The following is a 72,089-nucleotide window of genomic DNA, read 5'->3' on the forward strand; positions in this document are numbered from 1 at the left end:
GATCATCAGAAGCAGAGATGTGGTGTTTTGTGAAACTGAGTTTGGAACACATAAAGATGAGTATAAAGATGATATTATAACCGATTATTTAACAAGTCCTTCTCTTCCTAATAATGCCACAAGTGAAGAAGATATACAAAGAGAAGGTGACAGTGACACATCATAAGTAGACAGCGATGAGCAGGGGGAGCAACCCACTCCTGTAGAGATTGTTCAACCGCAACCAAGGTGATCAGAAAGAGAAAGAAAACAATCAACTAAATATCCTACTTCCAAGTATATCCTCATTACTGATGAAGGGGAGCCAAAGAATTTTCAGGAAGTACAAACTCATATTGATAAAAATTGTTGGTTTTAGGCCATGAAAGAAGATATGAACTCTTTGTAGAAGAATAACACGTACGAGTTAGTCAACTTTCCTAAAGACAAAAAGGCATTGAAATGCAAATGGGTTTTCAAGCTCAAAAGAGATAACAACGGCAAGTTAACGAAGCACAAAACTCGGTTAGTGGTAAATGGCTTTGGACAAAAGAAAGGTATTTATTTTGATGAAATTTTCTCTTGTTGTTAAAATGACATCTATTCAAGTTATTCTCAGTTCAGCAGCTAGCATGGACCTTGAGCTTGAGCAGTTAGATGTAAAGACTGTATTTCTTCATAGTGATTTGAAGGAAGAAATTTATATAGAGCAGCCTGAAGGTTTTAAGGTAAAAAGGAAACAACACCAGGTATGTAAATTGAAGAATAGTCTCTATGGATTAAAGTATGCGCTAAGGCAATGGTACAAGAAATTTGACTTGTTCATGAACAATCATGGCTATAAGAGAACTATGTTAGATCAATGTGTTTACTTTAAGAGGTACTTTGATAAGAGCTTCACAATTTTATTATTGTATGCTGATGATATGCTGATTGTAGGATATGATGCTCAATTGATAACAAAATTAAAGGGAGAGATATCCAAGGCATTTGATATGAAATATCTTGGATCAGCGCAACAAATTTGGGGATGAAAATTATTCGTGACAGGAAGAAAAGAAAGTTGTGGCTGTCACAAGGAAAAGTATGTTGGACGGGTGCTTGAGCGGTTCAACATTTAGGATGCTAAGCCAGCTAGTACCCCTCTAGCTAGTCATATGAAATTGAGCAAGAAGACATGCTCTACTACTACATGACAAAGAGAAGAAATGGAAGTTGTTCCATATTCCTCAGCGATTGGAAGTTTGATGTATGCAATGATTTGCAGTAGACCAGATATTACTTACGCAGTGGGCATTGTAAATAGATTTTTTGACAATTCGGAAAAAGAACACTGAGAAGCAGTGAAGTGGATCCTGAGGTACTTGAAGGGAAGTTCAAAATTATGCTTATGTTTTGGAGGTTCTAATTCAATTTTGGAAAGCTTTCCTAATTCTGATACGGCAGGTGATCTTGATCACAGAAGATCCACGTTTGGATACTTGTTTACTTTTGTAGGGAGAGCTATCTCATGGCAATCCAGACTACAGAAGTGTGTCACTCTATTTACGACATAAGCAGAGTATATTGCTGCCATAGAAGTTGGAAAGGAGATAATATGGCTGAAAGAGTTTCTCCAAGAATTGGGACTCAAACAAAGTGAATATGTTATCTATTGCGATAGCTAGAGTGCAATAGATTTGAGTAAGAACTCTATGTACCATTCAATAACGAATCACATTGACGCAAGATATCATTGAATACGCAAAAAGGTAGAAGACAAATCTTTATAGATTAAGATGATTTCCAAATATAGGAACCCTTCAGATATGATGATAAAAGTAATACCTCGGGACAAGTTTGAATTATGCGTAGGGTTGGCTAGTATGAGCTCCTATTAGGAGCCCACGTGAAGTCCTCTTACTATTTTAAATTAAATAACACAATTACATAATTAATACTATAATTTAAAAACATAATAATTTTACAATTGTATACAATTCAATTCCAATATATACCTAATGACACAATCATGTATGTTCACAATTGATTTGATTTTCCAAGTCAATAAATACGTAAGAACGTATGTAATTACATGATTGGTTTGATTTGAATGTCTATAATTATATAGATATATGTTATGATATTGATTGTACATATCATTTGTTATTAATATTTATAATAGCACAATGAATTCCATATTTCAGAAATCTATGTGCATAATTTTGTAATATATTGATAATTTGATTCAAATATGCAAGTAATTATCATGTACATAATTAGTTTATTTTGATCATTCAAACTAATTAATATGTACGAAATTATGTAATTAGCTCGATTTACACACACAAGCGCGCACGCGCGCACATATATAATTGTTATCTTCAAGTGGTATCTAACAATTAATTTCACATGTTCTCAAATTAAATTGATAACTGAGTTGACTGATATATAAATTAATAGAGTGATTAGTGGATCAAGATATTTATAGAGTGATTTGGTACCTTCGGTCAATCATGCTCTGTTCGCTAGGTGATTACTGACTAGATTATCATGCTGTTTTCTGAGCTAGTCTGATCAACTGATGTTAAGGTAATAAAATGTAATGCAAAAGGTATCCTTCAGGGTGATCATTTCCAAATATGGTTCATTCGTCACTCAAAACTGAACAATTAAAATAAGTTCATAAACAGTACCTGCCATGGTAATCACTTGTACAAGCAAACTTACAATACCTGCAAGTTTAGGACTACCGTAAAATGGAGAAAATCATCCATTGAATTTCAGGTCTCTTGCATCATTTCCATCAGTTCTTGCTTCTGGTTCAAGTGATGCTTCTGATTTTCGATCCACATGTAACCCTCACGAGTTCATTTTATAAGAAATAGGCAGTTGAGTGTCAGATATCCAATTGTTTCTCCCACTTGTTCAGTAAATTATATCTTCAAGTGGTTTAATTTTCAGATGCTGGTTCGGGAGGTCCTCTGGCTATCGGCATCCCAATCTTGTCAAATCCAGATTTGGGCTTCGCGTGGTCAACAAAAATAACACGTCCATTCAATTGCTGCCATAAGTTACCAGTAAGAATTTTAAGTGAAAATCGAGTCATTTGGTAAAAAAATTATGAACACCAATGACTAAAGTTGAAGACCCAAATAAAAAATAAAAAATAAAAGATCTATTTGCATATGTTCCCAAACCTACAACAAATTAACTCTTATTCTGCACGCAGTTTCCTTCAATCAAGCAACAATTAATTACCCTACCATCCTTTAAAATCACCATAGGTAGTGTTTGGAAGTATGGATTTCATACTGTGGATTTGAACAAATTTCAGACCAATTTTTCATTATGTTTTATCCAAATCCAATATAAATTCAAATCCAAGGTCTCTCCAAACATAGGGATCAAGTTTTCCCTTTCTCATGTACTGAGTAACTCATCAGTACCAATATTCATCGTCAATAAATCAAATACTAAAAATGAATTCAAGGCTTGAATCAATTAAAATATAATTAGAATAATGAAAAATGAAAAAAAAATTACAAATTAAAAGATGTTATAATATGAAATATAAATATTATAATAAAAATATAATTACTTAACAATTATTTTACTTTATAATTATATTTCTAAACTCTATCTTTATCCAAGAACAATCCTATTATATATGAAGATTGATGAAAATATTTTTTGGATGATTTTTCTTATTTTTCAATTTTTAGAAATTTTAAGGATTTTCCATTTTAACTTTCATTCATTAAAAAAATTGTGTACAAAAGATGTCAAAGCTCTATATTCAGAACAAATCAAAACTGAAAAATCTGGTACATAAACTACTAATAGAATTTTATTTTTCCTTATCTTACCTTGAATGTCATGCAATACAAAACTTTGCATGGGAGGAAAGAAGAGAAATAAATAAAGCTTTGAATGCAGATCTAAGAAGAGGGAGCTTGGGCAGGGAACACACCTTAGCTGTCACCTCCAACCAGCTTGTGCCTTTCTCCAAGATTTTCGAGCATTTACACTGTTTTCCTAGTCACCTCTGACCAACCATACCGTTCCCCTTTCTTTTCCCACACCTTTCCTCATTTCTGTCTTTCACCTCTTCTAGCTACCTCCATTTTCTCCAGTTCCCTCGTAAACCCAGTGACTCTCCACCCTCCACTTTCTTCAAGAATTCCGAGCAATGCATGGGCGTCAAGTGGAAGAACAGTGTCTTGATCAACAAGAAAAGATTCACTTTCAAAGAGATAGGAAGGTCATGGTGAATTACAAAAAGAACCAGGTTGTTCTTCGTATCCTTCTCAGAGGACGAATCATGACGACTAGCTAGCAACAGAGCTACTGGCTAGTCCTCTTTTTGAAAATATTGAATACTTGTGAAGACTTTGAAAACACCTAATCAAATTATTATGCTTCAATTGAGAGCTAATACAGCTCAACAGTTCATTTCAATGGTGAAGATACTGCATGGGGGTATTCAATTGGATTGCACTCCAGACGGAGAGGAGCCATCTTGGATAAAGTCTGGGAAGCCTTGAAGGAGAGTGCATGTGAGAGCAACCTGGTTAAGAATCAGTAGGTGTTTTGATGCCTCGATTGCATCTCCCTGAACATGGGCACAGTGAGGCATGTTTGGTTTGCGGAATGGAATGGAGTAGTGAAGGAATGGAATTAAAATTTGAATAGATGGCATGATGAAATCAAGTGAAAATTTTGATTCCATTCCTCCAGACCCATTCCACTCCTGCGTACCAAACATGTTTACAAGAATCATTAGCTTTGCTGGCAATCCAACAATAGGGCCTTGGAAAAATTGACCAATATTTTCATGGGGGGATCCAGAAAAAAGAGACAAGATTATGTTTGCAGAAATAATTAAAATTCAAATTTGGTTTCCAGCTTGGGGGCAGCTAAGTTTAACTCAGTTAGCTTCAGGCCCAAATCAAGGACAGATCAGAGTAACCGATTGATAGGTCAAGTAAAGAACAGCTGAAGAAAGGAGGGGATAGAACTAGTGAGCAATCGAAAGAGGTCTAGATCAAAGCCCAATGAAATTATAAGGAGGCACTTGTGAAGGGGTTGCCCAAACCCAATTCTATAGAGGCTCAATCTAAAGTCCACACTACAAGGGGCAGCAATGAACAAAGGATGCAGGGAATACAGGAGCAACTATGACCCGTAACAACAAGTATGACAAGTGGGGAGAATAGAGGCTTCCCAGAGGAAACTCAGACCTTCCAGATGTGATTCTGCAGAGGCTCACCACAAGGTGAATACAAATTTGGGAGCAAGAGGTTTGGATCCACAGAAAGTCTGACACAAGCTTCAAAGAGTATGAGGAAGACTCCCTTAGTTTTCACTCAACTAAAATTGAATGGCTCCTAATCAAGCATTTGTGAAGGAAGGGTTGGGTCTTAAAAGGCAGACATGGGAACAGATCAGGAAAGGTATACTGTAGGAACTTCGGAAGCTGATAGATATTGTGACAATATTATTCAGAAAGGTACATTCCTAGATGAGATCCAGATAAGAAGATCTTTGCCATAATCCCTCAGTTACCCAACATGTAGTCCGGACTCCAGCCACCTACTCATAATTCCCTTGTGCCTAACTTTTTCACAACCAATGTTACATAGAAAGTGAAACATTCCGGTTCATGGAATGGGAATGAGATTGTGGTACGGGCATGCTCTAAAATGTGATTTAGGAGCAAACTTATAGACATATTGATGAAAATTATGTAGTGGCACTCGTATATTTTGGGGAGGATGCTGATGTGTTTCAAAATCTAGAAGAGATTGACATTTTATTTTCTGAAATAGATAAAATTAGGATGGTATTATAATGTTATAATTCTCCACTTTAACTAATAAAAGAATAAGTTATGCGAAAAATATTGAATTATAAATTAGGATCGTTAGATTTACGTTCTGGAATGAAAACAGAATATTTGTAGTTTGTACCAATACATCATTTGCCAGGGTGTTAGCTTTTTCTAGTAACTATGTTCCAACTTTGGTGACAATGGATCTTGGCAATGACAATCCGAAGGCCTCTCAAGTAAATAATTCCTTTTCTGTTAGTAATCCCAGAGTTTCATACACATTTTTAAGTCATCTTTATGCCACAGGGAGTCAATCAGTGAGGGGACTTCCAAAACTGTGGATTTACAGATGATGAGAGAGACTACCAAGCAGCTTAAGGCCTCCCAGGCAAGCTGGGTTTGGCTCTGGTTCTGGAGAATCCTAAAGGAGAGGGGGTTAGATTGAATGCAGGAGGCCTAAGGATAGGAAGAGGGCTAAGAAATTGAGCAAGGAGTTGGAAAGGCTGGCATCATCAGTTTTAACTAGGATAAGGGAGGCAACTCCTCAAGGGTCCTTAGCAGTGTAAAACGAAGCTTCTCTTCTGGAATGTTAGAAGGCTAGGGGGTGGGGGTAAAGGAGTGTGGTTAATAAGGTCAATCTGAACATTTTGCTTCTTTAGGAGACTATGTATAAGGAAGAAACAAGGGTAGCTTCCATAAAGGGTTGCCTCTTGAGGTCCATTTCTTTGTTGGTCTTTTCAAAGATTAAAGGCTTCGAGGATTGGTGATCAAGGTTGTTAGAATCGGGATCCTACATAGGATCATTGGTAGGATCAGATCATGAGTTGTAAGATTCTATTACAAAGTAAAATAAATTAAAAATTTATATATTGGCATTTTATGACAACTCTCAATGAAATAATCCTAAAAACTTTGTAGTAAGTTCAAGAAATTAAAATAAATTTCAGGAATATAGCTCCCTTACTAGCTAGCACCTAACCGTTTTTTCTTTCAACAATTTTGACACTAAAAAAATCTGAATAATCTGGACTGCAAAGTGCTTTGCAGAGGGCAGACTGTTGCTAGCTTATTTATCTAATAATTGTAATTAAAAATAAAAGAAAAAATAATAAAGATAAAAAAAAAATGCCAATCTTAATTCAATGAACTGATGTAAATTTCTCAGCCTCTATGGTTTCGTCATCAGACCATAAGAAGAAGAAGTAGGGGAAAAAAAGAGGAAGAAAAGAAGAAAAGTAAAAGCTTTTTGTTCAAGGAAGAACATTTTGTTAGTCGCAAAGAAAAGAAAAGGAAAAAGAAAGCTATATTCTTTCTATTTTTGGAAAAAGATTAGGTCTCTAGCTTGTCAATAATGAGAGAAAAAGAAGAGGAAGAAAGTACAAGAAGCTACAAAGTTGCCTGCAACTTTAAACTCCCCACTTGATTGTGCAACTCCCTATTTGTTGAAGCTCTCTGACTGATCTCAAAGCTCTCAGTTAGCCTCTACTGTTCCTGGAAGAAGGAACAGTCCAAGCCTACTGTAGACAAGCTAGGAACTGCCTATCAAGAACTCTAAGCTCTCAGAGAGCTTTCAATTTTGAAGGAAAAGAGCTTTCACGAAATGCTCAGCTTTCACGAGATGCTCAACTGCTCTCTTGACTTCAACAAACAGATCCTAGAACATGCTCGTTATTTTGCCCTAATTTTGGTGCATTTGAACCAACTAGACCAATTTTTGTGTCTATTACAAAAGGGGAGTGTTCAAGCCAATAAAAATATATATTGGACCTTTTTCTTTAAAATTTTAAATAGGAAAAATTCATATTCCATTGCACAAGTAGGATTAGTAGGATCGCGATCCTAAGATCCTAATGATCTAGATAAGATCCGACTAAGAGCCTATTTGGTCAAGATCTTCTTAAGATCCAAATCAATTAGGCAAGTTTGGATTGTAGGATTGTAGGATCGCATGATCCAAATCAGGATTTTGATAATCATGGTGGCGGTTCACATTAGTTTATGGACCTAATTCATCCTCCTTGCAAAACACTTGCTTCGATAAGTTAGTTTGGTGTATTTGGCATGTGCAATTCGCATTGGGTGGTGGAGGAAGGTTTTAAATGTTATTTGTATCTTTGGAGATTTTTTTCTTTTCTTTTGAAAGGGGAGGGAGTGGGGGTGAGGTGTGGGGTGTTGAGAATATCTAGCAGGAGGTTCAACTTTTTGAGAATGTGGGCTTAGGGGCATTATATTAAGCAATGACCGCTTTACTACAACACAAGCTAGACAGGCTTCACCTTGTACCCACTGAATCCTGTTCACCAACACATGGGAAGACACTTTTCCACATATAATGCAAGAGACCTTTGCTAGACCTTCCTTTAACCATTGTCTTATGCTTCTGGAGTCTAATTTAATGCATTGTGCCCCACCTACTTTTGTTTCAAAAGCATATGGTAAATGCATCCATCCTTTCAAGAGAGTATGAAAAACCAAGAGGATAGTGTCAAGCTTAGGGGTGGGAAGGGTTTAAATTAATGAACAAAATGAAATATGTCAAGCTGAAGTTAAAACACCAAGGAGGGAAAAAAAAAATCTTTGAAAATATTAAAGAGTCAAAAAGCAACATTTTCTCTGAAATTGTTGTGTTGGATAGGCTCAAGGAGTGTTGTTGTTAGATAAGGAGGCAAGAGCAAGGAGGTCTACCCTTTGCAACAAGTTGAAGGTGTTCTTATTAAGGGAGAATATGAGTTGGCACCACAGAGTGAGAGTGAAGTGAGTCAAGGAAGGGAATCCCCATATGGTTCTTTTCACAGGGTTGCCAATAAGAGGAGGAGGAAAGGCTTCATCAAGGAGTTGGAATTAGATTTGAAGGTAGTGTTTGAGAGCATGGATTTTGGGCCTTGGATTTGGATTTGTGGGGATTTGGAAGGAACTCAATATAATTTTATTCTACGTTTGTCCAAATTCACACAAATCCAAATCCATGGCCCAAAATCCATGATCCCAAACACAAGATTAGGGAATTTGGGGAGGGGGAATTATCATATTGGGGCTAAGATTACAAATTTTTACAAACATCTGTTTACTAAATAGCTCCCAAACAGAATGATAGTGGAGGGTCTTGATTGGAGCCCCATTGAGGCGACTTCAACTCAACAGCTTGAAAGACCTTTTGAAGCTAATGAAAATTTTAAAAGATTTTTTTTTTTTTAAAAAAAATGGCATTTTAGATGAGTAGGGAGAAATTTCTTGGTCCTTATGGTTCACAATGGCCTTTTTTCAAGAGAATTGGGAGGTCTTGCAAGGCGACATCTTGAGGTCTTTCAAGAAGTTACATCATAACAGTGTGGCAGGTAATAGTGTGAATTCTACCTTCTTAGCCCTAATTCCCAAGAAGAAGAGATCTTTGACTCTTTGAGAGTGAGGACTTCAAACCTATTAGTCTTGTCACTAGACCTACAAGATTCTATTCAGGGTTTTTGCTAAGAGATTGCAAAAGGTTTTAAGGGACAAGTTACTGTGACTCAATTGAATTTAATTTAAGACAGACAAATTTTAGAAACCCTATACGTGGCTAATAAGGTGGTGGAGGGACGTGCGGAGGAGGAAGAGGGGCTCTTTTTTAAGTTGGAGTAGAGAAAGCTCAAAAAATGCAATTACAGCTTTTTGGACAAGGTAATTTCTAGGGAAGATTTGGGGAGGTTTCGAGGGACTAAATCAAAGGTTGCCTAAATTTGACCAATTTTCTAGCTATTGTCAATGATCAACCTTGAGAGAGTTTTAAGGATACTAGGGGGCCTACGTAAGGTTAACTGTGTCTGCATTTTTGTTTACCTAGGTGGCGGACACCTTAAGCAAATGCTCGTGCACACTCCCGGCTTGGAATGACCAAAGGTCTTTGCGCTGGGAAGGAGGAAGTGATGGTATCTTACCTTCAATTTTCCAATGATGTTATGTTGTTTCTCAAGGATAATGTCGAGAAATCATGCAAGGTCATTATTTTTTAAAAAATCTTTGAAAAGATTCTGGTTTCAAAAATCAACTTGTCCAACAATCAAGTGTTTATCAATTTGGGCGATAGGGAACTAGAAAGTTTAAAAACCCTAGTAAGTTTTGTTTCCCTTGATTGGTTGCTTTCTTACCTTGGTCACCCTCTTGGGGGCAATCCAAACTACATGCCCCATAGCCTTTTGGATCCCATGATTGGGAGGGTAGGAGATGAGGGGTGGAAAAGGGCAAATTTCTCTTTGGTGGTTTGTGTCACACTCCGGTGCCTCTCTTTCCAAAATCCCTATTTACTTCCTTTCTCTTTTTAGACTGCCTATGAATGCAGCCAAGACTCTAGAGAGGCTGATACGTGACTTACTCAGCTTCTAGGAAGAGTAAGAGAGACCATCTAGATAGCTGGGAGGTTGTTAGAAGATCCAAATTTGAAAGGACATGGGGCTTGGCAATATGATAACCAAAAACATCTCCCTAATAAATGGTTATGGAGGTTACCACCCTTCTTTCTAGGGATTTCCTCTTTTATAGGACTCTCAAAAAAGAGAGTATACAAGCTTACCACCCTTCTTACGGTGTTGGATCATTTTGCTCCTTCCATTAGGGATGATAAGAGGATTTGGGAGGAGTGATTCTTTGAGGTGTTCTCTTCGAAATCATTTTTGTTACATCTCTCAAAAACCCCTTCTCCAAATGTTTTTCCTTGGAGCCACATCATTTGGAAGGCTAAGGTTCCTCTAAAGATCCCGACCTTCATCTAGGCTGTAACTCTAAATGGGATTAATATGCATGATTTGTTACAGGCAAGAAGGCCCTACATGTCTCCTAGTACTGACATGATGTGCTGGAGGTTCAATGAAACAAGCACTCACGTTTCCTCCATTGTAAGGTGGCAACCCACCTTTGCAATCTTGTCTTTTCTTGCTTTGGTAAAGCTTGGGTGGCACTTTGGTCGTGCCACATGGGGTTTTGGATCAAGTAGAAAGGGCTGCATGTTATGGATGATGCGTTGATTGCTATCTTTTGGACTCTCAGATGAAAGGAATGCAAAAGCATTGAAGGGTCCCACACACTTCTCCTTGTTTGTTATTGTATAGAGTAGAGTTCTCTTTTTTTATAGCAAGAGAAGATGAATTCATTAGATAATAATGAATATTCAAAAAGGAGAATAAGAAATCATCTAAAACAAATGAAAGAAAAAGATTTAAAAATAAACAAAAACAATAAAATAAGAAGCAGCAATCAACCTAACAAAGCTAGCCAATCCTGTTGGACATTAGAAAACCTCACTCCTCTAAAGCAACCAGCAGCAGCAGCATACCGAAGTGAGCTAAAAAATGAATCTTCTCCCATAACAAATAGGGGTTCAGCTTTTTCCCCAAAAATATACAAGTATTTCATCCAGCCATAAACCCCACAGAACAGTGAAAACAGAACAATTCCACAAAACACATGCATCTTTTCTTCTAGCAAAACCAAAAAATGAAATGACCAGCTGATCATCCACCAACTCCAGACAAACTAAACTTCCTCCCATTAGGCCAAAAAACTTGCACCATATATTAGAAGCATAAGAGCAATGCTAGAACATGTATAAGAACACATCAGGATAAAGTGCTTGTGCAGGTCTCCTACTTTACAACAGAATGTTGGTGTTAACTCTATAAGATTAAGCAACCATATAAAAGCCTTAATTTTTTAAGGAACTTTCGCTTTCCAAATGATGTTATGGAGCAGACAGGATATACTAGCATTAGTCAAAAAATCATAGAAGGCTTCGCACGAATGAACCCCCAAAGAATTTCATTTTATTTTATTAGTAAAGAGAGATATTACAAAATAAGGCATCAAGGGAATGTCACCCAAGTACAATGGAAACAATGTAAAACAACACAACCCTCACTAAGCTGTGTAAAGGAAATCAGGGATTACAAAAAATGTCCCTCCCAAGCAGAGCCCAGTTTGCCAATTAGAAATCATGGCCATCGTCACAAGCCGAGCTTGTTCAGGGCATTATACTTGCTTGTGACCACTTGCCTTGTGCATTTGGGATGAGATTTTATCATGTAAATATTAGTGTAGGGTTATTTTTCAAAGATAGTTTTTCCCTAGGCTAAAAAAGGAAGTATAACTCCTCGGTCATATTAATGTTTCCTAGTGCCAGAGTGAGAATAGCATAGAAAGATCTTTAGGGGAGGGTGAGTATTCATCAGCTTGTAAAACTCACTAACTATTGTCAACGTTTTTAGCCTACTTGCCTTCCACGCTAGACACACATGGTTAACAGAGGTGTTGATAATGAATTACATTGCTTCAATGTTTACTGCTCAAGTGTCATTGCTTTCATAAGTTGCTTATTGCTTCCGCTTATATCTGCTTGAATGACAATGAACATGTTTTGTTGGTGAATTGTGGTAAATGCTAGGCTGGCTAGTTAAACAAGAGAGCTTTAGCTAGCGCCGCACAGTCCATTCACAAAGGTGTGAAATATTTGGCCCGTGACACCATCCAGCGGTCCTTGAACATGCAGGGGAGAGACTGTTCCCTCGATAGCTCTCCTGTTTCCTTCCCTCCATACATCCCAAAAAATCACAAGGGGAACGAGGGAAAGAGCCTTTCTTCTACCCTTATTGGAGCTGATCCCTTTCCAAGCCCAGAACTCACCTTCCATAGCTCCTGCGATGACCCACTTTTTCTTGACCATGGAAATGGCCACGCTCCAGAAATTTCTGGTCCAAGAGCAATGTAGAAAGATGTGATCTACAGGTTCAGCCTGCTCCAGGCATAAGAAGCACATATTAACAAGAGGTAAGCCCCTTTTTTGGAGGTTGTCGATGGCAAGGTCTTAAATTTCAATTTCCACTCATATTTCGAAGCTCCAAAAGTACGGAAATTTCGATGTCGGTGTCAATTTCGATTTCGATTTGAAAAAAATTAACGGAAATCAACATCAAAACATGGAATTCTTTGTGAAACTTTAGAAATGGTTAACAAACATAACAATGAAGTTTTATGACTAATATATTGCAAGTTAAATACATCTACGTTGTGTATGAGGTGGAAAAGTCGTAATATAGTATGTGTATCAAATATATTTGTAAGATAATGTACATTAAACATATTCAGCTAATAGAAATGAAATACATAAACCATTTAAATATTATTTATTATACAAATAATGATATTTTAGAAATGAATGGTTAAATAAAATGTGTTATAAGTTTATTTTTTCATATAATTTCAAAAGAATTTGTAATAATCTTTTGTTTCGATAAAAATAAATAAAATAAACTAAGAGAGAAATTTCACTTGACTCCTAAATCTCTTATTTGAATTCCGAGGAAATTTCATCGTATAGTTAAAATTTTGACTAGTTTCGCTAAAATTTTGAGATTTTGATAAATTTTGGGATGATTCGTTGAGATTTCAACGGAAATTATGCAAGATGGAAATCAACTGCCATTTTGATTTCGAAGATGATGGAAACTGGAAATTTCAACGAAAGTTTCAACAATTTCGTGGAAATTTAAGACCATGGTCAATGGTAAGGATCTCCCCAAGAGCTGCCTCCCATGTGAAAAAAGCAACCTTTGTGGGAGCTGCAGTTTCCAAATGAGTTTCCAAGGGAAATTGCTGCTGCTCTCCACCAGGTTGATAAGAAGTATAAAACATGACCTGACCTTAAAGTTTCCATCTTTGCCCATGGTTGGGCTCATCAGTTATGGCCTGGCACTAGGTTTTGTAAAGACTGCTGAAGAAATCTGTAAGATTGTCAATCTCCAAGTCAAAAGCATTCCTAATCAAGGGAATACTCCAGAACATACCCTGATTAGTGAGCTCCAAGAAGGGCTGTTCATGGTTCAGTTACCCAAACCAAATTTCAAAAAACTACACTGAACCGAGGGTTCCAGTTCAGTGTTTTTGTGAACTGAAACTCATACAAACTCATCGGCTAACAAACAGTCTGGTTACCCAAAAGTTATGTTCAGTTATCCCATCAGAACCAATTCTCACAACATCAAGCTTTTTTATTTAAAAAAAAAATTTGTTTACATTTTGATTTAGTATGTGCAATCGCACTTTATTTATATAAATCAATCATCCAAAAATACTTGTACATACTATTTCGTAACTTTAGGATTTACTATCTATTGTTATATAAAATATATAATATAAATAATGTATTGTTATATAAAATATATAATACAAATAATATATCTGTATCCGTTTGGTTAGGATAACCATCAGTTTATGAACATTAAAAGCCAAAATCGAAAACTGTAAAAAAAATATGAACCAAAACCAAACCGAACAAATCGGTTTGCCAAATTTTCAGTTCGATTCAGGTTGGATTTTCAAATCATTTCAATTTTCAAACATTTTTTAACAGCCATAACTCCAGGTGCTGACTAATAAGAGCATCTTTGTCACAAGCTAAGCTGAAGATAGAAGGTTATTTAGTGCTGAGCTGAGACTTGCCACAGCAGATATCATGCCAAAAGAACAGATCCTCCCCATTCCCTAGATAAAAACAAATGAGTGAGAAGAATTTAACCCATTCTCTCCTGATGTATCTCCAAACACCTATACCATGGGCTCCATTCAACTCTTTCGAGGCCCAGCCATTACGATGGAGGCCACATTTGGCAGCAATGATTTCCCTTAAAAAAATGATTCTTCCCCTTCATGAATCTCCAAAGCCACTTCCTGGAAGGGCTTTGTTGAAACTGGGATGAGATTTAAGGCTTAAACGGCTAAGCCTCCATTCTTAAAGACCATGAATTGACTATCCACCCTAGAGGAAGGACAACAACTCTCCACCAACACCAACAAGGAAGTCAGCTCCTCCACCTCCCTTTCATTTAGAGTTCTATAGAAGTTGGAGTCCCAAGAAAGCAAATGACCATCAGAAATCAAGGAGGAGATAATAAATTCATTATGTCTCGAAGTTGGGCAGTAAACAAGAGGAAAATAATAGGATAAAACAGTATAGTCCACCCAAATATCTACCCAAAAACAAATTCAAGAACCATTACTCAAAAAAAAATTCTAGGGAATAAATAGGAGGTATGTCTAAGAAATACACATCCATGGGGTTTTTTTTTTTTGAAGAACTTCTACTTCTCATATTAGCATCCCACACATTCACATGTAAGCCAGATTTACTTTTAATGATTTTACACCGAAAAAGAGTACTCTTAAGGGAAACCGCCATAACCATTTAGCCAAAAGAGCAGTATTTCAGATACCAACTTACCAAGACCCTCCCAGCCAACTTAGACCTACACAACACACAATCTCCTAATTAACCAGATGATCCCTCTTATAACCAACCCCAAACCAAAAATCTCTCGTAATCTTCTCAAGCTTACTAGCTATCCCACCTAAATACTAAAACAGACAAATAATAAAGATGGATACTAACCAGACAAACCTGAATAAGAGTGATCCAATCCCTAAGGAAAATAACACACCTTTCCACCCATTTAAACACTTAAGACACTCTCTCCGGTAGTAGATCCCAAAAACCCACAGAATTGGTATTACCACCAAAAGTAGCTCCTAGATAAGACAGGGGCCAATGGCTCAATCCAGAAGACCACAACCCGCTAAGAAAGCCAACTCCCTAAATCTATTGGAAGACAAATTAATAGCAGCAATACAGCTCCTCCCCAAATCAATTTTAAGCCCATAACCTTCTCAGAGATTTGAAGAAGATTTAGAATGTTCAAAAAAATAATTTCTACAATCACATAAGAAAAACATACTATGAGTGTATGACCAACAAATTGAAAATGGGGCATACGAACACCCTCTCTACCAACATCCAGCCCTTTTACAAAACCCTTGTCAACCACCCTCTCTACTATTCTACTCCAAACATCAACCCTTAATACAAAAAAAGAAAGGAGATAAGGGATCCCCTTGTCTAACAGCCATCATCACTCTAAATCACAATTTAGGTTCTCCACTCGCAATAAGTCAAAAGAAAGCATTAGACCTCGCATCCAAAATCACCATCTCCCCCTCCCCCAAAAAAACAGTTCTTGCAAACAAAACCAACCCCATCGTAAGCCATTTCAAAATCCAATTTAAAAATGGTGCCCTTCTAACTCCTACAAACTTTCTCCACTACCTTATTAGCAACCAAAATAGCATCCACAATCTGCCTAACACCCCCCCCCCCCCCAACTTAAAAATGGTGCCCTTCTCACTCCTACAAATTTTCTCCACTACCTCATTAGCAACCAAAATAGCATCCACAATCTGCCTAAAAACCCCCCCCCCCCCTCAAATGCATTTTCAGCCCTAGAAACAGTCTCATCTAACACAGAACTCGACTTATTAGCCAGCACTTACGCTATGACCTTAAAAACTAATCACTAAACTAATAGGTCCAAAATCAGCAATCTTAATAGATCTATTCCTCTTAGGCACCAAAGTAATGAATGTGGAGTTAATACTCTTGCTCAGGATCCCATTCCAGTACAATTCATTAAAGACCTTCAACAAATCCACCCAAACCACATCCCAACAATCTTGAAATAAATAAATAAATATTAAACCATATGGACACTGAGCCTTATCCTCTCCATCTAAACACTGTTATATTCACTTCCTCCTCCTCAAAAAGTATTTCCAACCAACTCACAAGATCTTTGAAAATGGGGTACCAATCTAAACCCTGAATCATAGGCCTACAAACATCCTCCTCCAAGAAAAGATTTTTGAAAAATTTAGTGATCTCATTTGCAATCAAATGAGGAGCAAAGATAATCCCATACCCTCCCAAATCCAATTACCTAGTCATGGTGGTCCTCAACTTCCCATTAGCCAACTTGTGAAAAAGTTTCGAATTTACAGTTGCCCTGTTTCACCAATTTAAATTTAGTCATTTGCCTCTAACTCCTCATTTCATAAAAATCAAATCCTTCAACTCATTTTTCAATGAGACCTGTTTAGCATTCTCAACCGCCGGAAGGCTAACACCTTCCTCTTCTCTATCTAATGATCCAACCCAAAATGCTAGCCTTTTTCATCGTAATAACCCCAAAAACCTCCCTATCCCAATTTTTCAGAGTCTCTTTAAGATGCTTGAGCTTCCTGAACCTAAATCCTTGTCAACCCCTCTCCAAATTCTCACTCCAAGAATCTCTAACCAAAGAAGGAAAAGAATCATGATCAAGCCACATATTTTCTCAAACTGAAAAGGGGAAGGATCCGATTTTACCTTACAAGATTACAACATGGTAGAGGGGTGTTCTTGGCTTCTTTTTGCGCCCATTCATTTGGATTTTTTTAGGGTTTATTGCTGTCCAACCTTCAAATGGATTGGAAGAGGCAGCTCTACTGTAATCCTTTTGGCTATAACTCCTTGTTGTTAGAGGACACCTAGTCCTCATTTATTGTACTTTGTTTCGGTCCTTAACAATTTTTTTCTTATCCAAAAAAAAAACAAAACAAAACTACAAACCGACAACAAAAAGTAATAACTAACAATGCAAACCAAAAAATGAAACACACTGTTGTCACATGTTCTTCACTGTAATTTCTTTTAATAGACGAAGAAGAAGACAATATTATTAAAACTGAGAATCAGAGAACATGATTTAGAGGACAAGGAGTCCTCCACAGGATACTAGGAAAGCAGAAAAACTATAATAATAATAATAATAATAAAAGTATCCATTACAAAATTGCTGCCCTCCAATCTCTTATGAGCAAGGTCTTAAATTTTGATTTCGACTCAAATTTCGAAGCTCCAAAAGTACGGAAATTTCGATTTCGATGTCAATTTCGATTTCGATTTGAAAAAATAATGGAAATTGGTAAAGCATGGAATTCTTTGTGAAACTTTAGAAATGGTTAACAAACATAATAATATAAGTTTTAAGAATAATATATTACAAATTAAATACATCTATGTTTTGTATGAAGTGGAAAAGTTGTAAAATATTATGTGTACAAACATATTTGTAAGATAATGTACATTAAACATATTCAGTTAATACAAATGAAATTAATAAATCATTTAAAAATTATTTATTATTCAAATAATGATAATTTAGACATTAATGGTTAAATAAAATGTTATTGTAAGTTTATTTTTTCATATAATTTCAAAAGCACTTGTAATAATCTTTTGTTTCGGTAAAATAAACTAAAAGAGAAATTTCACTTCACACCTAAATCTCTCATTTGAATTCTGACGAAATTTTATTGTATAGTTAAAATTTCGACAAGTTTCGCTAAAATTTCGAGATTTCGATAAATTTCAGATGATTCATTGATATTCCAACGGAAATTATGCAAGATGGAAATCGACTGCCATTTCGATTTCGAGGGTGACGGAAATCAGAAATTTTGACAATTTCGTGGAAATTTAAGTCCATGCTTATGAGGTAGGACAGCGAAAGACCCCAAAAAAATCCAAAAGAAGGCACGCACAATGAAGCTACAAGAAAGTCCCTCTATCTAACAAAAGCCGTGAGCAGGTTGATCGACCTTTAAAAATCCTAGCATTCCCCTCAATCCACAAGGTGCAAAGGAAGGCAAAAACAGCCTCACTCGAAAGTGCTCTACCATTTCTTTTCTTTCCAAAACCCCAAAAGTTAATCAATGGCAAGTCGCCCACCTTTTCTAGAGCCACCCAATCTTTCCCCCGCCAAAGTAAAAAGGGCAATCAAGCTGTGATTGCACCTTGCAAGCATGAAAAGAAGGGCATTTGATTCATTGCTTTTACAACACTTGTAAGATTGAAAACTTGATAGGGCATTCTCCCCTGAAGCAAATCACGCATGTTAATCCTTTTCAAGATCACCACCCAAACAAAAGTCCGAATCTTCCCCATCACCATAGCCATCCAAAGAATGTGATTTCAAGGAAAAAGGTTAGGTGTGTGAGTTTTCAAAAGGTGAGAGAGGAAAGATTTGGAAGTAAACATGCCCGAGGAGTCCCCCCCCCCCACTCTCTCACCCTCACTAAAAGAGGGAATGTGCTGGTCCAAAACTGAAAAATGACAGTGAGGTCATCAAACTCTCTTTCATTGAGATTCTTGAAGAAATGGGAATCCCTAGAAAGACCCCCCAAGAAGAAATAAAGGGGTGGATGGGAGCATTATGAAGTGATAAAAGCTTTAAAAATACCAGGAACGCTCAGCTCCAATATTCTTCACTGTCTTGCAATGTTAATAGGAAATAAGAAACAGAAATGGTATCAAACAACCACTGATAAAAAATTTAAAAATAAAATAATAAATAATAAATAAAAAAACGAGAAATGTAAATCCTACATACCTTTCCATTCATTTCTGAAATTGCTTTGTGAGCTTCATCCTCTGATGCAAAGGTCACAAAGCCAAAACCTTTTGACCTGTCTGAAACTCTATCCATCACAATTTTAGCTGGACAAAGAAACAAAATTAAGCTCTAGTTGATTGAATATTTCTAGCTTAAATAAGGATAATAAAAAATTATCAAAGGAAATCTACACCAAGAAGTAGGTACCATCAACAACTTGGCCATATTGAGAAAATGCTTCTGACAGTTCCTTCTCTGAGGTGTAAAATGACAGCCCTGCAATATGCAATTGAGAAAGTTGGGATGAAAAAATTGTGAGCAGAAAGTTGGGGGTGGCAGTACATATAATATGTCAATGGTAAAGTCAGCATTCTTAAAGGGTACAAATAATGCCACGCATCCTTGTGAACTTCAGCAAACTTGGGGTACAACAAGGTAATTAATTTGTCCAAAACTTTAAAGCTAATGAACCAAAATTTTAAACTTATAAAGCTACATATAGTCAGCATTCTTAGGGCAGAAATTTGGTTTGCTCAGTTCCCTTTTGCAACAACCAAAAACTACAGAATTGAAAAATTGAAACTACTATAGAATGGAAACAAACCAAAACCCAGCCATGGTGAGGCAGGTTTGGGAGATTATGAAGACAGCTCATTAGTAGTCAGCAGCATTCACCACACACAAACACCCTGCCCCACCACCACAAATTTTTTCCATCCTTTCCTTGAAAAGCAACAAGAAATTTTCCATCCAAAAAGCGTTAACTAGATATAAATACCCTATGAAAAGGAGCCAAAGAAAAAGTATTCCTTAGTCCAAAAGAATAATATCATACCACTTCTCTTCAATCTTCACCAATGAATTTTCAAGCCTATCAAAAGCCCAAGCATTCCTTTCTATCCAAGTAATCCCAATCAAAGCAAAGAACATACCACAATCTTGTTGCTTGCTCAGTTGCTCTACAATGAGAGCCCCTCCATTCCACCTCTCTACTACCATCAAAAGAACCTCAAGAGAAGAAAAATCAAACACCAAAATGTTCTCACCAAAAAAATTCTCATAAGCAGTTTGGATTCTCACATCTGCATCCCATCTAGTCATGCCAAATTTTCTTTTAATCAGCTTCTTCCAAAGGGAGTTCACCTCCAAGGGAAACTAATGTAGCCATTTTCCCATTAGATATGTGGTTTCAAACACTAATATACCAAGACCCAACACACTCCCCACCCCCTTCGCAACCATAGACCTACAGATACTAACAAACAAATATATGAATGCTAACGTTGGTGCAACGGTAGAGTTGTCGACGCATGACCTAGAGCCTAGGGGTCACAGGTTCGAGGGTTGAAAGGCGCAAAAACAACCTCTTGCAAAAAATGCAAGGTAATATTGCGTACTATAGACACATTGTGGTCTGCCCCTTTTTCGGACCCTCCATACACAGGAGCTTCATGCACCAAGCTGGCCTCCCCCCACCCCTAACCCAAGGAAATCCAATATGATCATTTGTATCTTACATGTGACCTTGTATGGAATTCTAAACAAATACAAAAAGTAAAAGTAAAAAAAAAAAAAAAATAGCGGCAAGACAAGCATGAAATAAAGTTCTGTCCTCACAGACAGAAAACAAGGTATCCTTTGAACCATCAAGCTGCTTAGACACTTTAGCCACTGTAGTATCCCAAAAAGCTAATGATTGAGCGTGTTCACACAAAGAAATCCCTAGATAAGCCAAAAGACAATCTAAAACACCGCATCCAGCTAAAGAAGCAAGTTATGAAGATCTAGTCGGGCTCAAATTAATGGCAGATAAACCACTTTTATCCAATTAGCTTTAGACCAGACAACCTCTCAAAAAACTACAAGAGAGTAAGAACATTCTTGAAATATTCTCTGTACTCGGGACAGAAAAAACAAACTAACAAGCCAAAAAGAAAAAAAAAACAGAAAACAAAAACAATGGTAGCATCCGCCAACTGCAAGTGTGAGACAACAACACACTTAACTCCCTATAGCAATCCCCTCAACAAAACCTCCATCCACAAACCATCCGTCACCTTAATGGAACTATTCTTAGGCCATAAAGCGATAAAAGTTGAATTAATGCTCTTATTGATAGCCTCACTCAAACAAAACTCCTGAAAGAAAAAAAAAAAAAAATTCTTCAACTCAACCATCACCACATCCCAAAAACAGAAAACATATTAAATCTCTCTGGACTAGGAGCCTTATCCCTCTCCGTCCCAAACATAGCAACCGTCACCTCCTCCTCAAAAGGCCTCCCCAATCTGGCATCAGATCATTAAAAAAAAAGGACACCCTTCCAAACACTCAATCATCGGTCTAAAGTAATCTTCCTCCGAACAAAGTAATCTCTCTCTCTCTCTCTCTCTCTAAAAATCCTTCCCTGAACCCAGTTGCATAAAACTACCAAGTTCTTTGAGCGCGAAGAATTCAAAACAACAAAAAGCATACGATTTTCAAGGTATTGGTTTCTTTTCTTTCCCCAAGTTCTCTCAGCAACGAAACGGGAAAGCAGCGAGAGATGGAAAGCAAGCGAATGAAAATACAGTCGAAGAAAGGCAATAGACGCATTCGACAATACACAAATTAACATTGACGCAAGTATAATATTTTGCATAGAGAAAGTGTACCTCCAACGAAAAGCTTAGAAACGAAGCCTCTGCAAGAAATGAGAAGAGCAGGGGGGAGAACAGAGGAGGAAGATGACGATATTCTGGATATGGTGGGGTTCGAGAAGGCCACATGCCCCGAAAACTGCAGCGAGATTCTTCTAAGTGCTGCCATCGGTTGCGCGGGAGCTCACCACATGGCGACTGTAATCGCGGCCCCGCGCGGGGGGGGGGGGGGGGGTGGGGTGCTGATAGAGCTTTGAGCGTGAGAGAGGGAGAGAGAGAGAGAGAGAGAGAGAGAGAGACGGCGCAGTGCTAACGGGAATGTTTTGTGAGCTTGTACCAAAATAGGGTTGTAGAAAACTCAAAATACTTAGGCCTAAACATAATACGATATTAAGGTTATCCGCACCTTGAAGTTGCGGACAAATCAAATTGGTGATTTGTGTTTGCGTCTTCAACATGCGGACGCAATGTGGGCAGAGTAGTCTACCTCTTTCTTCCACCTTCCCTTCTCTCTTCTTTTTTCTTTACCTTTTTACTTTCATTTGCCCTTTCCCTTATTAAATGCAAATTAATATGCTTTTCGTTTTGTTTCATCCATTTTTGTTTCACTTCCCCCAAGAGCTTAGGATTTCTATTATAATCCTTCAATTCAAGTTTTTCCTTCGGATTTCTCAACTATATTGCATTTGATGGTGATTATGGAGCTCTTGTTATTTTGAGGCGAAATGAAAGTATACAAGAATTTATCGTTGTTTGTCGATGAGCATTGTAGTGTGTAAAATGACAATTCACGTCTCCTCTCATTGGACCATGTTGGAGCGGCCGCACATGCAAGTCACACCTCCAGTTATAGAAGGCAAGTTTTCAAAGTTAAGTTGTTGTGCCAACAACTTTGTTTGACCGCCTCTAATTACAGAATGCAAGTTTTTATGCTAATAACTTTGTTTGACTGCCCACCATATTTGATTAAATTTACCATCCGATTGCCTATGTAAGGACATGATGCTCAGTTGAGAATATTATCCCAAAATCAGTGCAATATTTGATGAATATTATATATCCAATTTTGTATACTATCATGTGATGATTATTGGGTATATTTAGGCGATGGGTTTGAGAGTGTGAGCTATCATTATTTTGTACTCTACTATTTTAGAAGATACTTCTGATCCATCTTCGCCCGTAGAGTAGGCACACTACCGAACCATGTAAATCTCCTATATTTTGTATGTGCCATTTTATTTTTCTTTTTACCATAAATTTTATCGTGATCACATACAACTCCAAATTCCGATCATGCCAGAAATATTATTTATTTCTAGGTCAAATCTCATAACAAACTGGTATCAAAGCTATTTTAGTTTTTTGATATCTATTTGAAGTTTTTCAAAAATGTCTGCCAAATATGAGATCGAGAGATTTGATGGCAAAATCAGCTTCAGTTTATGGCGTGTTAAAATGTATGCCATTTTGGTCCAACAATGAATGCAAAAGACACTTTGGCCACGAGAAAAATTGCCTGAAGAAAAAGGAGCTGATAGCAAAGCTCTAATTGTGACCATGATGGCTGCAACAACGCCAGCCTTGATCGCAACAACCCTTCCAACGAAAACAATGTCGGCTATAGAGCTAACAGAAATAGAAGAGAAGGCTCGCAGTGCAATTATTTTCAATTTATCAAACAAGGTGTTATGCGAGGTTGTGGAGGAAGACGACGCGTTGAAGATGTGGCAAAAGCTCGAGAGTCTATACATGACGAAGTCTCTCACCAAGAGGTTGTACCTTAAACAAATTCTTTACACACTGCAGATGAAAGAAGGTACGCCTATTAAAGAACACAATGATGAATTTAACCGGGTAATTATGGATCTAAGAAATGTTGAGGTTAAAATTTATGACGAAGATCAAGCCCTTATTTTATTATATTCATTTACCTCTTCCTATGAGCATTTTGTTACCACTTTGCTCTATGGTAAAGACTCCATTAGCATGGAAGTTGTTAAGGCATCTTTAAATTCGCAAGAATTACCGAAGAAATTGGGGACAGTCCTAGTGTCAGGGGGAGGAGTCAAAAAGGGATCTATAAATAGAGGCCAATATAAATCTAGATTGAAGAAAAATATTGAGTGCTTCAATTGTCCCAAGAAGGGGCACAGTAAGTGGAATTGTCCTAAACTTAAAAAAAAAAGTAACAAATCAGATCAAGATGACATTAAGAATGAAAATTCTTTCGTTGTTGCTGGAGTTGTAGAAAATAAATCTTCAGATGCTGAATATGTTCTTTCAGTTACTATTGTTGATTCTAGCTTAGCAAATGAGTGGATTCTTGATTCAGGTTGTTCCTATCATATGTGTCCCAATAAAAACTAGTTTACCACATATCATCCAATTACTGGGGGTACCATCTTGATGGGTAATAACATGGTGTGTAAAACTATTGGAATAGGTACAATTCAAATTAATATGTTTGATGGTGTTGTAATGACTTTGACGGATGTTCGACATGTTTCGGACTTGAAGAAGAATTTGATTTCTTTAGATACTCTTGATGCTATTGGCTGTAAGTTTTCAACTCAACGTGTAGTATTGAGAGTTTCGAAAGGTGTACTAATTGTGATGAAAGGAAATAGAAGAAATGGTCTTTATTTTTTGCAGGGTGATACAGTTTATGGCTCTGCTTCAGTTTCTTCATCAGTTGACTCAGATTCAGACACTACTCGATTGTGGCATATGCGCTTAGGTCATATGAGTGAGAGGGGCATGACCGAATTGAGTGAACGTTGTGTACTTTGTGGACAAAAGACAAGTAAACTAGACTTTTGTGAAAATTGTATTTTTGGCAAACCTAAGTGAATTAAATTCTGTATTGCAGTGCATATGACCAAAGAATCCGTGGATTATTATCCATTATGATCTTTAGGGTCCCTCACAAGTTCCCTCTCTCTGTGGTTCTCGGTATTTACTGACTTTTCAATGATTTTTCCTGAAAAGTCTGGATTTATACCTTGAAGAATAAAAATGGTGTTCGAAAAATTTAAGGGGTGGAAGGTTGTAATAACTCGGGGAATTTTTCAGCTCCTTATCAACGAATACAAGGGATTCGTTGACAAAGGTATAAGAGGAGCTCGTCGATGAGGACAGGATTCATCGACGAAAAAATATCGAGCGGGGGTTTGGGGATTCTGAATTTCGTCGACGAAGAGAGAGGGCTCGTCAACGAGTTGTCTTCATGACATCGTCGACGAGATGACATGGCTCGTCGACGAAGGCCACAGTTTAAATAGGCTTAAAATCCATTTTTGGCTGAAATTTTCTGCGCAGAATCTTTCTCTCTCTCATCCTTCAGTTTCTCCTCCTTCTCTTTAAGTTTTTGGGTCGGATTTTCGCCGGTTCGACCATCTGAAGCCACCACGACGCTCTTGGGAAAGTTCTTTGCAAATCTATTATAGTGGATCATCAATGGAGCTAAGTTGGAAACCATCCCAAATCCAAGGTAAGGTTTTCTACTCAGTATTTGGTTATTTGACAGTTGTAGAAAGTGTAGTAGGTGTAGAAATGCTGAACTTTAGTTCTGGGGAATGTTTTTTTCAGGGTGTTGAATTGGAAACCCTGCGGGTGAAGGAGTATTTCTCTTAGGGGCTTTTCAGGACTCAGGTAAGGGGATAAAATAAGCTAGTAATTTTATGAAAAATATGTATATTGTTACAGCATTTGATTTCAAGATAATAAATATATTTATATATGATTTATACTTGGAAAATACAACTGAAAATGATGGTATGTTAAATATATGAAAAACATGTTTAGTGTGGCATGAGTAGAAATTTTATGAAATACTGTTTTTTGGAAATGTGTTAATGATACAAATTTTTATGATGAAAAACGGGCGTACGGGCCGAGATTTTTATATATGTTTGCCGGCATATGGGCCGAGCTATGTGTATGATTTGTCAGTGTACGGATCGAGCTATGGAAATGATTTGCCAGTGTATGGGTTGTGCTATGGATATGATTTGTCAGCGTACAAACCGAGCTATGGGAATGATTTTCCAGCGTATGGGCTGTGCTATGGATATGATTTTGTCGGCGTACAGGCCGAGCTATGGTAAAATGTGAAATACCGGCATATGGGCCGATGATTTTCATGATATACGTATATATGCAAAATGATATGATTGATTTGATAATTAATGATATGAAATATCCATGTATCACAGTTTCAGTATATGTTATATGATATCAAAACCTGGTTGGCTTGGTCTAGGCTAGCACTTGCACGGTACCATTACAATGTGTCCATGGTCATTATGATCATGATATATGTGTTAACGCCGCTGTGTGGAGTGGTGTGAGATTGGATGGTCGATGTGGTTTTTAAGAAGTGTGTGAGCACCCTTAGTGTACGAACCAGGTCTAGCAGACCCATCAGACTTACAGACTGTACTTTTGACTTAGCAGTGGTCGGCCAACCATTGTCAAGTCCTACCTTTGGGCCACACAACCCAATCATGTGGAGGTAATACATGACAACAGCCAGTTAACCTACCAGAATTGTTTTTGTATTATTATTTATATGAGATAAATTGTGCTATGGAAACAATTATGTTCTGCCATGTTGATTATACATGTTTTCCCAGAAATGACGTATATACAGTTTTACTGGTTATGTTTATGATTATATGTATCTCACAGAAATGCTCATGTTGCCACAGACTAGTGTTAGTTTATTTCTTTCACTGAGAGGTATCTCATCTCAAAATTTTACAAACATTTCAGGAGCCTTTGATAGAAGAGTGGGTAAAGCCCCGCTGATCTAGCACGGTTGATCTGCCCTTCCAGAAGGGTAAGTGTTTTGATAGGGTCAGATGTATTTTGTGGGATAGCCTTAAGATACCTTTTGGGTTGTGTACTGTGTGTATATAAATACAGTGGTTGTAGTAACTCTGGTATTATAATGTATGGTATAATGAGATGTATATGATTGTATGTTTCCTACTACTTAGGCTTTCGTTATATGTTCTGATATATCCTCGGTACCCACAGGTCCAGGTGGACTATGATCTGCTGAGTTTTGTGTTATTGTATTTGTGTTACGGGAAAAAAAAGTGTGGAAATTAAGCAGGTCGTCACAAAGGTTATGATAGAATATCAGACCGGTAAAAAGGTGAAACATTTACGGACTAACAATGGTTTATAATTTTGTTCAAAATAATTTAATGAATTTTGCAGGAGCGAAGGCATCGCTTGACACCGTATGGTCAAGGGTACTCCACAGCAACAAAATGGAGTTTTGAAACGCATAAATATAACTTTTTTGGAGAGAGCACGTTGTATGCTCTTTACTGCAGGTCTACCAATGAAATTTTGGCTTATAGCAGACAACATAACTTATTATTTAGTGAACATGTTCTCCATCGACTACTATTAAGTGTAAGACACCTGAGGAGGCATAATCAGGTAAACCTATGATTATTTTTATTTAAGAATTTTTAGTTGTCCAGCCTATGCTCATATTAACGAAAAGAAATTGGAGCCTAGAGCCAAGAAATGCATCTTTCTTGGATAAGGACAAGGGGTGAAAGGATACAGGTTGTGGTGTCCTGATCCTAAGTCACCCAAGTTTCTAATCAGTAAGGATGTCACTTTTGATGAATCTTTTATGCTTCACCGGAAAAAGGATTCTTCTTATACATGTTGTAGTGAAAGTAACAAACATTAGGTAGAGTTATAGTTTGATGCTTCAAAGATGATGCTTGAAGCACCGATAGATCAGTCTACTAAGGAGGAGGTGGTGCAACATGAGGAAGCACCACCACTGCAACAGGACATTATTGCTATTCAAAGATAGCGCAGGCATATTAAGCCACCCTAGAGGTATGCTTATGCAAATTTTGTTGATTATGCTTTTTCTATGATAGAATTCATCGAAGAGGATGAGTCTTTCACGTATCGTGTTGCCATTGTAAGCAAAGAATCTGCTAAATGAACTGTTTCTATGGTTGAAGAGATTAAGTCTCTTCATCGAAATCAGACATGGGAGCTAGCTAAACCACCAAAGAGCGAAAAGGTTATTGGTTGCAAATGAGTTTTCAAAAGAAAAGAAGGAATTCTTGGAGTTGAAGATGCTAGGTACAAGGCATGTTTGATAGCAAAAGGCTACAGTCAAAGGGAAGGTGTAGACTTCATTGAAGTTTTCTCACATGTGGTAAAACATACTTCAATTCGTATTGTACTTGCTATAGTTGCCTTGTATGATTTAAAGCTTGAATAGCTTGATGTAAAAATTGTTTTTCTTCATGGTGAGCTTGAAGAACAGATTTACATGCATTAGCCTAAAGGTTTTCTTATCCAAGGAAAAGAAGACCATTTTTGCTTATTGAAAAAATCAATGCATGGGTTAAAGCAATCTCCAAGATAGTGGTATAAGTGGTTTGACTCACTTATAATTGATTATGGTTATTGCAGAAGTAACTATGACAATTATGTGTATTTTAGGAAGCTCTATGATGATTCATTCATATATTTATTATTATATGTTGATGATATGTTAATTGATGCTAATAACATGTCAAAAATTTCTAAGTTGAAACCTCAACTCAACTTTGAGTTTGAGATGAAAAACTTAGGTGCAGCTCAGAAAATTTTGGGCATGAAAATTTATCGCAACTGTCAAGTTGAAAACTTGTGTTTATCTAAAAAAAATTATATTGAGAAAGTACTTGAGCAGTTTGGGATGGAACTTTCAAGCTAGTTTGTACACCACTTGCTAAGTATTTCCGTTTATTAGCGAAGTTGTCACCACAAACCAATGAGATGAAGGAGTATATGTCACGTGTTCCTTATGCTAGTGTTGTTAGCAATCTTATGTATGCCATGGTATGTACCCATCCTGAAATTTCACATGCAGTTAGTGTTGTTAGAAGGTACATGGAGAATTCAGGAAAAGAACATTGGCAGACTGTGAAATGGATACTACGGTATTTACGGGGTACTTCAAACGTTGGTCTGGTATTTGAACGTAGCAGCATTGAAATTTCTAAAAGTGTCGTTGGATTTGTGGACTCTGATACGATTTGGACAAAAGGAGATCCCTAACTAGTTATATTTTCACTCTATCAGGATGTACTATTAGTTGGAAAGCAACTTTACAACCAACCGTTGCTCTTTCCACTATTGAGGCAAAATATATGACATTGACTGAAGCTGTGAAAGAAGTCATTTGGCTTAGAGGTTTGGTTTTTGATTTGGGCTTACAACATATTTTAACTATTGTTTACTGTGATAGTCAGAGTGCAATACATTTAACTAAAAATCAAATGTATCACAAGCGGACCAAACATATTGATGTCAAGTATCACTTTATTCAAGATATTATATATCTAATGGTTTTATTAGTGTTGAAAAAATTGTTACATCTGATAATCCAACATATATGATGAAAAAACATGTTCCGACGATCAAGTTCAATCATTGCTCAAACTTGGTCAGTGTCCGCAAGACATAATTTCTTATTGGAATTTTGGAGAAGATTGAATTAGCAATTTTGGTTTTCCCTTACGAGGGAGTTTTGATTTAAAGTGTTCTCCTTATATCTGCTGGAGAGGGAGAATTGTTGGAGCAGCCGCCCATGCAAGTCACACCTCCAGCTGCAGAAGGCAAGTTTTCAAAGTTAAGTTGTTATGCCAACAACTTTGTTTGACCGCCCACCATGTTTGATTAAATTTACCATTTGATTGCCTATATAAGGACATGATGCTTAGTTGAGAATATTATCCCGAAATCAGCGCAGTATTTGATGAATATTGTATATCCAATTTTGTATACTACCTTGTGAGGATTATTGGGTGTATTTGAGTTTTGAGTTTGAGAGTGTAAGCTGTCATTATTTTCTACTCTACTATTTTAGTGGATACTTCTGATCCGTCTTCGCCCATAGAGTAGACACACTACTGAACCATGTAAATCTCTTGTATTTTGTGTGTGCCATTTTATTTTCTTTTGCCATAAAACTTTTGGTGATCATATACAACTCTAAATTTCGATCCTGTCAGCAATATTATTTATTTCTGGGCCAAATCTCCTAATAGACCATGACATCACCCATAGCAAATTCATTTGCATGGCCTTCGTCAATGGCAGTGGCGATTGTACCAAAAGTAACTTGCCCTAAGGAGACCTAATTGTTCCATTTATCTCCCTAATTGATATATAGTTTAAAGGCTCCACAGTTTCGATGTAGAGAAATATCAATGGTGGCACTTTTAATTAATTAGCAAAACTCTAGAATTTCCTTCAACGAACTTCTAAAATTCACTCAAGTGTTTTGCACAATGTCTGCATAAGAAAAATGCGACCACCAACAACATTTTAGGGCTCCAGACCACCCTTGTAGTTGTTCTCAGAGTACAAAATTCCAACAATCTCAATTACAACACCTTTATTATTGCCGACATCGAATTGCCAGATTAAATCTAGTTTCAACGTGGTCTCCTCCTCTGCAACTTCTAGGTCTAGCATTTCGTATTTCAAGAAATCCAAAACATCATAGGCTAAAACCCAATCAATTGTAAAACATCTACCCTTAAATGGTTTTTATGCATGGTTATACTTCAATTTCTTGTCTTTTCTTTTTCTTTTTCTTTTTCTTTTTCTTCTTATTATTTTTTATTTTGGCACACTGCATGCACATTTCCCCCCTCTAGGATATTTATTGGTTGCAGCTTTATGTCTTTGAGTTTTTTCCCAGTTTGTTATTATTTTAAAATAATATATTAAATAATACCCTATTCGGGAAAATTATTCCCAGAATGACGCTCACGTAATCTCGCTGCTTGGTCCAATAAGATATAAACAAATCTTGCTGGACCAAGCAGCGAGATTTGCGATGTGTCAGGACCAACTTTTTTCTCAAGAAAATCTCGCTAGACCAAGCAGCGAGATTTACTGTGCATTCAATTTTTTTTATTAATAGTATTCTATTTTCAAAAATCTTTTTAATTGCAATTTGTAAAATGGACTGTTCAACTAGGCAATTTTTGTGCAATGGAAACTCAATCAATTCAAGCACAACTAAAAATCGGAGCTTAAACAATTTTATTTAGTACTTTATTATTGAGACAATTAGGAACCTAACTAAATCGAGCTTCAACAAAAAGACTAGATTTTTGGAAAAACTTCAAAACAAGACTTTTTTTCTTTTTTTTATATTTTATATTTATTTTCTTTATTATTATTTTTTTAAGCAATATATAATAACATATTAAATAAAAAAGAGAAATGAACAAATATTCATAACTTTGATAAATAAAAACCTATTTCTGTGGAGCTGGTCTAAGATTTTCCTACTGTGCTTTGCAACGATCTGTGTTGCAAGGCAGCAGTACGAGGTGGCCGAGGCTGGAAGGCTCGGGTAGGCTGCTGAACGGATGAAAACAAAGAGGGGAGTATATAGGAAGAATAATATTGAACAGAGGCAGAAAGATTGAAAGAAGAGCAAAGGATGATCCCCAAGGAGCTGTGCTGGAGGAGTTTAAAAAGAAAAGAAAGAAGCCCTACCCAGATAGCACTGACCCGACTCGGCCATGCATGGCCGGGTCACATCAAATATTCATTCAAATATATTTTTTTATTTTCTCATTTTATTTGTTCTCTATTCATCGCAAATCGGACTTTTTTGGAGCCCGTTTCTCACAAAACTCAAAATGCAAAAGTTGTAGATAATCCTTTCCTCTTTCTCTAGCAATTTGAATCGTTTCGATCGGAGTTCGAACGGAAAAGTTATGCACGAAATACGAACAGGTGTCGGTTTTGGTTCCCGGGAATTTTCCTGTGACAAAAAAAATACCAAAACTTCATAAATAGTGCAATAAAGTTCAAGAATGATGATTTTGACACTTTATTAAAATATTAGACAATTTTAGATATTTAATTAAAAATATAAACCGTAAAGCCCGGATAACAATGCCCAATTACGCAGTTTTGACTTGTAATCAGTAAGGTAGTATGTTTTGTAACTCTTGCAAGTGTGTTTCTTATATGATTTCTGAGCAAGAGTTGAGCAAATGCATGTATACTAGGACACATGAGTATATAGGATTGCACTAAAGTCTCAAACTCAATATTCATAGTTTTATAAGTTAAAATAAGAGTTTGTCAAATGAATCCTAAAACTCAAATATGTTTTCAAAAGGACAAGTTTTTAACATCCTAATTTTAAGAACATTTTTATACTTAGTCCTGATTGTGTTAAAACAAGTTTTATGTCCTAAAAGTTCAAAGAAAGTCAAGTATATTTAAAAAAGGACATACTAAGCATATAAGATATCAAAATGGGTTTTCAAACGTGTTTTATTAATCAAGATATCTTATATTCAAAAGGAAACTCATTTGGATAAGTTTTAATCTTCATTAAACTTAATATATTTCATATAATTTTATCCAAGAATGTTTTGAGTCATTAAAATACTTTTTGATAAGGAAAAACAAAACAATTGTCACTACTGTAGTGCAACCTTGAGTCCTGAACGCATTTCGATATTTGGGGCATAACTTTTGGTAGAAAAGTCCAAAAAGGATGATCTTAGTATCTCTCGAAAGTTAAGACAAAATTTCACAACTTTTATGTTGATGATTTTTTTCTAATTCAGGCCACTCATTGACAAACACAGGGGATTCATCGACGAGTGGTAGTGTGTGACTAGTCGACGAGTCCAACAGGCAGAATGACGCTAACGGGTGAAAAATGGCTAGTTTACCAAATAAAATATTTTTTCTTCCCCCCAACGGCTAGTTAATAGCTCCTTTGGCTTTTGGGCTATAATGCAAGTTATTAGACTTGTATTAACATGATTTTGAAGGCTTTTGATCATTCTTAGTGAAAAACATCTTTTTATACCAAAACTAAGCACCTAGCACTTTGCATTGTTGTTTTTCATTCACAAGTGCTCATTCTCTCTTACTCTTTAATTGTGTTTGATTCATTACTTGAGAGATAGTGTGAGGTTTGCTTTGCATTTAATATTTGTTCATTTGAGGAGCATCATATTGTATTTCCATCATCTTCTTGTAAAGGTTCTTTGTGAACCGTTTGGTGAAGGTTCTTTGTGAACCGAAGAAGCTCTTTGTGAGCGGGTAGGGATTTGTCCCAGAGTGAAGGCTCTTTGTGAGCGTGGTAGGGATTTGTTCCCGAATTGTAAGCCTTCTCCATCGGTGAAGGAGTTCCTTAGTGGATTGTGGAATCCTTGGTTGGTCCCAAGGCGTGGACGTAGGCTTAATGTCGAACCATGTAAAAATATCGGTGTTAATTTTCTCTACCCTTCTCTTCATTTTATTTGTCTTGTGTATGATTCAAGCTTACTTATATTGTGATATAATTTCTTATATTTTGCCAAGAGTTTTTATTTTGTGGAGAAATACGCATTTCACGAAAAGAGTCTATTCACCGCCCCTCTAGACTATATACTCCCGGGGCGGGGACGACTAACAATTATAATAATAATAATAATAATAAATTAAATTTTTGGAGCAAAGAATCATTTATTAATTTAAATTTTCACATAGAATAAATTAATTTTTTTTAATTTAATTAAAAATATTATTTTTATAATAAGTTAATTTAACAGTCATACGTTATAAATATACACTAATAACAAGATTATTTTTAATTAAAAAGGGAAATCTTATATTATTTTATTTAGTATAAAATATTTAAATATTAGCTAAAAATAATTATTATTGAAATTGTTAACTAAAAATCTTAATAATTCTAATTTAAATTATATTTAAAACTAATAATAACATTTATTTAAATACAATCAAATGCCACTTATAATTTTCTGGACTTCTCCAATCCAACACTTATTATCAACACTAATTAAATTCAACACTTCTACATAAGCATTGTAAACGATTCTTTAGTTTACGTTATCTAAAAAATTGCATTTAGATTGAAGAAAATATTTGAAATTTTAGTATACAATACTCTTGAGCTTAAAAGTAATTTTCGAATGAGGAGTTGGGGTAGTTGTTGGAGAGAAAAATAAATCTACAGCTAGAAAAACCTTATAGCTCCTTATAATTAAATTAAACGCACTCAACATTGAATCTCAAAATAGTATTTGTATAATATGCCAAGGTTCTTTGTAAGGCACAAAAGGAATTCAAAGTCACTTATTTATTTTTCTTGATTGTAGTAGATCATACGATTTGTGCATGTAGAATTCGTGGTACTTATTTGGCGTCATCACTATGAATTTCATGCAAGCATTACTTATTTGTCAAATGATGTCTTAATGAAATTTCTAAAATGTGAGTATGTAACAGTAGGAGGCAACAAATGGATGGATTCTTTTGCTTTAATATATTTTGCTTTGGTTGATCGTTATTCAAGTACAATGACCAACCTTCAATAGGAGTGAGCCACATAGCAGTCATTATATGCTTATTATAGGAAAAGGCTCCAGTCTCACTGTCTCAGCCTGAGTTCCAAGAATTTAGAAAGACGTGTGGCCGTACCATCCTTGCAGTCTCAATTTCTTCTTTCCTAGCTATCATTTCCCTTCTTCTTCTTCCTCATCTTCTTCTTCTTCTTCTGAAGATATAATTAATTAATGGCTAAAGTGTACTAGTGGAAATCATTAGCAGTGGCTTTGATTAGAGTATTTTCTAGGTGCTTGATCCGTCTTGTTCAGATAATTACATTCAACTTTGATATTGTTTTATTTTTCATTTTTTAGCACTTATATATATGTTTCTCTTCTCCTAATTGTTTAGAAAATTTGAAAGCTCCAACCTACCTTTAGACTATATACCTTGGAGACTATTTAATCTTGATTTCATCATTGTGTCATCGTTGGATGTTGTGCTGTAGTGGTTATCGCATTAGGCAGCATCACATTCTCTTCTTTTGCACTTCAATCTTTCATTTAAACCTCAAGAGGTTTAAATTACAAAAGAGATCCTTACCAAGCATGGGGATTATAATGCAGCACATGTCGTATGATCCCTAAAACCCCAATGGGACCTTTGTGCAGGGTGCTACATAACTTTCGATTGATAGACCAGGGGAATTAAGGAAGCTAGCTAGCTGTCATCATATCAGTATGATGAGCAAGTTGATGCATCTTGCTTAATACTTCAAATTAACTTTAGGTTGACTATGAGCAGATTTCTTTTTAAATTACTTAGATTTAACCCAAAATCAAAAGGTTTTGAAGAAATATTTGAAAGTTTTGACCTATAGAGAAAATGGTGAAAATTCATCTGATCAAATTTTGATATTTTGTACATCTCTATCCCTAGATAGAATTCATTGGATATTTGAATAGTAGGATGTAACTCCTCTTTTGTTAGGCAATTTTGTATTAGGGGTTTGGCTCGATCTCCTCCATATTTTATTTTTTATCATTATAATTAAGAAGTTCAAAATCATCATTTTTTTTTAGAGGTGTTGATTATGAGATATAACAGTGGTAGAAGGTTTAGCAGCAAGCACTAGTGTACATAAACATTACTAAGCATTGATCCCATAGTTTTCATTTCATGGTTTGTCTTTGTGTGCCTCTATGTGTTCCAAGCTAGGCTTCTTGAAGAAAAGGAGAAGGCGAAGCGTGGGTTCAATATGGGTTAGGCAATTTCCAATATTACTACATGTTTGTGTGGTGAAACCGGGCAATCAGAAGAACTTCTTCGACTCGAATAGCATCCTCCTACTAAGCTCAGACGATTCATTCCAATGAGTCGCTCGTATAGGAAGCCCCTCATCATGTGACAAATCTGTAGCATCTACATCAATTTGATTGTACATTAGAGGTTCATCCATAAACTAGGCATCGTACGTGACATCATTCGTTTCACATGCCAGGGGGGCCGATTCACATCATCGGGAAACTCATTTAACCCTTCACCCATTTTTTGCTCGTACAAGTCTTCTTCATCTTATAAATTAACATCGTTCGAAATATTCATCCCAACGTCTAATGCGTTGTTCGCAATGGTGAACAATGATCCTGGACCTTCTGCCATAACTTTTTCGCAACCTCCCTAATCATCCGTGTGAAGAATAGGTCTTTCGTACGTCGGTGGCTCAAACGATGATCCCGAACATTAGTTGAAATCCACAACAGGCATCTCACCAATCTCCGCACTCATGTATGGAATACATTCTTCCGCAATCATATCATAATGACGTGTTTGTTAGGTGTCTTCCTCCACTTCAACCACATGATCGGTAAAGGTCCTCGTCGGCCTATTTGCGACAACACCCATGTGAGGAATCGTTTTGACATATAACTACACTGTTAAATATGTCAGACCTACGCAGTGTGCATCCAACACAATGCGCAGACCGTAATCATCAATTACGAGAACAACCTCATAGTGTAACCACCTTATTTTACTTGCCATTTATATATATATATATATATATCAAACCATCATCACGGTCCAGATAGGACCCGTGGAATCTGAGACGCAATAAACTACCTAAGTAGGGGAAAGCAAAATACATACAACCACAACAATATATACAATACCAGAGTGTCAAAATATTTCCCAAAATAAGCATACACAATCATTCCCAAAATACCCTCATCTGGACCTAGGGACTAGTCAAATATGACTTCCTAAAATACTCACCCTACAGATAGGGCAATACTGTAGTCCTTTTATTTGCGAGCCTGATCTGCTCGCCTAGGTTGATTACCTGAAAAATGTTAAATCACTAGGATGAGACAATGCTTAGTAAGACGAAATATGCTATTACTAGTGTGTGGCACGTGAGTTACATACTTGTAAAATCTGATTTAGAAACACCATAAATAGCTGAATCTGAGGGAACGTGTATAAATAATGTACAGTTATAACTCATACCTATGTTACTTAACATAAACTGTTTTTCTGAATTTTCTAATCATAATACTTCTAATATTCATAGGTATGTCTACGGTTTCTATAAATCTGAATATATATATATATATACACACAATAATAATAATAATAATAATAATAATAATAATAATAATAATAACTGAGAAAATTTTTCTAGATGGATAACTGAAAGTCATGATTTAACCCCTCATGACAGGGTTGTGCGGCCTGAAGGCAGGACCTATCCTGGCTGGGCGATTAGGATAAGTCAACTAAACTCCGAAAGTCAAATCGGCCTCCTCGACCCTAACTGACGGGGAGCCTATCCATGACATAGGCATGATCGACTGCTGATATCCATATACTATCTGAGTTATGTGGTTGCACTCTGAACTAAAAATAGCTACGGTATTGTGCTCTACTGATTGAATCTGGTCCATCAGGGTTTGATACTATATATGTAACTGATATTTTTAAATTACTATTTTACCATGATTTTGAAATAACCATAACATTACAAAACTGATATGAAAATTTACGTATCTGACTGAATATTTAATATCTGTATATCTTTGTATCTGTTAACTTGAGTGTTATGGTTCTGAAATCATGGTGTTCTGAAATTGCTGAAGATATATATTTATGTACATATACTATAAATCATATTTCTAAATATACTGTAAAACATGGTATTTGTAGCTGCATAAATACTATGCTAATTTGCTATAAGCTCATGCCACACGATTTAAATAAATAAATCCACATGCTCTAAAATCTGTATTTTATGCTAAACAAATATTTTATAGTCTAAATAATAATAATTTGGTAAAACATGTAATTTCTGTTGAATAATCATACTAAAATTCCTAGCATAGCATATTTCCCTTACCTAACTATCTAAACACTAGTTGCTATTTACAGTCTCACACGTGTAGCATTTATAATTCCAACATCCTGAGGTATACACATATGATCTCCCAATCAAACAACTGAATTCACCTAAAAATTTGCATACATACTTCCCCAAATCCTCATATGCGCAATTCCTAAACTATAATCCATATATCATTTTACCTAGGTTCCTGAAATACCACCCACTGGGGTCCTCAACCCTTGCCTGCAGGGTCCCAAAACACCATATTCCTGAAAATATAATATCCTAATTTTACTTCACAAAACTCCAGTGTATTCACATATAATACAGAATCTGACCTCAAATGAACTGGGTAATACTGAAAATACTTTAATAATCCACTCACTCTGGTTTTGGGATGGTTCCCAAACTTCTCAAATCAACATTTCGTTCCGACTATGTTGTAAAGAATCTCCCTAGGGTCACCGTGGTAGCTTCTGATCGTCGAACCGGGGAGAGACGGAGCCGAATTTCTAGAGAAAAGTCAAAGGGATCGCGTAGAGAGAGAGAGAGAGAGAAATTGTAAAAATGATTTTCTTTCATTAAAAATCCATTTTAAGGTTATATATATAAAATGTTTTCCACGTGGCCTCGTCAACGAGCCACGTCACCTCGTCGACGAGTCCAAGCAGTAGTCTCGTCGATGACGAACGCCTACTCCTCATTGATGAAATTCAGGCCTTGAAAACGGCCCTTGGCAACTTCTCTTCGACGAGATGAATGTCCTCGTCGTCGAACCCAAGAAGGATGCTCGTCAACGAGCGCCCTGTGTTTGTCGATGAGACCTTGTAAATCCCCTTAAAAGTTTTCCTGTTTCTCTCTTTTCTTTTATTATTTAACTACTATAATTCTTCGAGTCTCTACACATAAATGATTGTATCATTGAACCCTAGCATAGGGTATCTTGCGATCACCCGCAATGCATATTGATCTGGATCAATATGCAAATATTTGTATATCTTCGAATACAATTTATTTAATTTACTCCTATGGCCAATTTGAATTGGTCGAATCGGCGTAATACTATAACTAACATCTTCCACTTTGGTGATAATTCCCCCCATATACAACAACACCATCACTGAAACACTGCTTGAACTTCTTGCCATTTAAATCAACCCTTAGGAAATAGTAAAGACCTGTGAAAAATAGAATTTTATATATAAGCACATTGCATAACACCTCTGTTCATTCATGCTAAGCTAATCAACTATAAGCATGACTCCATTCAATAAGCAGTAATCCTTTAAAATAAAGTTCAGCATGCAACATTTGTTAATCATTCGACACATGATTTATATGCTTTGATTATTTTGGGAAAATTCTTATAAAAAATTTGGCAGTATGTCGTCTATAAATAGGACATTTTCCCATCCTGAATATCACAAACCATGCACTAGATATCTTATGAGTTTCTATAGCGTGCAATTCACAAGTCACTGTATCAGCCATGTAGGTGGCATTTAGTTCAATCAGCATGCACTCCTAATCAACTACCAGCATGCATTTCAAAATATTGTATCAATCATGCAGTTGACATTCCAAACTAATCATGCTCACACAGTATATTCAACTGTATATTCGTTATTAATTTTTGTTAATGGTATTTTTCAATGTTTTAAAAGGCTCAATCGAGGCTCATCTCAACGCAAGGCATGCTTAAAAGGCATTGAGGCTCAATCTAAAATACCATATTCGAAAAAGGGTAATGCATTACATGCTGAGGCCAACACATTTTTACAAAAAAAGAATGCTTTTTGCGCCTTTTTAGTTGAGGCTTACGCATCTTGGGTGTGTGATTCTCAAGTTAGAATTGGTTAGAAAATTTGAACTACATGTTTATATAAAAGAAATTTCATAATATGAGTTTATTTCTAAAACTCTTGAACCTCAATCTTTCCAAAATAACTGAGAGTTGTCTCTTGCACCATGAAAATAGTTGTCTCTTCTCACGATTTATGTCATGTATTCAAGTTAGCAATTTCTCAAAGGCCAACAAGTATTTTGCGAAGTACATCTAGTTTTTCTTTTCTATATTATTTTTACTTTATTTTAAATATATATATATAATTTATTTAACAAATTTTATCTTAAAAAATAAATTCTCAAAAGTAAATTAATTTCTACTTAATATAATTCACATTATTACTTTCTAATTAACAAGAATACATATCATATAGTAAATTAACATATGATTGTGAATTTTATTAATAATATTTCAGAATTTTTAATTATTATTTTTATAGTTAGTATAATTCATATTGTTATTTTTTAATTAAAAAATATATATTATGATGCATATGTTTTAAATTTGTGTTAATATTGGTACTATTATATATATTAAATCCCAAAATGATTAAATGGTAGTATTTGCAATGACCTAATTTTTCATGCCATAATAATAATAATAATAATAATAATAATAATAATAATAATAATAATAATAATACTGACTGGTAAATATATCCTGTTCTCTAGCACCCAAAAACATATTCATACCTAGGCAACGGAAAACATAAAGTGTACAACCAGAAAAACAATACCAGAATTTCAACCATTTATGTACATCACTCTAGTTTAAAAGTCCAGATCCCCTAGGATCTATACAAAAATACATCTCTCCCAAAAACTGCTTACCCTATAAGCAAGGCAGAACTGATATCTCCTCTATATATGAGCCTCGTCTAGCTGTCTAACTGGATCACCTGAAAATATTAAATTACTAGGACGAGACAACACTTAGTAAGACGAAATATGCTATTACCAGTGTGTGACATATGAGTTTCTACAAACTATATATATATTGTAATTAACTAAATCTAAAGTAACATGTAATAATAACATACAGTGTAACTCACACCTGTGTTTCTTAAAATACATCTGTTACTGAACTTTCTATTAGAATATACGTTTAATAGCTATAAGTAATCCTGTTGTTTCCTATACATATATAATAGCTGTGAAAACTTCCCTGGATGGAGAACTATATGTCATGATTCAAATCCCCTCATGACAGGGTTATGCGGCCCGAAGGTGGGACTTAATCCTAGTCAGCCCTCCAGGATAAATCAACTATAACTCCACTAAGGTACGATTGGCCCCTCAACCTGGGTCTGTCTGGGGAGCACTGCAATCGCTCCCCTCCACTTGGATCAGATTATCAAGGAGTCTGCAATGTCTCGAACGACACAATTGACCATAAAATGCCACACTCTAATTGAGATGTGCGGTTGCACTCTCTCCACCGTATAGTTACGGTACCGTGTTCTATAATCTAATCTGTAATGGTCCATCAGGGTCTGATACTATATATATAATACTCTGGTATATACATGTATTTTACTGTTTACCATGATTTTGTTTCTTCTGTAATAGCCATAACACTGTAATAATTGTTCTGTATAAATTGTACTATCTGTTTTGAACATATACTGTAATAACTGATCTGTAAAACTGTATAACTGTTTGTAATGGCTCTGAGATCTGTATATAACATGCTCACTGTAAATACATAATTCTGTAAAATATTGAATAACCATAACTCTGAAATAAATATTGTACAATCTGCTCAGTAAATGACTGTATATCTTGTATGTCATAATTCTATAAAACTGTATACAAATTCATAATTTTGTAAAAGTTGTATAAATTCAATACTGTACTCATATTACTCATGCCACACAACAGTGATAACTCATCAAATATAATTTATAAAACTATATAATATTTACTCTGAAAAATACCCATAATTTTATGCAATCTTTATTGATAAAAATTCTAATTTATCTGGCATAGCATATTGCACTTACCTAACTGGTTGGGAGGCTCGCCCCCAATTTTATCCTCGCACTCATGGTGTACTATCCCCAAAATCTTAAAATAATACATATATACATATTTCCAGTAAATCAACTATATTTCCCTAAACTTACATACTCGTAATTTTCTGAATTATAATTTACTTGGGCTCTTGAAAATATTCACTGGGTCCTCAACTCATGCCTGCAAGGTCCCAAAAACACCCTAGTCCTGAAATCATAACATACTAATTTTATTTCACAAAACTCTAGTATACTCCCATATAACTTAAAATCAAAACTCAAATAAACCTGATAAAATTGAAAATACCCAAATAATCTACTTACCCTAATTTTGGGATGGTACCCAAACTTCTCAAATCGAACTTCTACTCCGACTAAGTTATAGAGAATCTCCCAAGGATCATCATAGTAGCTCCTGATCATTGAACCGGGGAGAGACGGAGCCGAATTTTTAAAGAGAAGTTGGAGAAATTGAAATTTAGAGAGAGAAGGAGAAAAGAAGATTGAAATTTCGTCAAAAATCATCGTTTTGCATGTTTATAGGTGGCTGGACATGTGGCCTCATCGACGAGCCACGTCACTTCGTCGACGAGTCCAAGGAGAGATATCGTCGACAAACTCCTAACTCTCGTCGACGAGTTTCAAGTCCTAAAATTAAGGGTGAGCATAATTCGGGGAAAATCGAATTAACCGAATTAACCGATTCAGTTAAAAAATCGTTCAATCGGTTTGGTTATGCCTTCCAACATTTCGATGAATTGGGTTTCGGTTCGGTGAATAGAAAATATTAATTCGGTTAACCGATTAACCGATTTAACAATTAATTAAATTTTAAATATAAATTAGTATTTTTTTAAAGATTGGAAAAGGAAACATTAAAATATTAAAATCTTTCGACCATTCGGGTTCAAATTCATGATGTGTGACTGAAGATGGCAGTTATAGAGACTGCAAACTAATATCAAACATATAGTGCTTGCATAGCCAGTTGGGAACAAAATGACAGGTAAAACCAAATATCCACAGATTAAGGCATAAAATTCTAATCCCGTGACAACAAAAATAGTGTAAAACCCTTCCTAGATGAGTTTTAAGTTTTATTCACTATGTATTGTTTTCCTTTTCTAAGCTGATGTATAGTCACCATTCTCTTTCAATCAAGATGGTTCCAGCAAGCATATTAAAATATTAAAATCTTTCAACCATTTGGGTTCAAATTCATGATGTGTGACTGAATATGGCAGTTATAGAGACTGCAAACTAATATCAAACATATGGTGCTTGCATAGCTAGTTGGGAACAAAATGACAGGTAAAACCAAATATCCACAGATGAAGGCATAAAATTCTAATCCCGTGACAACAAAAATAGTGTAAAACCCTTCCTAGATGAGTTTTAAGTTTTATTCACTATGTATTGTTTTCCTTTTCTAAGCTGATGTATAGTCACCATTCTCTTTCAATCAAGATGGTTCCAGCAAGCATAGAAAGCACGCCTCGCCGACAGCACCAGCAACATTTGTCAACACAACAAGTGAGATGAATGCCGTGAAATTTGTTGTCTTTAAGCTTAAGTGGACTAGTAACCCAATCACACTTCCTCTAGCAAAAATATAAGAGAGATTCTGTGATAATACCCACAATTGGGGAACCTTAAGATTCGTCAATCTATTAATCCATTGTCCAACAATAGGACCAAATATCGCCTTTAATTCGTTAAAGGCGCGGGAGGGATGGGGAAAAAAGGCAGAGCTGGTGGACCGTGTCGCTTTGGGCATTCTTCTACATCGGAACACCATCGCCGCCTCCAGCAACAGGCATATTTTCATCCCCGAGATGAAACAGAAGGTTGTTTTCCCACGACAAATAAAACACAGTGCCCAACAATGGTTCCTCTGTCGCCGCGCCCAAACAATTCCTGGACATGAGATCTTCGTCCACCGGTGGGGTCCTGAAGCCTTCTTTGCTCCAGCTGTGTATGCAACTGAATGAGCTCAATTCGAATTTTGGGTCCCAAATGAAAGAACCCACCAGCTCGAAAAACAAGAATTCTATCAATGTTTTGGACTACTCTATTTCTGATTATGCACCTTCCTCCTTTTGGTCCACATTGTTAATTTTGGTTAACCGAATTACCCGAAAAAGAAATTCAATTGGGTTCGGTTCGGTGAGGCCCAACAGTTCAGTCGGTTCAGTTAACAGTATTCTTTAACCAAAAATTTTGGTTAATTCGGTTAACTAACCGAATTTGGCCGAACTGATCGTTTGCTCACCCCTACCTAAAATCAGCCCTCTCGGTTTATTTTCGTTAACGAGACACGGGTGCTCGTCGACGTGCCCACTAATGTTGTTCGTCGACGAGACCCTACTGTATCACTTTTTAAATTACTTTTCTCTCTTTTCTTTTATTATTTAATTGTTATAAATTTTCCGAATTACTACATTCTCCCCTCCTTATAAAATTTCGTCCTCGAAATTTGCTATCTGTATTGAACATCTTTTATTAAGGAAAATGGGCTACTTATTTTATTACTTACCCTCACTTGTGGCGGAAGAATACTGTGGTTACAAAAGTAGTTCTAGGAGATTACAAATATACTTATAAAAGAAAAGTTCTCCTAAAACTAAAACACTACCTACCCTATAATCTAAAATACAATTATACATTCATTACTCTGTACTGAATAAAACAAAACTATTGTTATCTGAACAATTCTAACTATTATTATATTCCACTAAACAGGTGTGGGTATTTTTGTCTGATTTCCTCCTCAAGCTCTCACGAAGTTTCTTCTATAGTGATTCCTCCACATGACTTTTACTAACTGAATTTTCTTAGTACGCAATTCCTATTCCTTCCTGTCTTAGATCTGCACTGGTGCTTCCTCATATGCTAGTGAATCCCTTATCTGCATAACTAATCACGTGAGAAGGGTCTGCGCTATATTTCCTCAACATGGAAACATAAATTACGTCATGAATTCTAGATAAAGTTGGTGGTAGAGCTAGCCCATAGGCAATTGGCCCCACTCTCTCAAGAATCTCAAATAGGCCAATGTACCTAGGGTTGAGCTTACCCTTCTTTTCAAATCTCATAACTCCTCTTTGAGAGGCTACTTTAAAAAATACCAGATATCCCACGTCGAATTCTAACTCTCGATGGTGCGTATCAGCGTAACTTCTCAGCCGACTCTAAGCTGCATAGATTCTATTTTTAATAAGCCGGACTTGATCGCACGTTAGCTACACCATCTTAGGTCCCAAAACTCGCCTTTCCCCCACTTATCCCAGTATAATGGAGAACGACACCTCCTACCATACAGAGCATCGTAAGGTGTCATCCTGATGCTAGCCTGATGACTATTATTGTTCGCAAACTCGACCAGTAGCAAATACTGGGTCCAACTACCCACAAAATTCAGCACATATACTCGCAGCATATCCTCAAGTATCTGGATTGTCCTCTCTGTCTACCCATTTGTCTGAGGATGAAAAGTAGTGCTGAATGCTAACTGTGATCCCATAGCCTCCTGAAAGATCTTCCAAAATCGTGACATAAATCGAGAATCTCAGTCTGAGACTATGGATACTGGCACACCATGGGAGCGCATTATCTTATGAATGTACTACTCTTCTAGCCTATCCATAGAATAGCTGATTTTGATAGGAATAAAATGAGCGGTCTTCGTCAACCAATCTACGACCACCCATATAAAATTTTGTCCCTGTCGTGCTGGTGGTAGCCCTGTCACAAAATCCATGGAGACGTGATCCCATTTCCACTCAGGGTTGTAAAGTGGCTACAACTGTCTCGCAGGGCTCCAGTGCTCAGCCTTTATCTATTTGCACGTCAAGCACTGCTTCACGAACTTGGCAATATCCCTCTTCATGCCGCTCCATCAGAAGGATTCTCGTAGATCCCGATATATTTTAGCACTACCTGGATGCATAGTATATAGAGATATATGAGCCTCCTTTAAAATCGCCCTCCTGATCTCGGCATCCATAGGAACGCACAGTCTAGCACGGAACCTCAGAGCCCCGTCATCTGAAATACTGAATTCTTCCCCCTATCCATCTTGTACTTTCTCTGTTAGCTCTACTAATTCTAGATCATTCCTCTGGGCGGCTTTAATTCTTTTTTGTAACGTAGGCTGTACCACAAGGTTGGTAATGAATGCCTAGTGATCAACCTCTATCAACTCCATGTGTAACACCCCAAACCCTTATACCTGGGTCTGGTGCGTTATACCTGATAAAATCCTGATAATCCATAATTTATAATATATGCAGTGGAAAACATAACTACAATCTTTCAACAAATATAATACCAGAGTTTTCTACAACTAACCATTTCCTCAGGGAAGACTTAAAACATAAAACATAAATTTTATACATCCCAAAATTAACATAGAAATATACCTTTATCTTTTTCTATTTCCCAATAATGTTATAAAAACTTCGAGCTCTCAAAGCTTGATCTCGAGGAAATCTTGAAAAAGATAAATTCTTATTCAAGTGAGAAACATCTCAGTAAGGGAAAAAACAATATATTAAAACAGTGTGTGGCCAACATGAGTTTATTATCAACATAAAATTTAACATTTGTAGATCATTAACATAATTTCTAAAATCATTTTCTAGACCTAATCAATCACATGCAGAGATTTAACCCATGAGATTATCCAATGATATAGGTGATTACCTGCTCATACAAGTAGCACCCCTCTGCTCTGATACATTTGGCAACCCGAAGGTCACAATTGAAGCATATCAGGGCACTTACCTTACTTAGTAAGCCCTCAAGTATTAAATTGATCTCGTACTCACACAGTTCATAAAAAAGTTTACCGGCGAAGGCTCCCAAGAATAGGGAAATCTACCCGTCCATACAAGTAGGTTCCCTCTGCCCTTATACGTTATGCAACTACTGCCACATCTGAAGTTACTAGCACACTCGCCTTACTCAGCAAGCCCTCAGGTGAAAAGTACGCCTCGCCCAATCGTAACATGTTCTATGTACATAGGTACTTCTGATATCATAATGCATTATTCTCTTTGTCATTAATCAATCATACTTTTGTGTTCATGTTCATAGCTTAAACATTGCATTGCATTTCGCTTTATGTGATCTTCTACATTGCATCGTTCACATTTGTCATTTCATTCCATTGTCATTTCATTGTCATTGCATAACATTTTCATTTCATTTCCTTCGTACTACAGCTAGTTTTTAGCCATCATCAGTTAGTCTACAGCTCCTTTTAGCTGTCATTACTACAACTCCTTTTAGCTGTCATCCGTTAGTCCTCATAGAAATGTGCTAGATTTGCTAACATGGCTGTCTTTCATCTGTATTACATTTACATGGTTGCATTTAGCATACACAAGCAACATGACCCATATCACATTTTATTCTCAATGCTTTACTTACTTGGCCTACATCTCATACATTTAACATATATTTGTACAGAATCTCATGCCACACAATTTAACAGTAAAATTCATACACTGCCTGTAAAATAAGCCAACCAACATTTAACGTTTATATACCGAAAATACCTTTCATTTCTTACATAATTATCCTAAAAATATTTTCCACTTTCATCAGTTCATTTTCGCATATACGTATCTAATAAACAACCCTAAACTCGGAAAAAAATAATTTAAATGGTTGGCATTTTAAACTCATGCCGAAGCATACACACGCATATATAACACAATTCATTTTCCATTAAATTCATAAAAATTCTGGTTTAATATATATTTTTTCCTTTACCTGATTTCTTGAATTACGCCAACAGAGATTCCGAAAAATACCTGCGGCGCTCACCTGGCCCTTAAATAAAAAATCCTAATTCCATTAAATTAATCCTAAATAAAATACTATTTTAATATTTTCTAAGCCCTTAAATACCAAATAAATAATTATACCCTTAAATATATTCAATTTGCCAAATTTCTCAAATCCTTTCTTGCTTTGGAGTAGGGCCTAGAAAACCCCAATTGGAACTTTACTTATGTCAAAATGACGACGATCATGACTAGGACCCCGTGGTGGTGCCTGATCGTCGATTTAATGGCAGATTTAACGAGAAATTGAAAAATTAAGGAAAAACTACCTTACCCTAGGAATGGTGCCTACACTGCTCCCACAACAAATCCGCTCTAGTAGAAATGTTGGTGGCGGAGTTAGGGATCCAACAGCACCTTCCGTTTCTCGATTGGTCGAATATTCGTCGAGAAATAAAAGGAGAGAGAGAGGTGGAGATGGAGAGTGGACAATGAGACAAAGAGAGAACAGAGAGAGCTGCGCGTAGAAGATAAGGAAGCTCAGGCTTCCTTATCTTTCTTTTTTTTCTTTTCTTTGTTTTTTTCTTTTACTTACTTTATAATATATATTATAACAATATCATATTATATTATATATATATATATATATATATATACAACAACCATTTTACTTAATTTAATTAATTCAATTTAATAATATTTAATTAACTATTTAATAATTACTCTGAACTTTTTTTCCCTACTATTTCTTTTTATTTGTTTATTTAATACATTAATTTAATAATGTTTAACCAATTAATTAATTAATAATTTTAATTAATTATTATTATTTTTTAAATTTTTTTTTGGGTTATTACATTCTTTCCTCCTTTAAGAAATTTCGTCCTCGAAATTCGTTACCTAATCTTTCATTTCCATAATTCTACGATTTACTATCATACCATGCAATAAATAAGTCTCCCAAATAAATTATTGCATCATCAATAATTAAATAAAATCATCATCATCTTAAATATAAATTCATACTTGCCCCTTTGGCTTTATCTATCTCCTCTAGGACCATCGTATATCCACATGCTCGTCCACCTCTGCCTAGTGGTTTCTGCTGGTTTCCCCCGATATCATAACCTCTAAAATCAACTAACCTAACCATCGAGTTTAATTCCCAAGTTCGAATTTCTCTGCTCGGAAACATCACCATCGATGGATGTACCATGATTTTCTGAAACTAGCTACTTCTTCAGAAAAATACGGAAGACCATAAAGGGATTTTTGCCCCAAACTTACGAAACACGACTCAAAATTCCTAACAGTACCTTAATCTACCCATCCCTATCCTTATCACAACTCAATCCTATATTATGGTATAAATCATTTCTAACTTAATATTCTAAAATTTTCATATCCAGGCGATGTGAAATTAATCACTTCTGGCTGGACATTGCTCTGATACCATAATGTAACACCCCAAACCCTTAAACCCGGGTCTAGTGCGTTATACCTGATAAAATCATGATAATCCATAATTCATAATATACGCAGCGGAAAACATAACTACAATCTTTCAACAAATATAATACTAGAGTTTTCTACAACTAACCATTTCCTTAGAAATCTTAAAACATAAAACATAAATTTTATACATCCCAAAATTAACATAAAAATATACTATTTTCTTTTTCTATTTCCCAATAATGCTATAAAAACATCGAGCTCTCAAAGTTCGATCTCGAGGAAATCCTGAAAAAGATAAATTCATATTCAGGTGAGACACATCTAAGTAAGGGAAGAAACAATATATTAAAACAGTGTATGACCAACATGAGCTTATAATCAACATAAAATTTAACATTTGCAAATCCTTAACATAATTTATGAAATCATTTTTTAGACCTAATCAATCACATGCAGAGATTTAACCCACGAGATTACCCAAGGATAGGGGTGATTACCCGCCCATACAAGTAGCACCCCTCTGCTATGATACATTTGGCAATCCGAAGGTCACAATTGAAGCATATAAGGGCACTCACCTTATTCAGTAAGTTCTCAAGTATTAAATTGATCTTGTATTCACACAGTTCATACAAAAATTTACCGGCAAAAGCTCCCAAGAATAAGGAAATCTACCCGCCCATACAAGTAGGTTCCCTCTGCCCTAGTACGTTATGCAGCTACTGCCATATCTAAAGTTACTAGTGCACTCGCCTTACTCAACAAGCCCTCAGGAGAAAAGTATACCTCGCCCAATCGTAACATGCTCTACGTATATAGGTACTTCTGATATCATAATACATTATTATCTTTGTCATTAATCAATCGTACTTTTCTGTTCATGTTCATAGCTTAAACATTGCATTACATTTCGCTTTACGTGATCTTCTAGATTACATTGTTCACATTTGTCATTTCATTGTCATTGCATAACATTTTCATTTCATTTCCTTCGTACTACAACTAGTCTTTAACCATCATTAGTTAGTCTACAACACCTTTAGCTGTCATTACTACAACTCCTTTTAGCAGTCGTCAGTTAGTCTACGTAGAAACGTGCTAGATCTGCTAACATGACTGTCTTTCTGCTGTATTACATTTACATGGTTGCATTTAGCATTCACAAGCAACATGGCCCATATCACATTTTATTCTCAATGCTTTACTTACTTAGCCTACATCTCATACATTTAACATATATTTTCACAGAATCTCATGTCACACAATTTAATAGTAAAATTCATACACTGCCTGTAAAATAAGCCAACCAACATTTAACGTTTATATACGGAAAATACCTTTCATTTCTTACATAATTATCCTGGAAATATTTTCCACTTTCATTAGTTCATTTTTGCATATACATATCTAATAAACAGCCCTAAACTCAAAAAAACATAATTTAAATCGTTGGCATTTTAAACTCATACCGAAGCATACACACGTATATATAACACAATTCATTTTCCATTAAATTCATAAAAATTCTAGTTTAATATATATTTTTCCCCTTACCTGATTTCTTGAACTACATTAACAGGGATCCTGAAAAATACCTACGGCGCTCACCCGGACCCTGAATAAAAAATCCTAATTCCATTAAATTAATCATAAATAAAATACTATTTTAATATTTCCTAAGCCCTTAAATACCAAATAAATAATTATTCCCTTAAATATAGTCAATTTGTCAAATTTCCCAAATCTCACTCTCGTTTTGGAATAGGACCTAGAAAACCCTAATTGGAACTTTACTTATGTCAAAATGACAACGATCACGACTAGGACCCCGTGGTGGTGCTTGATCGTCGATTTAAGGGAAGATTTAATAAGAAATTAAGAAATTAAGGAAAAGTTGCCTTACCCCAGGAATGGTGCCTATGCTGCTCCCACGAAAAATCTGCTCCAGTAGAAATATCGGTGGCAGAGTTAGGAATCCAACGACACCTTCTGTTTCCTGATCGGTCGAATATTCATCGAGAGATGAGGGAAGAGAGAGAGGCAAAGATGGAGAGTGGACTACGAGACAGAGAGAGAACCGAGAGAGCTGCGCGCAGAAGATAAGGAAGCTCAGGCTTCCTTATCTTTTTTTTTTTTTTCTTTTCTTTGTTTTTTTCTTTTACTTTATAATATATATTATAACAGTATCATATTATATTATATATACTTATATATATATATATATATATATATATATAATCCTTATATATTCATATATATATATACAACAACCATTTTACTTAATTTAATTAATTCAATTTAATAATATTTAATCAACTAATTAATTAATTAATAATTACTCTTAACTTTTTTTCCCTACTATTTCTTTTTATTTTTTTATTTAATACATTAATTTAATAATGTTTAACCAATTAATTAATTAATAATTTTTATTTTTATTTTTTTATCGGGTTATTACACCATGCCTAATCTCTCTAAATCCATCTGGCTAGGGTGCTGAATTTCCACTGCTAACACCGCTGCTCCTACTGTTTTCCTGCTCAGTGCATCAGCCATCACATTTGCTTTCCAGGGTGGTAGTTGATAGTGTAGTCATAATCTTTAATAAACTTTAGCCACCTCCTTTGCCTCATAGTCAACTCTCTCTGGGAAAATAAATACTTCAAACTTTTGTGGTCTGTGAAGATTTTGCATTTCCCACCATATAGATAATGCTTCCAGATTTTTAAAGCATATACCACTTTAGCTAACTCTAGATCATGCACCGGGTAGTTCTTCTCATATTCTTTAAGCTACCAAGAAGCGTATGCAATAACTCTGCAATGCTGCATCAACACGCATCCGAGTCCCTTCTGGGACGCATCACTGTATCTAATGAATCCATCCTCTCCCGATGGAATAGCTAACACTGGGGCAGTGACCAACTGCTGTTTCAACTCCTAGAAGCTCTGCTCATACTCATCAAACCATTCAAATCTCGCATTCTTCCTGGTGAGTCATGTCAAAAAACCTGATAATCTGGAAAAACCATCTATAAAGCGCCAGTAATACCCCGCTAGACCTAGAAAACTCCTAATCTCCTGAACATTCCTCGGCCTCGTCCAATCAACTACTGCTTCTATTTTTCTTGGGTCAACTGATATACCATCCTCGGAGATCACATGCCCTAAAAAGGTGACCTGCCTTAGCCAGAATTCACATTTCTTAAATTTCGTATACAACTCTCTTTCCACCAATACCTGTAACACCAGCCTCAGATGATGCTCATGTTCCCCAAAGCTCTTTAAGTAAATTAGTATATCATCTATAAAAACCACAACAAACTGGCCCAGATACCGATGAAACACTCGATTCATCAGGTCCATAAATGCTATCGGTGCATTCGTCAAACCAAACGGCATAATGAGGAACTCGTAATGCTCATATCTAGTCCTGAAAGCCGTCTTCGAAACGTCGTTTGCCTTAACTTTCATCTGGTGATGATCAGACCAGAGATCAACCTTGGAATAAACTCGAGTCCCCTGGAGCTGATCAAATAGATCATCGATTCTGGGAAGAGGATACTTATTCTTTATCATCACTTTGTTTATTTCTCTGTAATCAATGCACATCCTCATGGTCCCATCTTTCTTCTTCACGAATAAAACTGGTGCTCCCTAAGGCGACACACTGGGACTGATAAAACTTCTATCTAATAACTCCTGCAACTGATCTTTTAACTCTTTCAATTCTGCTGGAGCCATTCTGTAAGGCGCTTTAGATATCGGTGTCGTCCCTAGTAGCAGATCAATTGCAAATTCTATCTCCTGATCTGGTGGTAAGCCAGGTAACTCCTCTGGAAAGACATCTGGAAATTTTATAACCACTAGAATGTCAGCCTGTTTCAGTTTCCCCTTTGGCAACCTCTTTATATAGGCAAAAAATCCTTGGCAACCACCTAGAAGTAACCTCCTCGCCTGAATAGCTGACACTAGCTATAGCGAGGAGGTCTGAAAATCACTTCTTTCTGATAGTAGTCCATGCTGGCGTGATTAGCTGTTAGTCAATCCATACCCAATATTACATCAAAACCATGTATATCTAGTATCACAAGATCAATTGATAGTACTTTCCCCTAAATGCACATTGGAAAGTTCCTAAGTACCTTCCTACACCTCATAGTAAATCCAGTCGGTGTGGCAACAGACAAATCAACATCTAACAACTGTGCCTTTACCCCAGCCACTTTAACATACCCCGACGATACAAAGGAATGGGTGGCACCTATGTCAAACAAAATAATAACGTTATATGATAATACAGTAAGTGTATCTGTGATAACGTCTCTGACAGTCTCGGCGTCAATGCATAGACCCTCGCTAGCGCCATGTTCCTCTACTAGCCTCCACGAGACACCTGACGACCACCCCGGTACGCTTTGGGAGCTGGTGCATGAATCGACGGTCCCTGACTTGATCGAGCCATGTGGTTGGGTCTCCCACAATAGTAGCAGACATTCTCCCCAATCCGGCACTCACCTGGATGTCTCTGTCCACATATGGGGTAGGTGGGATAAGACTGCCCACTCTGAAATCCACTGTGCCCTGTCATCTACCTCTGACCCCCACTAGATCTACTTCCTCTCCAAGGGCCTCGGCTGGAACCCGTCGGAAAACCCGAAGGTGTGGGCCTTTTCTTCTGGCTCTATATCTCAGTCTCTCTTGGCAAACCCTCCTCTGCTATTATGGCCCTATCAACCAATTTTGAGAAATCCTGTATCTTCAGTATTGCCACCTGTCTATAAATATCCCGCTTCAAATTCTTCTCGAACATCCTAGCCTTCTTAGCTTCATTTGGGACAATATAAGGGCAGAAACGCGACAACTCGATGAATTTCACTGCGTACTTCTTGACTGTCATTGATCCTTGGGACAAACTCAGAAACTCCTGTACTTTAACCTCTCTGATCGAGGTAGGATAGTATCTATCAAAGAATATGTCCCTGAATCAGGCCCAAGTCACCGGAACTGGAATGGATCTCTGCTCCTCCAATAACTTCATAGCCGTCCACTATCTCTCAGCCTCTCCTATTAACTTATACGTGGCATAGAGGACTCTTTGCTCATTGGTGCAATGAAGCACCGCTAGTATCTTCTCTATCTCCTGCATCCAGTTCTCAGCAGCTGCAGGATCAGCTGCTCCTGAAAATGTTGGAGGGTTCATCTTTGTAAATTTCTCTATCGTGCAGCCCTGTGCTGTAGACGGACCACCTGCTCCTTGGAGCTTCGTGCTATCTTTGCTATGACCTACTGAGCTACACTACGCAATACGCCATCTAAATCCCCGCCTCCTGCACTAAAAGGTCCTATTCCATCATCTCCACTAGTGTGGGCACTACTGCCTCCTGGATCCATCCTGAAATAACACCAGATTATCCTGAGAATCCAAACCTCATAATGCTATTCTAATTAAATATATCTATAACTCCTATTTCTAATTTAAGGTCTAGTTCCACCGTATAAAAATAGAAACCGATGATAGGTTACCATGGTTTTCCTGGAATCGTCACCCAAGGAAAATCACAGAAACCCCCCCGAAGTTCCTACTTCCAGACTGCATAACAAAACCCTAAATTTCATCTTAATTTCTCAACATTAACTCACTAATCTATTCTATTATTCTCAAAATTCCATTCCTAAATTCTGGTATTTTTTTTCGCTGTACTCTAGAGTCTACAGAACTCAACAACCTAAACTCTGATACCAAATTGTAATGACCCGATTTTTTATGCCATTTTTTAAAATAATAATAATAATAATAATAAAAAACATAATACTGACTTGTAAATATATCCTGTTCTCTGATACCCAAAAACATATTCATAACTAGGCAGCGGAAAACAAAAAGTGTACAACTAGAAACACAATACCAGAATTTCCACCACTTATGTACATCACTCTAGTTTAAAAGTTAAGATCCCCTAGGATCTATAAAAAAATACATCTCTCCCTAAAACTACTTACCCTATAAACATGGCAGAACTGATATCTCCTCTATCTACGAGCCTGGTCTACCCGTCTAGTTGGATCACCTGAAAATATTAAATTACTGGGATGAGACAACGTTCAGTAAGACGAAATATGCTATTACCAGTGTGAGACATATGAGTTTTTGCAAACTATATACATATACTGTAATTAACTGAATCTAAAGTAACATGTAATAATAATATACAATGTAACTCACACCTGTGTTTCTTAAAATACATCTGTTACTGAACTTTCTATTTGAATATACGTTTAATAGCTATAAGTAATCCTGTTGTTTCCTATACATATATAATAGCTGTGAAAACTTCCCTAGATGGATAATTGTATGCTATGATTCAAATCCCCTCATGATGGGGTTGTGCGGCCCAAAGGCGGGACTTAATCCTGTTCGACCCTCCAGGATAAGTCAACTATAACTCCACTAAGGTACGATTGGCCCCTCAACCTAAGTTTGTCCAGGGAGCACTACAATCACTCCCCTCCACCTGGATTAGATTACCAAGGAGTTTGCAATCTCTCCAATGGCACATTCAACCATTAAAAGTCACACTCTAACTGAGATGTGTGGTTGCACTCTTTCCACTATATAGCTACGGTACCATGCTCTGTAATCTGATTTGTAATGGTCCATCAAGGTTTGATACTATATATATATATATCAAATATTTTGGTATATACATGTATTTTTCAGTTTACCATAATTCTGTTTCTACTGCAATAGTCAAAACACTGTAATAATTGTTCTGTATAAACTATACTGTTTGTTTTGAACATATACTATAATAACAAATCTGTAAAATTGTATAATTGTTTGTTATGGTTCTGAGATCTGTATATAACATGCTCACTGTAAAACTGTATATTATGCTTTCTATTGAATATTGTTAAACTATGTAAATACATAATTCTATAAAATATTAGATAACCATATGTAACGACCTGCTATTTATTTTCCAGTTCTGTTTTAATTATTATTTTTTTTTTAATACTATGAAATTTATAATGCTTTGATACCTACTAGATTAAACCAAACCATCAACCTAAGTAGCGAGAAGCAGAATTCATATAAATACAATCAAGAAAATATACAATACCAGAGTGCTAAAATGTTCCCAAAATATACATATACGACTGTTTCCCAAAATACTCTCAACTGAGTAACCTTCCTAAAATACTCACTCTACTGACATCCCTGAACTGTAACCTCCTCTATCTGCGAGCTTAATCTGCTTGCCTAGCTGGATTACCAGAAAATATTAATTTAAAGGGATCAGACGACGCTCAGTAAGACGAAATATGCTATTGCTAGTGTGTGGCAAATGAATTACAATACTATGAAGATCTGTTTCTATATAATCATGTATAACTGAATCTATAAATACAGTACAAATAATAAAAACCACCACCTTTCCCATGTTGCTTAACATATCTGTATTTTATGTTTCTATACATAATAATTTTAATATATATATATATACGTATATTCCTTGCTTCTGTGAAATTGTACATACATAATAATAACTGAAAACTTCCCTAGATGGATAACTGTATGTCATGATATAACCCCCCATGACAGGGTTGTGCGGCCCGTAGGCGAGATCTAATCTGGCTTGCCAACTAGGTTAAACCACTATACTTCGTTAGTCTGATCAGCTCTCCTCAACCCATATCTAATGGGGAGTCTGTCCACACGTGGGCAAGATCGACCTACCTACCATGTATTATCTAAATAGGTGGTTGCACTCTATTTTGTATATAGCAACGGTACCGTGCTCTATAAACTGTATCTGTAATGGTCCATCAGGGTCTCATACTATATAATACATTTCTATATACAACTATTTGTTTTACCATGAATCTATAATAACTGTATTAACCATGATGTTGTAGTAAATTGTATCTATATCAACTGTGTTTCTGAAATTAACTGTAAATCTGTATGTCATGGTACTGTAAACTATATAATCATGGTATTCTGTAATTGCTATAAAACATATCCACTATCTGTATATTCTGTAAAACATAACTCTTAAAAATACTATAAAGCATGTTTCTGTATTATATCTATATTTTCAAACCACACAGTAATTTAAAACATATTATTCATAATTGATAAACTGTATAAAGTTCTACTGTGAATAATAACCTTGTAAAAATATACATTTCATACTGAAAATCAATCTAGAACTGCCTAGAATAGCATATTTCTCTTACCTGATTCTTGCTAAAATCCCCTACTATGACGGGTCTTACACCCGCAGGGTTCTCCACTCAACACCCTGAAAACCATATATCCCAGAACAAAATAATATTATTTCTACGTCTACAGCATTTCCTACAACTGCTGGAAAGTCAAATTTCAACAAAAGGCCTGACCCTAAATCTAAGATGAAATCCAACTTCGTCCCACCAACGATCCGCTCCGACAGACCTAGGGAGAACTTCCCCATGAGCGTCGTGGTGGCCTCAGATAGTCGATCCAGCAGCTAACGGGGCCGAAATCGAAGAGAGAGGAGGGAGAAACCGTAGAAAAAGAGAGAGAGAGAGAGAGAGAGAGAGAGAGAGAGAGAGAGAGAGAGAGAGCTTTTGTGAATTTTCTGCGTAAAAATTTGAGTTTCAGTCGTTTGTAGAGCCGGATTCGTCGATGAGACACGTCACCTCGTCGACGAGTCCTGCAGAAAGTTCATCGACGAACCTGCACCCTCATCGACGAATTTCAAACTTCCAAGAATCCTCTCTTGGTATCTTCTCGTTGACGAAACTTGTCTTTGGTCGATGAGACCCTTTTGTACCCTCGTCGACGAATCCCCTATGTTCGTCGACGAGGACCTGCTAAATTTTCTTGAGTCATTGCATCCCGAAGTGCAACATCGTCGACGAAGTCGGCTGCCTCCTTCGATTCCTGTTTCCATTTCTCTCCCTCTTTATTATTTAAATACCATTATTCTTCGGGTCGTTACATTCTCTCCTCCTTATAAAATTTCGTCCTCAAAATTTACTATTCATATAACTAATCATCCCTTAAAGGAATACCGTGGTTACATAGGTAGTTCTGGGAGATTACAACTATAAAAGAAAATTCCTCCAAAACCAAAATACTACCTATCTTACTCTACATTACAATTACATTAAACTAAACAAAATAAAATTATCATTACCTTAATTATACATCACTGCTGTATTCACTAAATAAGTGGGGATATTTCCGTCTGATCTCATCTTCAAGCTCCCACTAGGCTTCTTCTATCAAGTGATTCCTCCATAGGACTTTTACTAGTGGTATCTTTTTATTGCGCAATTCCTGTTCTTTTCTATCTAGGATCTTTACTGGAGCTTCCCCATATGCTAGATCACCACTGAGTTCCAATTTTACATATCTAATGATATGAGAAGGATATGAGACGTATTTTATTAACATAGAAACATGAAACATGTCGTGAATCCTAAATAGAGACGGTGGTAAAGCCAACCGATAGGCAACTAATCCAATATTCTCTAGTATCTTAAATGCGCCAATGAACTTAGGGCTCAACTTACCCTACTTCCCAAATCTCATGATCCCCTTCAGCGGTGCTACTTTTAGAAATACATGATCACCCACTTCAAATTCCAGTTCTCGGCGACGAATATCTGCGTAGTTTTTCTACCGACTCAGTGCTGCACTGATTCGATCTCGAATGAGTCGGACTTTATCGTACGCCTGCTGAACTATCTCTGGCCCCAAAACTCACCTCTCACCCAGCTCACTCCAGTATAAAGGGGAACGACACTTCCTACCATAAAGTGATTCATAAGGAGCCATTCCTATGCTAATCTGATAGCTGTTGTTGTAGGCAAATTCCACCAATGGCATATACTGAGCCCAACTACCCCTAAAATCCAATACACACACTCGCAACATATCCTCAAGTACCTGAATCGTTCTCTTTGTCTGACAGTCTATCTGAGGATGGAACGCAATGCTAAATACTAATTGAGTCCCCAGTGCTTCCTGCAAACTCCTTCAGAACCACAATGTAAAACGTGGATCACGGTCCAAGACTATGGATACTGGCACTCCATGGGGTCGAACAATCTCCTGTATGTAAATCTCTGCTAACCTGTTTATAGGGTAGCTAACTCTAATAGGCAGGAAATAAGCTGTCTTTGTCAGTCTATCAACAATTACCCAGATGGCATTCTGACCATACGGCGCCGGTGGTAACCCAGTAATAAAATCCATGGATACATGGTCTCACTTCCATTCAGTAATGAAAAGTGATTACAACTGACCAGTTGACCTCTGGTGCCTGGCCTTAACCTGCTGCCATGTCAAGCATTGTCGTACAAATTATGCTATTTCCCTCTTCATGCCATTCCTCAGAAATACTCCCACAGATCCCTATACATTTTCGTACTGCCAGGATGAACAGTGTATAGAGATCTGTGTGCCTCTTCTAGAATCGTCCTCCTGATATTGTTATCTGCAGGCACACACAATCTAGTGCGAAATCTCAAAGCTCCATCATCAGAAATGTTGAATTCCTCTCCCTGACCATCCTGTATTCTGGTTATCACTTCTGCCAATTCTGGATCATTCCCTTACGCGGCTTTAATCCTTTCATATAATGTAGGCTGAACAACCAGATTGAAAATAAGCGCCTGAGGATCATCTTCCACTAGCTCCACATCGAGTTTTATTAAGTCCATCTGAATTGGGTGCTGAGCTATTGCGGCTAGCTGTGTTGTATTTTTTGATTTACGGCTCAAAGTATCAGTCACCACATTTGCTTTACCTGGGTGGTAACTGATGGTACAGTCGTAATCCTTGATGAGTTCTAACCACCTCCTTTGCCGCATATTCAACTCTTTCCATGTAAAGAAATACTTTAGGCTCTTATGGTTAGAAAATATTTCACATCTTTCACCCAGATCTTTAGTGCGTGCACCATTGCAGCCAATTCCAAATCGTGAGTAGGGTAGTTCTTTTTATATTCTTTCAACTGTTTTGACGCATATGCCACCACCCTACCATGCTGCATCAATACACAACCGAGCCCTAGACGCATCACTGTAAATTACATAACCATCGCCTCCGGATGGAATCGTCAATACTGATGCAGTGATGAGTCGTTGCTTTAATTCTTGAAAACTCTGCTCGTATTCTTCATCCCACACAAATCTGGCATTTTTCCTTGTCAATCGTGTGAGAGGTCCTGATAAAGCTGAAAATCCCTCAACAAACTGATGGTAATAACCTGTCAGTCCCAAGAAACTTATGACTTTTTGCACATTTTTCGGCTTGGCCCAATTCACCATCGCATCAATCTTGCTAGGATCCACTGAAACAACATCACCTGAGATTACATGGCCCAAAAATGCAACTTTCTCAAGCTAGAACTCACACTTGCTAAACTTGGCATAGAGCTTTTCCTCCCTGAGTGTCTATAGAATCTATCTCAAATGCACCTCATGATCCTTAAAATTCTTCGAGTACACCAGTATATCATCAATAAAAACCACCACAAACTGATCTAGATACTAGTGAAAAACTCTATTCATCAAGTCCATGAACACAGTTGGGGCATTCGTCAAACCAAATGGCATAACGAGGAATCCGTAGTGCCCATACCTAGTCCTAAGCTGTCTTTGCAACGTCCTCTGCTTTTACCCTCACTTGATGATAACTTGATCTGAGGTTGATTTTGGAATACACCTTCAGCTGATTAAACAAATCGTCTATACAGGGTAGAGGATATTTATTCTTAATACTAACCTTGTTAATTTCCCTGTAATCAATACACATCCTCATAGTCCCGTCTCTCTTCTTCACAAATAACACTGGAGCTCCCCATGGCGATACACTGGGTCGTATAAATCCCCTATTCAGCAAGTCTTGCAACTGATTTTTCAATTCTCCTAATTCAGCTGGAGTTATACGATAAGGAACCTTAGAAATCGGTGCTGTCCCTGGGGGTAAATCTATGGGAAAATTCACCTCGCATTCGGGAAGCAACCCAAGTAGCTCCTCGGGAAAAACATCTGAAAATTCTCGTACGACTAGGGTACTGTCAAGCTTCACTTCATTCTATGATACTTCCTTTACAAAAGCCACAAACCCCTGACTTCCGTCTAGGAGCAATCTACTCGCCTACATTGCTGATACTAGCTGTGATGGAGCACGTACATGAGAGCCAACAAATCTGAATTCTTGCTCACCAGGGGGTCAGAAAATTACTTCTTTCTGAGAACAATCAATACTAGAGTGATTAATGGCCAACCAATCCATACCTAGTATTACATCAAATCTATACATCTTAAACACAATCAGGTCTACTGATAGCACTCTCCCCTGAATTTCTATTAGATAACCTCTGAGCACCTTTTGACACCATATCACTAACCCTGACAGTGTAGCTACTGACAATTCCATATCTAACAATTGGGTCTCACTTCCAGATAATTTAACGTAGGATGCAAAGACAAATAAATGTGTAGCACGTGAGTCAAATAAAATAATAACTGGATATGATAAAATAGTAAAAGTACCTATTACCACATCCGCGGCAGCCTCAGCATCACTCGGCGTCAACGCGAAAACCCTTGTCGGGGCCACATTCATCTACTGTCCTCCACGAGGGGCCTGATATCCTCCCCCATAGGGCCTGGGAGCTGCGACCTGGTCTAATGGATCGGGGCATGCACGTGCCATGTGGCTGGGTCTCCCACAGCGATAGCATACATCTCTCCCTACCCGGCACTCCCCCAAATGACGTCTCTTGCATGTCTGACACACTAGGAAAGTCGGTGCACCCTGATTCTCACGAGGTCCTGCCATATGCGTCTGATCTCCCCTATCACGACCTCCTCTCCATGGACCCCTACTGGAGACAGCCTAAAAGCTCTGAGGCACAGGCCTCTTCCTCTGACTCTGAACCGCTATACCCCTCTATATACCACTCTCAATGATCGCAACTCTATCTACAACCTCCATAAATTTCTGAGCTCTGAAGCCAATCACCTGCTCAAACAAGTTCTGCCTCAGTCCTTCTTCAAACTTCCTTGCCTTTTTCTTTTCATCAGGTGCTAGATGTGGAGCAAAATACGACAACTCGATAAACCGAGCCACGTACTGAGATACCGACATCTGCCCCTGTGCCAAGTGCATAAACTCTATTGCCTTCGCGCTCTGAATGATAGCAGGGAAATACCGTTCGAAGAACAGCTCCTTGAATCGGTCCTACGTCACTGGTATTGGAACCAGCCTCTACTCCTCTATGAATCGCACTGATCTCTACCAGCGCTTCGCCTCCCCTGTCAGCTTAAATGCTGTAAATACTACCTTCCGCTCATATGAACAAGGAAGCACTTCCAATGTCTCTTCGATGTCTTGGACCCAATTCTCAGCTACAATCGGGTCATCTCCTCCAGCAAAGTATGGGGGCTTCATCCGCGTAAACTACTCGATTGAACTGCACGCTCCCCAGAGCTTCTGGCCAACTCAGCTATCACCTGCCGAGTAACACTATGCAGTACAACATCTGTATCTCCTCCACCTATGCTGGAAGGTCCTGACCTATCTCCCCCAGCATTCGTACCACTACTTCCTAGGTCCATCCTGAAAACAAGAAACACACTTAAGCACCTTATGTCCTACACAGACCTATCCTATACTAATTCAAAATTAATTACCTTTCTTGACCTTAACTCAATATCCAGTTCTGTTACCTAGACACACGACCCGACAATAGTTTACTATGATTTTTCAGAAATCATCACCTTAGGAAAAACACAAAAACCACCACGGTAATCCTATACCCAAACAACAGAACAAACCTCAAATCCTTTCCTATACTTTCGTATTGCTTCCGCTGCACTCTAAAGTCTACGAACCTAGCAACCTAGGCTTTGATACCAAACTGTAACGACCTGCTATTTATTTTCCAGTTCTTTTTTTTTCTTTTTTTTTTTTATACTATGAAATTTATAATGCTCTAATACTAGTTAGATTAAACCAAACCATCAACCTAAGCAGCGAGAAGAAGAATTCATATAAACACAATCAAGAAAATATACAATACCAGAGTGCTAAAATGTTCCCAAAATATACATATACGACTGTTTCCCAAAAGACCCTCAACCAAGTAACCTTCCTAAAATACTCACTCTACTGACAGACCTAAACTGTAACCTCCTCTATCTGCGAGCCTGATCTGCTAGCCTAACTGGATCACCTGAAAAATATTAATTTAATGGGACGAGATGATGCTCAGTAAGACGAAATATGTTATTGCTAGTGTATGACAAATGAGTTACAATACTATGAAGATCTGTTTCTATATAATTATGTATAACTGAATCTGTAAATTTAGTACAAATAATAAAAACCACCACCTTTCCCATGTTGCTTAACATATCTGTATTTTAGGTTTCTATACATAATACTTTTAATATATATATATATATATATATACATATATTCCCTGTTTCTGTGAAACTGTACATACATAATAATAACTGAAAACTTCCCTAAATGGATAATTGTATGTCATGATATAACCCCTCATGACAGGGTTGTGCGGCCTGTAGGCGGGATCTAACCTGGCTGGCCGGCTAGGTTAAACCACTATACTCCGTTAGTCTGATCAGCACTCCTTAACCCATATCTGATGGGGAGCCTGTCCACATGTGGGCACGATTTACCTACCTACCGCGTATTATCTAAATAGGTGGTTGCACTCTATTCTGTATATAGCAACGGTACCGTGCTCTGTAAACTGTATTTGTAATGGTCCATCAGGGTCTGATACGATATAATACATGTCTATATACAATTATCTGTTTTACCATGATTTTGTAATAATTGTATTAACCATGACGTTATAGTAAACTGTATCTATATCAATTGTGTTTATGAAATTAACTGTAAATCTATATGTCATGGTACTGTAAACTGTATAATCATGGTATTCTGTAATTGTTATAAAACATATCCACTGTCTGTATATTCTGTAAAACATAACTCTGAAAAACGGTGTAAAGCATGTTTTTGTATTATATCTATATTCTCAAGCCACACAGTAATTTAAAACATATTATTTATAATTGATAAACAGTATAAAGTTCTACTGTGAATAATAACCTAGTAAAAATATACATTTCATACTGAAAATCATTCTAGAACTGCTTAGCATAGCATATTTCTCTTACCTGATTCCTGCTAAAATCTCCTACTATGACGGGTCTTCCACCCGCAGGGTTCTCCACTCAACACCCTGAAAATCATATATCTTAGAACAAAATATTACTATTTCTACGTCTACAACATTTCCTACAACTGCTGGAAAGTTAAATTTCAACAAAAAGGCCTTACCCTGAATCTGGGATGAAATTTAACTTCACCCCACCAACGATCCGCTCTGACAGACTTAGGGAGAACTTCCCCAGGAGCGTCGTGGTGGCCTCAGATCATCAATCCGGCAGCTATCGAGGCCAAAATCAAAGAGAAAGGAGGGAGAGACCGTAGAGAGAGGAGAGAGAGAGAGAGAGAGAGAGAGAGAGAGTTTCTGTGAATTTTCTGCGTAAAAATCCAAGTTTCAGCTATTTATAGAACCGGATTTGTCGACGAGACATGTCACCTCGTCGATGAGTCCTGTAGAAAGTTCGTTGACGAACCTACACCCTCGTCGACAAATTTCAGACTTCCAAGAATCCTCTCTTGATATCTTCTCGTCGACGAAAGTTGTCTTCATTGACGAGACCCTCTTGTACCCTTGTCGATGAATCCCCTATGTTCGTCGACGAGGACCTGCTAAATTTTCTTGAGTCATTGCATCCCAAAGTGTAATGTCATCGACGAAGTCGGTTGCCTCCTTATGTTCCTGTTTTCATTTCCCTCCCTCTTTATTATTTAAATACCATTATTTTTCGGGTCGTTACACCATAGCTCTGAAATAAATACTATACAATATGCTCTCTAAATGACTGTATATCTTGTATGTCATAATTTTATAAAATTGTATACCTATTCATAATTCTATAAAAGTTGTATAAATTCAATACTGTACTGACATTACTCATGCCACACAACAGTGATAACTCATCAAATATAATTTGTAAAACTATATAATATTTACTCTGAAAAAACACCCATAATTTTATACTATCTTTACTAATAAAAATTCTAATTTATCTGGCATAGCATATTTCCCTTACCTGACTGGGAGGCTCGCCCCCAACTTTATTCTCACGCTTACGGTGTATTATCCCCAAAATCCTGAAATAATACATTTATACATATTTTCAATAAATCAACTATATTTCCCCGAACTTACATACTCATAATTTTCTGAATTATAATTTACCTAAGCTCCTGGAAATATTCATTGGGTCCTCAACTTATGCCTACAGGGTCCCAAAAACACCCTAGTCCTGAAATCATAACATCCTAATTTTATTCCACAAAACTCCAATATATTCTTACATAACTTAAAATCTAAATTCAAATAAGCCTGATAAAACTAAAATAACCCAAATAATCTACTTACCCTAATTTTGGGATGGTTCCCAAACTTCTCAAATCGAGCTTCTACTCTGGCTAGGTTATAGAGAATCTCCCTAAGATCATCGTGGTAGCTCCTGATCGTCAAACCAGGGAGAGACGGAGCTGGATTTTTAGAGAAAAGTTAGAGAAATTGAAATTTAGAGAGAGAGAAGGAGAAAAGAAGACTAAAATTTCGTCAAAAATCATCATTTTGCATATTTATAGGTGGCTGGACAGGTGGCCTCGTCAACGAGTCACGTCACCTCGTCGAAGAGTCCAAGGAGAGATATCGTCGACGAACTCCTAACCCTCGTCGATGAGTTTCAGGCCCTGAAATCGACGCTCTCAGTTTATTTTCGTCGACGAGACACGAGTGAGACCCTGCTGAATCACCTTTTAAATTCCTTCTCTCTCTTTTCTTTTATTATTTAATTGCTATAAATTTTCCGAGTTACTACAGTATTGTCCAAGAATTTCAACATATATATTGCGGAAAAAAAATCTAAGCTACATAGTAACATGCCCAAACAATAATTCATTTTAAATATGGAATGCAAAATAATAAAAAAATGGACTACAATAATATATTTAGATAAATTAAATAAAAAATTCAAACTCACAATGCCAATCGAAACAATAATTCATTTTCAATTAAAATTCAATCCATAAATCTTTTTTTTTTTCTAATACCAAATTTAAAACACTAGATTACAACATACTTGTCAATTAAATTACACATAACACATATAACAAATGAAAGAAAGTTTTGGTTATTATTTTCTACTTAATATAATTTACATTATTACTTTCTAATTAACAACAATACATATATGTGCATGTGAGTGTGAGTTTGCATATGTATATTTGTGTACATGTATAAGTATGCGAGTTTGTGTATGTATAGAAGTATTTGGTAAGCTTGCATGTATAAATATCATATAGTGAATTAACATATGATTGTGAAATTTTTTAATAATATTTCACCAATTTTAATTATTATTTTTATAGTTAACATAATTCATATTGTTATTTTTTAATTAAAAATTATACATTATGATGCATATTTTCTTGGTCAAATCCACTACTCAAAATCAAATCAATTTTGAAACACACCCTTAATTTTTAAAACCAAATCATTTTACAACTATAATTATTGCGCAAAATAATAAAATTATCAATAAAAGTGTACTACCTGCAAATAATATTTGCAAATAAAACACATTCATTTAGATAAATAATAACATAACTTTTGAAAAAAAATTAAAAAACAAATTTAGATCTAGAAGTGCCAACAAATAATAAAATTTAAATTTATTCAAAATTTTTAAAACAAATTAATTGATCATTAAGTGAACAAAAATAAGAATTATAAAGATTTTAATAGCAAAATCACATTTACATATCTTTTTACACATTGAAAACACCTCACTGGAAAATTTTTTATATGCTAATAATTAAAAAAAATTGTACTATTGCTATAGTTATAAAGCAAATTAACCAACAATATTTAATAAATCAATATATAACAATTTTAATTTGATAAAATACAAATAATGAAATAAAAGCCTTACTTTAGATGAGGGTTCCGGATGCAGCTTCCAAACAACAAATCGAAAGCAAAATAATAAATTATGAATCTATAACAACAAATCTTCAAAGCAAATTCAAATTAATCAAGAATAATCAATGGAAATAAAATAGATTTAGGGTAAGAAATACATACTCCATTTCTCCCTTTTATAGCTTACTCGAGCTCCCGAACGGTCACCTGCCATGACGAACGACCACCTGCTAGCCTGCTGCTGCTTCCGTCCTCCTCCTTGCTAGACTATCTGCTCTCTTTGCTGTGACCGTGTGTTCGCGAGGGAAGTGAAGGAGAAAGGAGGAGTTGAAGGGTGTCAAGGCAAATCTTGCTGGACCAAACAACAAGATTTGCCACGCGTAACACACCGATTGACCGTTCCATTTCTCAGGCAAATCTCGCTGCTTGGTTTAGCGGGATTTTCCTTGACACGCATCAACACTCGATTTGCCTGACCCTTTAAATCTCGCTGCTTAGTCCAACGAGATTTGTTTAAATCTCGTTGGACCAAGCAACGAGATTACGTGAGCATCATTTTGAGATTAATTTTCCCGAACAAAATATTATTTAATATATTATTTTAAAATAATAATAAAAAGGGAAAAAACTCTCATGTCATCTCTCTTTTTTTTTTTTCTCCCATTTTCATCACTGCTCAATGTGCTAGACTCTCCTTTGCTAGAGTTCTAGTGGAGGTGGATGTAGCTAAGGATATTAAGCACTGTGTAAAAGTATGGTTACCTGAGGATGAAGAGATGTATCAACAAGTATTTTATGAAAACTTACCCAGGTATTGCTCATACTGCAAAATGGTGGGTCATTTAGAGAATTTCTGTTGTAGCAAGAAAGAGAAGGAAAATACAAAGATGAAAAAAGTCTTTGTAGTCAGGAACAATAATAATAGAGATGCTGGAATTCCTATTGAAACTGATGCTGGGAACAAGGTTCAAGTGAAAACTGTGGAGGAAAAAAAAGTGAATCAGAAGGAAGGGGTGGATGTGGATCAGGATATGGAACAGGACCCCTCGACCTCTCCTGTAGGTTTGAGGAATTCCAGTGGTGAGGAGGGAAATAAGGAAATTAATGCTGCAATTCAGGAAGCTGGAAATGAACTTCAAGGTAGAATTGATAAACATGGAATCTCACCATCCCCAGTTATGGAAAACGGGGGAATTGGAAATGATTTTGATGCAGGTAGTAATCTAGTGTCTAGCAGATCATTGGGGAGCACTGAAAATATGGTATGTCCTAAAGTTGATTTTGGAAACAGATTCCAATCTGATGTGGAGGCTGGTTTTTTAGGGGATTTTGCTATCAGTTTAGGAGAAGACAGCAATACTGCTAGACACTTCCTGAATTCTGATAAGGATCCTGGTGAAGAGGATAAATCTTCTTTTCCTTGTGTGCAGGTTGATGAGGGATGTCAGGTGGAAACAGCTGAGGCTCTTCTTGGAAATGTAAAACAAGGGGTCTGTCTCCCTAAAGAATCTGAACTGGTGGTAGAGGATGGTCAAGATGGCTGTAATGATGCTTTTTTGGAAGATAAAGTTCCTCCTCTCCCTAAGAGTAAGGAAGTAATATGTGCTCTGCCAGCTACTGGTGGACCTTCAAAGAAGAATGACCTGCAGGCTCAAAATAATGATGGATTCGTCCAGGTTAAAAACAAGAAGGCTATAAAGAAAGGGGGAGCTGTAAATCAAACAAATAAGAAGAGGGGGTCAGGCCCCCTTCATGCATCATGAAGATTATTACATGGAACATAAGGCGCTTCAACAGTCCCTTGAAACAGAATGGGGTAATCAACCTCATGAAGAAAAATAAAGGTGACATATTTTGTATTCTGGAAACTAAGCTGTCTTCTGAAAATTTGGAGAAATTGATGAATAAAAAATTTAGAACATGGAGGCAAGCAAATAATTTTGAACAACACAGTGCAGGAAGGATTTTGGTGCTATGGAACTCTCAGAAAGTTCAGTTACAGATTCTGGGTTTGAAAGATCAAGTAATACACTGCGAGGTTACCTGCTCAGTTACATCAAAATGCTTTGCTGTGAGTTTTGTGTATGGATTCAACTTGATTGTAGCTAGAAGGCATCTCTGGCAGGAACTCATTGATTTTAGCCAAACTTCAGATCCTTGGCTGGTAATGGGGGATTTCAACTCTGTCCTTTCCCCAGATGAGAAGCAAAATGGGGTACTAGTCACAGCTTATGGGGTAAAAGATATAAATGACTGTTTTTGTGAAGCTGGGCTGATGGATTTGAACTCTTCAGGCTGTCTCCTTACCTGGTCGAATGGCAATGTCTGGTGTAAATTGGATAGAGCATTGGTGAATCACAAATGGCTTATATGAGGGTATAATGCTCACACAGAATTTCAGTTTCCTAGAGTGTACCAGAGCATTGGATTTGAACTCTTCATGCATTGTTTCTTTGTTTGAAGATATGAATTGTGGAAGGAGACCATTTAAATTTTTCAATATGTAGGTGAATCACGAAAATTTTCAGGAGGAAATTTAAAGGGCTTGGGATTTGAATATCAGAGGTTTTGCTCAATTCAGACTTATGAAAAAGCTTCAAGCACTGAAACAGCCCCTCGGGAACCTAAGCTCACTGCACTTTTCCCATATTACAAGAAAAGCAGAACATGCTATGGAAGAAGTAGTTGAGGCTCAGCAACTGCTTCATGACTCCCCAGGGGACTTGGAAATTAAAAGAAGATTGATAGAAAAGAAAGAAAAGGCTAACAGACTTGGTGAAGCTAACAGACAGTTCCTCTATCAAATGGCCAAGGCTAAATACTTGAGAGATAGTGACAAAGGGACCTCTTATTTCCATGGTCTGATGAGGAGACAAGCTCACAAGAATCACATATCTGCTATAATGAAAGAAAATGGTGAGAGAACAACATCCCAGCAGCAAGTTGTTGAAGAATTCCTTGATTACTATAAGAATCTCCTGGGTAAAGAGGATGCAACTGAATGCATTGATGCACAGATTGTTGCTAGAGGTAAAATCATTAATGAAGATCAAGCTGCTCAGATGATAGCCCAAATCACAGAAGAGAAAATTAAAAAAGCTTTGTTTAGCATAGGGGACAATAAATCCCCGGGATCTGATGGGTACACTGGCCGCTTCTTCAAGAAAACATGGAGCTTAACAGTTAAGGATCTTATTAATGCTGTGAAAGAATTCTTTGATTCAGGAAATCTGCTGAAGCAAATTAACCACACGGTGATTGCCTTAATTCCTAAGTCGAAGCATGCTAACACTGTAAAGGAATATAGACCCATATCATGCTGCAGTATTGTATACAAAGTGATTGCAAAGAAAATAGCAGGGAGAATCAAACCATGCCTTCAAGAAATAGTGAGCCCAGCTAAATCTGCTTTTGTTGAGCATCAAAGTATGATAGAAAACATTTACTTGGTGCAGGAGATTGTAAGAAAATATGCAAGGAAAAGAGTCTCACCTAGATGCTTGTTAAAGGTGGATCTTAAAAAAGCCTATGATGCCATGTCATGGAAATTTATAATGGAGATGTTGGCCAAGCTGAACTTCCCTGGGACAGTAATTAATTGGGTAAACCAATGTGAAACCACTACCAGTTACTCTCTCTCAATTAATGGTGGATATCATTGATTCTTTGAAGGAAGGAAGGGACTTAGACAAGGGGATCCTCTCTCCCCCCTACTGTTTGTAATTGGGTAGGAATACCTTTCAAGGCTGCTTGCTGGATTGGAACTCAACAGAAACTTCAGATTCCATCCGAGGTGTGAGCAACTAAAAATTTTCCATTTAGCTTTTGCGGATGATCTAGTAATGTTCCCAAGAGGGGACTCGAACTCTGTGGGGGCTCTGTTAGAATGCCTTGGTACATTTTCGAAATGCTCAGGGTTGTATGCTAACAATCTAAAATCAAACATTCTTCATGCTGGAGTTAAGGCAGTGGAGCTGGAACAGATTAGGAGACTTTCAGAATTTCAGGAAGGGAGTTTTGCATTCAGATATTTAGGCATCCCATTGGCAGCATCAAGAATGAATAAAATGCATTACACCCCCTTGATTAACAGAGTGACTGAACTTCTCCAAGGGTGGCCATCTCTTACAATTTCCTACGCAGGTAAGCTGGAGCTTGTGAATTCTGTTATACAGGGTATTGAATGCTTTTGGTTGGCTATTTTTCCAATCCAAAAATCTGTTCTTGATCATATGATAAGACTCTGCAGAACATTTTTTTGGGGTGGTAGGAAGAAACCCCCGATTGCATGGAAGGAGATGTGTCTACCGAAAAAGGAAGGTGTTTTGGGGATTTTTGACCTAAAATCTTGGAATAAAGCTCTTCTTACCCGAGCCCTATGGAACATACAAAGTAAGAAGGACTCTCTTTGGGCTAAATGGATACATCAAATTTATTCAAAAGATTCAAATCTATGGGATGCAGAGGCTAAACATGATGACTCCCAGCTATGGAAAAAATTAGTTGAACTTAAAAACTACCTTGTACAGGAGAGGGGTAGTGGCTTGGCAGCTGAAAGTTTGTTAAAACAATGGGTAGTGGATGGGCAAATTTCATCATCTTTGGCTTATGAATACTGGAGGAACAAAGGGAGAGTTGTCCTATGGCATAAAGAAGTTTGGAAATGCGGTAGTATCCCAAAACATGCCTTCATATTATGGTTGGGAGTCGAAGGGAGGCTGCCTACAAATGATAAAATGATTGGGGATGGCAGTAACAGGGAGTGTGTGTTCTGCAACACAGAGGTGGAGACAAACGACCATCTATTCTTCACATGCCGCTTTTCAAAAGAGGTTTGGGATCATATCAGAGCCTGGCTGGGCATAAATAGGGAAATGTCCACATTGAAATCTGCATTAAAATGGCTACATAAAGAAGCTAGAAGAACTGGGATCCAACCAATGGGAAAGAAGATATGCTTGGCTGCTACTATTTATTTGATTTGGCTCTTCAGAAACAGGAGGAAGTTCGAGGGGAAGATCATCTCAACACAGGAGCTGACTGAAGCAGTTTTTGATAAATTTAATATGTTTCTTATTTCCTTAATGATTTCAGTTATTTTGAAAGATTGGAACTTTTGTTGATAGTTAGGTAGGTTGTATGTCCTAGCCTAATGGTTTGTTTCAATTATGTTAAGTTGTATGGAATCCTAGGTATGCCCAGAGTAGTTGTAAATACTCAACATTGATCAATACATTTACCTTTACTGATCCAAAAAAAAAAAAAAAGAGTCAGATCACTCTTATGCCCCTGGGCATATGGTCATGTGGTAAGGACTTTGTCCTAGAAGGCCGCTTGCAACGGTGGATCTAATGTTCGAAACCTGCCGCTTACACCGCACATCCGGATTTATCCCCTACGTGTTAGTTGTGGGCATGA

The 72,089-nt window shown here is 36.7% G+C and overlaps 1 protein-coding gene across 2 annotated transcripts; it reads right to left on the bottom strand.

The window, feature by feature from the left end:
* Positions 1-2,561: 2,561 nt before the first annotated feature.
* LOC131160452 (small RNA-binding protein 11, chloroplastic) lies at positions 2,562-22,154 on the bottom strand. Of its 2 annotated transcripts, none has more exons than XM_058116156.1 (4): positions 21,729-22,154; positions 19,282-19,350; positions 19,072-19,178; positions 2,562-3,022 (listed from the first exon to the last, which is right to left on the bottom strand). In XM_058116156.1, the coding sequence occupies exons 1-4, from the start codon at positions 21,880-21,882 to the stop codon at positions 2,912-2,914; spliced, it is 441 nt and encodes a 146-aa protein (XP_057972139.1). In that variant the 5' UTR covers positions 21,883-22,154; the 3' UTR covers positions 2,562-2,911. The 2 variants fall into 2 exon arrangements, with proteins under 2 accessions (XP_057972139.1, XP_057972148.1); XM_058116165.1 differs by lacking the exon at positions 2,562-3,022 and adding an exon at positions 3,938-4,180 and having other exon boundaries at positions 21,729-21,938.
* Between the last annotated feature and the right edge of the window lie 49,935 nt (positions 22,155-72,089).

This window comes from Malania oleifera, chromosome 1 (genome assembly GCF_029873635.1).
Source record: "Malania oleifera isolate guangnan ecotype guangnan chromosome 1, ASM2987363v1, whole genome shotgun sequence".
Lineage (NCBI taxonomy): Eukaryota > Viridiplantae > Streptophyta > Magnoliopsida > Santalales > Ximeniaceae > Malania > Malania oleifera.

Coding starts and splice junctions, on each gene's coding strand:
- LOC131160452 (XM_058116156.1), bottom strand. CDS start 21,882: ATGGCAGCACTTAGAAGAATCTCGCTGCAGTTTTCGGGGCATGTGGCC. Junction 19,351..21,728: donor TTCTAAGCTTTTCGTTGGAG/GTACACTTTCTC, acceptor TGCATATTGCAG/GGCTGTCATTTTACACCTCA. Junction 19,179..19,281: donor ATATGGCCAAGTTGTTGATG/GTACCTACTTCT, acceptor TTCTTTGTCCAG/CTAAAATTGTGATGGATAGA.